This window comes from Ranitomeya imitator, chromosome 1, assembly GCF_032444005.1.
Source record: "Ranitomeya imitator isolate aRanImi1 chromosome 1, aRanImi1.pri, whole genome shotgun sequence".
In the NCBI taxonomy this organism is placed as follows: Eukaryota; Metazoa; Chordata; class Amphibia; order Anura; family Dendrobatidae; genus Ranitomeya; species Ranitomeya imitator.
In genome coordinates this window covers 1,065,094,381-1,065,166,469 of record NC_091282.1, presented here as the reverse complement: position 1 = coordinate 1,065,166,469, position 72,089 = coordinate 1,065,094,381, and positions in this window count along the sequence as shown.

The following is a 72,089-nucleotide window of genomic DNA, read 5'->3' as shown; positions in this document are numbered from 1 at the left end:
TTCATTCTATCTGAAATTTAGTAGCTGGATCCCACCTTAATTTTTAATGTTTTTTCATCATCTAACAGACGCATGGATTCTTTCTGATATTGGTTGTCCAAAATCAGAATTGCGCTACATTTGTCTGCCGGGCGTATTACCATGTTGTTACTTTCCTAAAGTTTTTTGTGTCCTTCTCACAATAGTTTAACAAAAATAGATTTTTTTTACTCTTAATTTGACGTATGTCCCTAATTACTAGATTCTGAAAGTACTTAAAGCCTCCAAATATTCTTGTATTTGATTGAAATTCGATTTACGCTTTAAATCCATCTGCATGTAATGAACTCCACTTTTTTCTATTACTTTTTTCCATTTTGTTTTCTGGTTCATTCAGAGTATTTTTCAGGTAATATTTTTTTAAAAGACAAATTCTGCATTAATTGTAACTGATATAAATAAAAATGATTTTGGTTTATTTTTACATCAACTATTAGTACCACCTCTGTTAATTTTTTTAATATTATGGTGTTTGCAGATGGTTACAATTTGGCCACAAAAACATATAGTAAACCAACAGATGGCAATGGCAACATTCAGAGAGATAGTTCTGAAAGGACAACTAGTCCGAATAAAAAGAAATTTAACAAACCAGGAAGATTACAAAGAAGAAGCCCAAAAAATTATAGAAAAGTTTGTCTAGGAGGGTTACAACAAAACCAAACGGAGGGAAATAAAAAGAACAGTGGGAAATATATCTAGGGAATCCATACTGATTTCACACACATCAGAAAAGGAAATAGGACTAAACACTATATTTAAAGTGCCAAACATGACTCTATACAAGCAAGAATGCAAATTATTAAAGCGCATCATAAAATAACACTGGCCACTCCTACAGGGAAACAAAATAATAGGGGAATTCATTCTGCCGAAACCCAGTTTTATTTTTAAAAGCGCTAATAATCTGGCGACTAGAATGGCACTAGCAGTGGTGAGAAGTAAACATAAAATATATAATACAAGAGAGAAGGAAGGCTTCTTCCCATGCAAAAATTGTGTAATGTGTAAAGCAATGGGAAAGTCCAACCCAATACACACCTGTGAAACCACAGAAAAAATATGTACAATAAAAACACATAACTTACTATACGAAGGGTGTAAAATATTGTATAAAATACCCATGCTAGAAACACCTATATAGGTAGATTAAAAGAACACATTTATAACATTAAAAGAAAGTTCACTGGGCACTCCTTATTGCAGCATTGTAAATTGGCACATAATGGAAATATAGTGGGTACCTTTTTGGGTGTGGAAAAGGTAGAAAAGCATTAGAGAGCAGGAGATTTTATAAAACGGTTGTCGAGCACTGAAAGCAAGTGTATCTTCACATTAAAACATTAAAGGGACACTGTCACCTGAATTTGGAGGGAACAATCTTCAGCCATGGAGGCGGGGTTTTTGGGTGTTTGATTCACCCTTTCCTTACCCGCTGGCTGCATGCTGGCTGCAATATTGGATTGAAGTTCATTCTCTGTCCTCCATAGTACACGCCTGTGCAAGGCAAGATTGCCTTGTGCAGGCATGTACTATGGAGGACAGAGAATGAACTTCAATCCAATAAGATTGTTCCCTCCAAATTCAGGTGACAGTGTCCCTTTAAGACCAATATGTCTTAATGGTGAGATAGAACTGTTTGCTTATCTATAATTGTCTAAGGGGTACTTCCGTGTGTCTGTCTGTCACGGAAATCCCGTGTCGCTGATTGGTCGTGACTCGTGACCAATCAGCGACAGGCTTAGTCCGGCCGCGAATTGGCCCCTCCCTACTCCCCTCCAGTCAGTGCCAGCGTGTCGCCCCATCCCGGACCAACTTTTTACTATTGATGCTGCCTATGCCGCATCAATAGTAAAAAGATATAATGTTAAAAATAATAAAAAAAATAAAAAATTGTGCTAGTCTCATCTTACAACGTCCACCAATGCTTGCGATGCTGCCGCCAGCTATCATTCCCAGTGATGCATTGCGAAATTACCGCTAAGCCATCTGTGTAATTTCGCAATGCATCACTGTGAACAGAAGCTGGTGGCAGCATCGCGCACATCGGGACAGCTTCGGTGGACGCCGAAGGGTGAGTATATAACTATTTTTTATTTTCATCTTTTTTTTAACAGGGATATGGTGCCCACACTGCTATATACTACGTGGGCTGTGTTATATACTGCGTGGGCTGTGTTATATATTACGTGGGCTGTGTTATATACTACGTGGGCTGTGCTATATATTACGTGGGCTGTGTTATATATTGCCTGGCTGCTTTATACTACTTGGGCAGTGTTATATACTGCATGGCCTGTGTTATTTACTATGTGGCCTGTTATTACATACTGCGTGGGCTGTGCTATATATTACGAGTGCTGTGTTATATACTACATGGCTGCTATATACTATGTGGCTGTGCTATATACTACGTGGCTGTCTGTGTTACGTGGGCTGTGCTATATACTATGTGGCTGATATATACTATGTGGCTGCTATATACTACGTGGCTGTGGTATATACTAGGTGGCTGTGATATATACTACATGGCTGTCTGTGTTATATACTACATGGCTGTCTGTGTTATATACTATGTGGCAGTGCTATATACTACGTGGCTGTGCTAAGCGCGATGTACATACATACATACATATTCTAGAATACCCGATGCATTAGAATCGGGCCACCATCTAGTAATAACATAATAAAATAATAAAGAAATTAAAGATCCAATCAGGAGATCACATACATAGCCAGTAGCTTTTGCTATGGACAAAGGATTTTTAATCTACCACCACAACAAGGTAGATTCCCCTGGCTGGGCCCTACTCTACTATAACTTATTAACCCCTTAGTGACAGAGCCAATTTGGTACTTAATGACCAGGCCAATTTTTGCAATTCTGACCACTGTCACTTTATGAGGTTATAACTCTGGAATGCTTCAACGGATCCCGCTGATTCTGAGATTGTTTTTTCATGACATATTGTACTTCATGTTAGTGGTAACATTTCTTCGATATTACTTGCGATTATTTATGAAAAAAACGGAAATATGGCGAAAATTTTTAAAATTTTGCAATTTTCAAACTTTGTATTTTTATGCCCTTAAATCAGAGAGATATGTCACGAAAAATAGTTAATAAATAACATTTCCCACATGTCTACTTTACATCAGCACAATTTTGGAAACAACATTTTTTTTTTGTTAGGGAGTTATAAGGGTTAAAAGTTGACCAGCAATTTCTCATTTTTACAACACCATTTTTTTTTAGGGACCACATCACATTTGAAGTCATTTTGAGGGGTCTATATGATAGAAAATAATGAAGTGTGACACCATTCTAAAAACAACACCCCTCAAGGTTCTCAAAACCACATTCAAGAAGTTTATTAACCCTTTACGTGCTTCACAGGAACTGAAACAATGTGGAAGGAAAAAATGAACATTTAACTTTTTTTTGCAAACATCTTAATTCAGAACCATTTTTTTTATTTTCACAAGAGTAAAAACAGAAATGTAACCATAAATTTTGTTATGCAATTTCTCCTGAATACGCCAATACCCCATATGTGGGGGTAAACCACTGTTTGGGCGCACCGCAGAGCTTGGAAGTGAAGGAGTGCCGTTTGACTATTTCAATGCAGAATTGGCTGGAATTGAGATCGGACACCATGTCACGTTTTGAGAGCCCCTGATGTGCCTAAACAGTGGAAACTCCCCACAAGTGACACCATTTTGGAAACTAGACCCCTTAAGGAACTTATCTAGATGTGTGGTGAGCACTTTGAACCCCCAAGTGCTTCACAGAAGTTTATAACGTAGAGCCGTGAAAATAAAAAATCGCTTTTGTTTACACAAAAATGATCTTTTCGCCCACAAATTCATATTTTCACAAGGGTAACAGGAGAAATTAGACCACAAAAGTTGTTGTGCGATTTCTCCTGAATACGTCGATACCCCATATGTGAGGGTAAACCACTGTTTGGGCGCACCGCAGAGCTTGGAAGTGAAGGAGCGCCGTTTTACTTTTTCAATGTAGAATTGGCTGGAATTGAGATTGGACGCCATGTCGCGTTTGGAGAGCCTCTGATGTGCCTAAACAGTGGAAACCCCCCACAAGTGACCTCATTTTGGAAACTAGACCCCTTAAGGAACATATCTAGATGTGTGGTGAGCACTTTGAACCCCCATGTGCTTCACAGAAGTTTATAATGTAGAGCCGTGAAAAAAAAAAAATCGCATTTTTTCTACAAAAATGATCTTTTTGCCCACAAATTTTTATTTTCATAAGGGTAACAGGAGAAATTAGACCACAAAAGTTGTTGTGCAATTTCTCCGGAGTACGCTGATACCCAATATGTGGGGGTAAACCACTGTTAGGGCGCACCGCAGAGCTTGGAAGAGAAGGAGTGCCGTTTTACTTTTTCAATGTAGAATTGGCTGGAATTGAGATTGGACGCCATGTCGCGTTTGGAGAGCCCCTGATGTGCCTAAACAGTGGAAACCCCCCACAAGTGACCCCATTTTGGAAACTAGACCCCCCATGGAACTTATCTAGATGTGTGGTGAGAACCTTGAATGCCCAAGTGCTTCACAGAAGTTTATAATGCAGAGCCGTGAAAATAAAAAATATTTTTTTTTCCACAAAAAAGATTTTTTAGCCCCCAAGTTTTTATTTTCACAAGGGTAACAAGAGAAATTGGACCCCAAAAGTTGTTGTCCAATTTGTCCTGAGTATGCTGGTACCCCATATGTGGGGGTAAACCACTGTTTGGGCACACGGCAGAGCTCGGAAGGAAGGAGCGCCGTTTTGGAATGCAGACTTTGATAGAATGGTCTGCGGGTATTATGTTGCGTTTGCAGAGCCCCTGATGTACCTAACCAGTAGAAACCCTCCACAAGTGACCCCATTTTGGAAACTAGACCCCCCAAGGAACTTATCTAGATGTGTGGTGAGAACTTTGAATGCCCAAGTACTTCACAGAAGTTTAGAATGCAGAGTCGTGAAAATAAAAAATATTTTTTGTTCCACAAAATAGATATTTTAGCCCCCAAGTTTTTATTTTCACAAGGGTAACAGGAGAAATTGGACTGCAATAGTTGTTGTCCAATTTATCCCGAGTACGCTGATGTGCCATATGTGGGGGTAAACCACTGTTTGGGCGCACGGCAGAGCTCGGAAGGGAAGGAGCGCCTTTTTGGAATGCAGACTTTGATAGAATGGTCTGTGGGCATTATGTTGCGATTGCAGAGCCCCTGATGTACCTAAACTGTAGTAACCCCCCACAAGTGACCCCATTTTGGAAACTAGACCCCCCAAGGAACTTATCTAGATGTGTGGTGAGAACTTTGAATGCCCAAGTGCTTCACAGAAGTTTAGAATGCAGAGTCGTGAAAATAAAAAATATTTTTTTTTTCCACAAAAAAGATATTGTAGCCCCCAAGTTTTTATTTTCACAAGGGTAACAGGAGAAATTGGACTGCAATAGTTGTTGTCCAATTTATCCCGAGTACGCTGATGCGCTATATGTGGGGGTAAACCACTGTTTGGGCGCACGGCAGAGCTCGGAAGGGAAGGAGCGTCTTTTTGGAATGCAGACTTTGATAGAATGGTCTGTGGGCATTATGTTGCGATTGCAGAGCCCCTGATGTACCTAAACTGTAGTAACCCCCCACAAGTGACCCCATTTTGGAAACTAGACCCCCCAAGGAACTTATCTAGATGTGTGGTGAGAACTTTGAATGCCCAAGTGCTTCACAGAAGTTTAGAATGCAGAGTTGTGAAAATAAAAAATATTTTTTTTTTCACAAAAAAGATATTGTAGCCCCCAAGTTTTTATTTTCACAAGGGTAACAAGAGAAATTGGACCCCAGAAGTTGTTGTCCAATTTATCCCGAGTACGCTGATGCCCCATATGTGGGGGTAACCCACTGTTTGGGCGCACGGCAGAGCTCAGAAGGGAGGGAGCACCATTTGACTTTTTGAGCGCAAAATTGGCTGTCGTGTTTGGAGACCCCCTGATGTACCTAAACAGTGGAAACCCCCCAATTCTAGCTCCAACCCTAACCCCAACACACCCCTAACCCTAATCCCAACCTGATCCATAATCCTAATCACTAACCCTAACCATAATCACAACCCTTACCCCAAAACAACCCTAATGTCAACCCTAACCATAACCCTAATCAAAACCCTAAATCCAACACACCCCTAATCCTAATCTCAACCCTAACCTCAAACCTAACCCTAATCCCAATACACCCCTAATCACAACCCTAACCTTAACCCTAATCCCAAACCTAACCCTAATCCCAAGCGTAACCCTAATGCCAACCCTAACCCTAATACCAACCCTAATCCAAACCCTAAACCTTATCCCAGCTCTAACCCTAACTTTAGCCCCAACCCTAGCCCTAACTTTAGCCCCAACCCTAACCCTAGCCCTAAGGCTACTTTCACACTTGCGTCGTTTGGCATTCCGTCGCAATCCGTCGTTTTGGACAAGAAACGGATCCTGCAAATGTGCCCGCAGGATGCGTTTTTTGCCCATAGACTTATATTGCCGACGGATCGTGACGGATGGCCACACGTTGCGTCCGTCGTGCACTGGAACAGTTGTGTTTTGGCGGAGCGTCGGCACAAAAAACGTTCAATGAAATGTTTTTTTGTACGTCGCATCCGCTATTTCTGACCGCGCATGCGTGGCCGTAACTCCGCCCCCTCCTCCCCAGGACATAGATTGGGCAGCGGATGCGTTGAAAAACTACAGCTGCTGCCCACGTTGTGCACAATTTTCACAACGTGCGTCGGTATGTCGGGCCGACGCATTGCGACGGCCCCGTACCGACGTAAGTGTGAAAGAAGCCTAACCCTAAATTTAGCCCCAACCCTAACCCTAAATTTATCCCCAACCCTAACCCTAAATTTAGCCCCAACCCTAACCCTAACCCTACCCCTAACCCTACCCCTAACCCTAACCCTACCCCTAACCCTACCCCTAACCCTACCCCTAACCCTACCCCTAACCCTACCCCTAACCCTACCCCTAACCCTAACCCTACCCCTAACCCTAACCCTACCCCTAACCCTACCCTTACCCCTAATTTTAGCCCCAACTGCTGTTCTCCTGCCGGCCGGCAGATGGAGACAGATGGCGGGTGCACTGGGCATGCGCCCGCCATTTTCTTCTGCCGGCGGCCAGGAGGAGCAGCAAGAGGATCCAGGGACCTAGGTGAGTATGCTAGGGTCCCCGAATCCCCCTATTTCTCTGTCCTCTAATGTGCGATCACATCAGAGGACAGAGAATTACACTTTACTTTTTTTTTTTTTGCGGTCGCCGGTAAACAGTTAATTACCGGCGATCGCAAAGCAGGGGTCGGTAATACCGACCCCGATCATGCTCTTTGGGGTCTCGGCTACCCCCGGCAGCCGAGACCCCAAAGATTCTCCCGATGCCGGCCGGCGGGCGCACTGCGCATGCGCCCGCCATTTTGAAGATGGCGGCGCCCACCGGGAGACACGAGATGCATCGGGGGAGCTAGGTGAGTATAGGGGGGCCACCTGGGACCCCTTTTCTCTGTCCTCCGATGTGCGATCACATCGGAGGACAGAGAAATTAAAAAGAGATCGCGTTTTTTTTTTTGTTTGTTTTTTTTTGCGATCGCTGGTAAACGGTTAATTACCGGCGATCGCAAATGCGGGGTGGGTTAAAAACCCCCCGAATCATGTTCTCTGGGGTCTCGGCCACCCCCGGCAGCCGAGACCCCGGAGAAAATCGGCCTCTGGGGGGCGCTATTTACTTTTTCCACAGCGCCGCGGCGCTGTGGTTTAAGTACCCTTAGCGGCCGCCGTTAAAAGGCGTATCGGCGGTCGCTAAGGGGTTAAACATTTCTTAAAGTAGCCAATACTCTTTAGTTATATTTGTATTTATTTTTAAATTTTTTAAATGGCTATAATCCCACAAACAAATACCACAACACCATGGTCAGACTACATATTACCACCACATAGTGACCGAATAATACCACATACAGGGGACAAATACAGCTACACCATGGCCGGAGCACATATTACCACCACATAGTGACCGAATGATACCACATACAGGGGACAAATACAGCCTCACCATGGCCGGACCACATATTAGCATCACAAAGTGACCGAATAATACCACATACAAGGAACAAATACCACCAAACCATGACTGGACCACATATTACCACCACATAGTGACCAAATAATACCACATACAAGGAACAAATACCTCCACATCATGACCAGACTACATATTACTACCTCAGTGACCAAATACTACAATACTGATCATTAATAGAAAAACACAATACTAATATCACCATAAGTGACATTATACACAGATATGCACTTAGATACAGTTTACAGTGGCAGTGTACAGGTAATACTATGATCACCGGTGACATTATACACAGGAGCTCTGTATATAGCCGGTGACATACACAGGAGCTCTGCATATAGTGTCAGTGTACAGGTAATACAGTGATCACCAGTGACATTATACACAGGAGTTCTGTATACAATATACAGTGTGCATGTACAAGAAACAAACTGACTCACCAATGACATCTCTAGATAAAGTCCTTCATCTTCGCTTTTCATCTTCATCGAGCACAGACCGCCATCATTTCTTCCAGCCAGGACTAGTCTCTGCATGAAATAACCCAATTATCTAGAGCACTGCTTGCAGAGCATACTACATAATCGTTTCCCAACTTCTACACTGTACAAAATGAAGAAAAAAAGGTGACAGTCTTGCCCTGCACAGTAACAGGGCCCTCCATTGAAAACAGAATCCTCAAATAAAAAATACATGACTGCGGTAATGATATCCGTTTATTAGCCCCTTCAGTGATAATGTCCCCCATCCTGGCCCCATTATGTCTCATTTGTGTCTCCACAGCCATATGTTCTCCCATCCTGGCCCCATATGTTCTTCCATCCTGCCCTCATGAACATCCACTCTGTGCCCATGTGATGTCCCATCCTGCCCCATATGATCTCCCCATCCTGCACCATGATCCTGACCCATCCTGCCACATTATCCTGCTGCATCTGTCTCCACCCTGCCTCACCTGTCTCCACCCTTCCCCATCTGTCTCCACCCTGCCTCATGACCCTGCCTCATCTGTCTTCACCCTGCCCCATGGTCCTGCCCCATGAGTCTCCACCCTGCCCCACGATCCTGCCCCATGTGTCTCCACCCTGCACCATGATCCTGCCCCATGTGTCTCCACCTTGCCCCATGATCCTGCCCCATCGGTCTCCACCCTGCACCATGATCCTACCTTACTTGTCTCCACCCTGCCCCATGTGTCTCCACCCTGCCCCTTGTGTCTCCATCCTGCCCCATGTGTCTCCATCTTGCCCCATGTGTCTCCATCTTGCCCCATGCGTCTCCATCCTGCCTCATGGTGCAGGACCATGGGGCAGGATGGAGACACATGGTCTATGTGTCTCCATCCTGCCATCGAAACATACTGGGGCTTGCCGTTTTCAATAAAAAATAAAAATACTTTCTCCTTATCTTGCCATGGTCCAACGGCGATGTCCCCTTCAGCCATTTCAGTACTGTGGTCAGTTGAAGTGCCACTGCAGCGCGAAACGGCTGTCTTCCCTTCCACTCCTGCTCCCATCCTTCCGATGCCGATGTTTTAAAGTATTAGAAGAAGTTTTTTTAACCGGTGAGTGCCATCCGTTCCTTTCAATTTTTGTATCCGTTGTACAAATTTAGAGCCACAGGTCTATACTGACCATGGAGTGTGTGCCTCTCCTCTAAGTGCAACTTGTTAAGTGAACATTATAAATGTACAAAACATGAACAAAAGGTCGAGCAACTACTTAAGATTAACAGCACAGGGAAAGCCGACAGCTGAAGTCTGATGTTAATGTTCTCAGTAGAAGGGAGATATCTCTAACGGTTCCCAGTCTATTAATATCAGCTCACAGCTGTTTGGTTAGCCTTTACTGCTTATTTTCTGGGGGTACCCCAGAAAAAAAATGACGTAAGTTCCCCTCATAATTTTAAGCCATCAAAGGCTAAACAGACAGCTCTTGACTGATATTAAAAGCCAGGGAATGGGCCAGGTAAATTGGCCCTCCTCCCATAACAACATTGGTATTCAGCCACCCCCATTAATGGTGCATCAATTAAATGCGCCAAGTCTGGCGCTAGCGGTGGCAAGTGAGGTAATATTTATGGGGTTGATGTCACTTTTGTATTTTCAGGTAACATCAAGCCAAGAAGTTAGTAATGGAGAGGAATTTATAAGACTCCCCCATTACTAACCCTATAGTAAGTTTGGAAATAAACACACAACATGAATAAAATCCTTTATTTGACAAATCAACACCCTGTTTTACACATTTATTTAAAAGTAAAAAACAAAGTTATACTCGCCTGTCTCCTATTCCATTGAAGCCATTGTCCCCTGTAGAGAACAGAAAATAAACAACAAAAAACTTACCTTACATCTGTTCCATTAAAGCCTTTGTCCCCCATTGAAAAAACAGAAAATAATAACAAAAATACTCACTTTATGTCTAATCCACCAATGCCTATGTCCTGTGTAAAAAAAAAAAAAAAAAAGTAATAATAATAAACAACCATATCCCTCACCTGTCTAATGTGAAGATAATCCATTCAGTTCCATGAAGATCTGGTTGATTTGGCGTTCTGCCTCACATTGAATTCAGTAGGGTTTGGGTATGTTTGACCAACCATTTAGCAAACATCGGGTCGTTCACCAAATCAAACCTTGAAAAGTTCATTCCTCTCTATTTCCCTCTCTGTCATCTGCATGACAGCGTGCAAAACACCGGCGGTTCTGATCAGCAATAAGATCATTATCGCCAGTCAGAGAGCTGCAGCTCCCATGCTGTTGCCAGCAGCTGTGACCGGCAGTAGAAAGTTGACCTTTCGTCACAGGTATTCAAAGAACTTATCCGTACCCCATTAGATTCAATGGGAAGCCAAACAAAAATGCATAGACAACACCTTCATGGGGCCAAAAAGCTACCAAAACAACTCAAATTAGTGGCAGACACTAGGAAAAGAGGCATCAATTGACCCAGAGTACAAATAATATAATTGTGTAGCATGGATGTGTGAGCAGGTTGTGAGATGCGATGACGAACAGGAGGCAAAGCAATGGTTACTTAACAGGGGAATACTCCACGCAGGGAAGCAAACAGTTAAAGGGAGAACAAAAACAGTTCAGATGCAAAAAGATATGCAGAGTTAATGAAAACAAGGGAAAAGATAGTGGCAGTTCCTGTTAGATCAACTTCGCCTGTCAGTTGTCTTCCAGGCCGTGGCAATTACAGAGCAGGCGATGACGCCAACAATGGCTGGTGCAGAGTTGTTCCGGTGGTGTCCTGTAGGCAATGAGGATCTGTCTTCGGGCAGCAGCAGTCGGTCTCCGGGACCTTCCGCTGAGTCCCTAGTCCATGAACATATGCAGCCAGAACAAACAAGGCCGCAGCACGATCAGGGTCTCCTGTGGGCAGGAAGGTATATACTGGTAATGTGGGCTGAAAATGTCTGTCCAGTACCCGGTTCTCTCTTTGCGGCTCGTGCGCTGTACTCACGCTCATGAAGCACACGGCACCTTGCTCTCTGCCAGCTACTGGGCACGCTGCACTTCTGTGTTTATGCTGCACGCTGCCTGTTCCCGCCAAGACTGAAGCGCCGACAACCACTGGCACAACGCTTCTCAACCGAGGTCCTGCAGACCATGGTCCGACGATGAGGGCAGCAGCGAACAGTCCTGAGCTCTGCCCTGGCTCTTAGGCTGGCATGCGGCGCTTACCTGAACAGCGCTCCCGGCTCTTTCCTTATTACTGCGGAGGGTTCTGGCACTGTCTGAGCCCGATGTGGCACAGCAGATATAACCTGGTGTATCGGGGTGTAGGATGCTAGAGGGTGCATAGGATGAAGTGACACACAGGAGGCAGAACAAGGGTTAACAGGTTCTTTATGTATAGGAACAGTAATGGTACAAGCAGGGGGTAAGGAATGTGATTGGAGGATAGGGGAAGTCAAATGCAATAGAATGTAACAGGTTAACTTATCAGTCTCTGTGTGCTGTAGGAAGGCATCTGGAAGATCCCACGGCTGCGCCTCAGGCGGCGCGAGATGTCTCGGATCCGGTCCCACATATGAGCGATGCACTTTCTTCTTGGGATGATGAATCCTCTGGGTTCTTTGGCACATGATCTCCTGGTCCGTGCACACAGTGAGGCAGAAGTGATTATCAGCAGCAGCACAGAAGTAGAAGCAGAGTTCAGTGAGCAAGGTCGCAGTAGGAGCACACAGTCCAGCGGACACAGCCATAGGCATGGTCAGGTCCTCAGCAGGCACCGCAAGGATGGGACTAAACGGTGCCTCCACAGTGGTGAGTGGAGCGAAGGTCCATACTCTATCCTGGTCACTACCCGTGAGGAAGTCTCTCTGGGCTGAGGGGAGGAGGCATCAGCAGTCTCGCTAATTGGGAGTATAGGCACAGCTAGCGGGCTTTGGTCCATGAAGAGGGAGTTAACTATCTCACTACTCACAAGCTTGGTCCCCGTCAAGTTTCCTGTCTTCCCACTCAAACTGCTATTTAAGTCCTAACCACCCCCATCAGTCAGGTGCCCTGTACTGCTCCGGTCAGCAATCTCTTCCCCGTGCAACACTGGTGACAGCCCCGATGGTTCCAGCGCAGATACGCAGGAGAGACAATCAACTTAGTTCTCCTCTCTACAGGGGTACAGATGGCAGTCCTGCACCCTATCTCTCTTTAAACCACCGGGTCTGTCTGCTGCAGTCCGTTGCAGCGCTGGCGGTTTGGGTGCGGAGTGCGCTGCCTGCCCTGCTGCTCGCATGCTGATGGTGGGGGCCTCTCTGCAGCTTCACACACATTCTACCTCAGCTTCCAGATCGATTCTCTCTCTAAACACACCCCCTCTTTCTTGGTCATGGGGCCTGTCTGGTCCCCTATTCCTTCCCCCTGGAAACGGGATGTAGCCTCAGCAGTTCCGGACCCAGCTCAATACATGAACTTGCATCCTGGTCTTCCTCTTTAGAGATGCATGGGACAGGGCTTGGACCAGCATATCTAGTTGAAACATTGATCAGTAACATGTGGTTGAATGACAGGTGTAGGCCTGGTGCTCCGAGAGGCCTGCCAAATTCTGACAACACACATGAAGGAGACACAACTTTGAGTCCAAACATTTCCAAAAATTAGGTGCAGACCCAAGGAAAAAGTGGTATCAATTGACCCACAATAGAAATTTGATAATGGCACAACAGCAGTCAGCCGTGGGCCATGCTTGAGGTAGCAGGGTCTGGGCCAGCATTTAAAGCTTTTAATTTAGGTTTAAATTAAGACAACGTGGGTGAGGGATCGGTGTTGGCCTACTCTGCTGGGAGCCCTGATACCTCATTCAAAAGCTCAATCTGCTTTTCTGCTCAGCGACTCAGTTGCCACAAATATCAGGTTTGTAAAAAACTATTGGTAGAAAAATGTAAGGATAGTAACAGGGGTAGATGACTGATCAATTCAGCTTCAGTAGAAATGAATAGCACAGCAGTCTGCCATGGGCCATGCATGAGTTGGGACAGCATTTAGAACTTTTAATTTAAGTTTAAATTAAGATGTGGTGGGTGAGGGATCAACGTAAGGTTGGTTTCAGATATGTGTTCCTATGCGCTGCGGCGATTTGAGGTGTGCGGCGCCCGCATGGAAATGCTAAATGTTGCATTTCCGTGCGGGTGCTGCACACCTCAAATCGCCGCATGCAGACACATCCACATACAACGCATGTCCTTGCGTACCCAATATTAAAGATAGGTACACAGGGAAACGCTGGATGCAGCCGGCAGTAGGCGGAGCCTGGGAGGAGCTTCACGGAGGAAGCAAGGAGGAAGCATGCTGCCATCCGCAGCGCACAGGAACGCAAGTCCGAAACCAGCCTTAGCATGATTTGTTGGTAGCCCTGATAACTCATGCAACAATTCAAATTGCTTTTCTACTCAGCCACACTCTGGTGCCACAAATATCAGTTTTGTGAACTACTAATCATAGAAATATTTAATGATATTAATGATAATGGCACAGCAGCAGTCAGCCATTGGCCATGCATGGGGTATCAGGGTCTGGGCCACCAATTTGAGCTTTTAATTTAAGTTTAAATTAAGATGAAGTGGGCGAAAGACCGGTGCAAGCCTGCTGTGCTGGGAGCTGTGTTATCTCATGCAACAGCTGAAACTGGTTTTCTTCTCAGCTACACTCAGGTGGCACAAATATCAGCCTTGTAGACTACTATTGTTAGAAACATTTCACGAATAGTAATACAGGTTGTTGACTGGAAGTAAGTGCAGGCCTGCTGGTCTGGGAGCTCTACTGCTGCAGGTAACACATATGAAGGAGACCAAACTTGAAGTCCAAACATTTCCAAAAATTATTGTCACACACCACTAAAGTAGCATCAATATTCACCAAGTAGAAATAGTATAATGGGGCTTTGACAACCTTTCCATTATAGGCAACCCACCAGATGGAGACACAACTTGGGGGTACAGAAGCCATAACAATGGTCTGCGACTGAGGTGCAAAACTCATTGGAGATCCATGACTTGTTCATTTTGATGAAAGTTAGCCTGTATACAAATTCAGGGGACAGCCAAATGCAGTTGGAGCGCCCCCAGACACAGGGCCACGAGTTCTCGGTACCGGGCCTCTCTGGTTCGGTTCTGAGGCTGTCACGGTGGCTAGACCCGGTCCGTGACCCTGCTAAGGGGCGTCCAGAGAAGGGACGAGGACACAAGGTTGCAGTCTCTTTACCTCTTTACTGAAGGCTTCAGGATCCTCAATCCAGAGTACGTTTAACAGGGCTCTCAGAGACCGGCCGGTCCGATGGGCACATCCAGAGTTTCCCTCGCAGATGGAAATCGTTGCCTCCCAATAGCGCCTGTGTGTTGTAGTCCTACCCTGCTGAGCATTCGGAATAGTCCTCACAACTGCTGTTCTCGTTCGTTCGTTCTCTACAGCTCTCTCTCTCTCTCGTTCTTTGGTTCCAGATGTTACTAGTTTCTAACGTCCCCCAGGTATGTTATGGATAGGACGCCACCCGTTTGACGGGAAGGCTTGGAGGTCTTCCGGGACCATAGAGACGCCCCTCTCCCAATGTTGCCCCCTATGTCTTCGTAGGTGTAAGAGGTAGACAGCCAACCTATAATCAACTGTCCAGCGGAATTTGAAGTAAGGCCTGAAGTCAGTTACTCCTACGGTGATCCGGCCACCGACTACGCGCCTCAGTAAGATGTTGCCTTCTTCTCTCGGCACGACTCTTACTGGCTCTATTTTGTGCTGATCTCGTTTACACTGTTCCACAATATTCTTCCCCTCTTGTCTCTCTCTTAGGATACCACCGCAAGGTGTGCAGGCGCGGTTCCGTTACGTTCTGTTCTGTCGCTAGGCACCTGCCAGGTTCCCACGCCTGACAGGGACCCCCCTGTGCCTTCTCCCTGCAACACCCCCTGCCACGGGATGTTGCCTGGTTCCAACCCAGTCAGAATCTGACTAACTTCCTCCCCAGCCCCTAGTTTTACCAGTGTGAGGAGTGGCCCAATAAATAAAGCCTTTTGCTCCCCCTAGTGGCCGGAGTGTGAAGTGTAATGTGTTCTGGTGATACCTGGTCAGGATAACTCTTTAGTGCCATCAGACGTACCGCTGCTCCCCTTAGTAGCAGAGTGCTATACTGCAACGACCAGGTCTCTGGGGCGCTGCACATTTGTCCGTCAGGACGTCACCAATATCATTGAAAACATGTTCAGAGAGAACACTGGCTGTAAAACCTCCAATGCGTGACAGGTGAGCTCAAGCCACTTTTCCATTTTTGAAGACCAAAATGTGAAATGTGAAAGGGTCCAAATTTCCCCTGATGGCATTGATACTAAGCTCGAAATACTCCTGCACCATGCTTTCCAGTCGTTCACATCATGTCAGACTTGTATTCTGTTCTGCTGGTCTATGGGATGGTCTAAAAAAAAGTGTGAAACAACTCACGGAAATTGCTTATGCCACTTACACTGCTGCTAATTTTGCTGATAATGTTTTTGAGCTGACAACTTGACGTTTCCGGGGTTGGAAGTCTACAACCGCGATGCATACTGTGTGCCTAACTGCTGTATTGGGGAAAACTACTCTTAAGATTGTCTACAAGCATGTTTCGATACTCCAGCCTGAGCGCATCCCCTTCCAGGGGGGAAGAACATGGCAAAATTAACTCTTGTACCGTAGCTCTAACAGAGTAGCAACCCAGTAGTCAGCAGAAGATGCAGATGGCACTTTGACAATTATTTATGTCATGTGGTGTGGGATATGTTTCTTCCCATACGTTTTTTTTTCTCTCTTTTTTTTTTTTTACTTTGGTGGTTATTACTTCCTCAGAAAAAAGGAAAGTCCACAACGCTATTAGTGGTGTAAGAAGCTAGAAATACGCTACAGCGTATTGAGAACACACTGTTTGCTTGCTTTAAGGTTTAAATCTCTATCCCCTTTCATATCTTTGTTGAGTCTTTTTTCTTTCTTTTCTAGCCTTCTCTAACCACCTGAGAATCTCCCTTTAATCCCTAGAAGGAAAAATAAATCAAGAGGCAATAGGCAGTAGTGACAGTGATTATGAAGATCATCTCCTGGAATGTGAAAGGCCTAAGATCCCCGAATAAAAGAGTAAAGATACTGAGTAGTGTTGAGCGATACCGTCCGATACTTGAAAGTATCGGTATCGGATAGTATCGGCCGATACCCGAAAAATATCGGATATCGCCGATACCGATGTCCGATACCAATACAAGTCAATGGGACATCAAGTATCGGAAGGTATTCTCATGGTTCCCAGGGTCTGAAGGAGAGGAAACTCTCCTTCAGGCCCTGGGATCCATAGGGATGTGTAAAATAAAGAATTAAAATAAAAAATATTGATATGCTCACCTCTCCGGCGGCCCCTGGACTTCACACTGCTAACCGGGAGGCTTCTTTGTTTAAAAAGCGCGCCTTTCGGACCTGTGAATGACGTCCCGGCTTCTGATTGGTCGCGTGCCGCCCATGTGACCAGCACGCGACCAATCAGAGGCCGCGACGTCATTCGCAGGTCCTCAATTCCTAGAATTAGCAGTTTTGTGAATGAGAATGACGTCGCGGCTTCTGATTGGCCGCGTGCCGATACCGCAAATATCGGCCGATACCCGATACTTGCGGTATCGGAATGCTCAACACTAATACTGAGGCATCTGAAAAGGTACTCGCTGGATATTGTATTGCTTCAAGAACCCCATCTAAAGAAACAGGATTTTTCTAGGCTCAACAAGCTGTGGGTAGGGATAGTAGTGGGCTCGGCAGCTCAAGGTAGACACAAAGGGGTAGTGATACTATTCCATCGTAATTTTGTATTTAATCTGCCGTCCTAGGAGTGTGATAATCAGGGAAGATGAGTTTGGGTCATCACCATAGAGCATGGAGGAAAAGTCTATTCAATCTACAATGTATATGGACTTAATGGATTAAACAAAGTCTTCTTTGATGACCTGGAGAGGAAAATTGTCTTGGACAACTTGCCTCTGATAATTACTGGGGGAGACTTGAATACGGTTCACAATGGGGAGGAGGACAGAAAGAGCCCGAGTCTGATCCCTTCAAAAAAGACTATTCTCCCCTCGTTCCTTAAACAAACTGGATTGAGAAATGTTTGGCTTTGGCTCCATCCAGAGGATAGTTTACCCACTTCTCTCATGCCCACCAATCCTGGTCAAGGATAGACTATCTGTTGATCTCAGAGAGACTATTAAATAGAAGCAAGTCAGTAGTGTTCCCGACCAGGTCATATCTTACCATGCTCCAGTGGGTATGGAATTAGTGGATAACCAGATAAAAGGAACCCATTACATATGGAAATTTCCAGCTTATTTTACAAAAGATAAGGGATTTAATGACAAATTACGGGGCTGATGGGAGGAATTTGAATGTGATAACAAGAAACATGCAAACCAACACGCTTTGCACTGGAAAACAGAGAAAACGGTGCTAAGTGGCAAAATTATGATGTTTGTGTTGTAAGACTCATGCTGGTGTGGTAGATGGAGGCAGGTATATCTCGCCCAGGTGTTTGTCCTATGTGAATTAGGCCACTCAGTATCTTCAGGGTGCTAATGGGTTAATGATTGCAGGAATAAAAGATGACCAGCTGGGTGTTTCCAGTGTCTGCCTGGGGCACACAGATTGCCTGCCTGTGTGGGACAAACGTGAGTGAAGAGCTCTGCTCAAGAATTGTGTGATGTTAGCTGGGTGGGAGAAGCCCCCCCAGTTGTTGAGATAGCAACGTATTTGTTTAGTTAGTGCCGGACAGGCTAGGATTTATTTTTATGTTTTGTTTTTTGTGTTGCTTTCACGTTAATAAATCTGACCTGAGGTCAGCCTGCTCAGAAACCTGCTGTACAACTCAGATTTAATGCACAAACCACGTGTCCTTTGACCCCAGCAAAGGCGATCCCTGAGTGTTTTGTCACAGTGTCCTCACTCAAGAAAAGAGTAGTGGAAAAATACTCAGATGCTAGTGCGAAGCTTAGAAATCTATATATAGAATTCTTGCAGAGCCCCACAACTCAAAACAGGGAACAATGGAAACTGGCCAAACAAGAGTTTGAAACCTGGATTGATAGGAGGGAGCAGATGTTCCGCTCTAGGCAGGAGGCTGAATTGCTGAGATATGGGAACAGAGCTGGGAAATTGCTGGCAAGATTGACAAAAGGGAGACTGCAGGCGAATTCAATAGGTAGATTACGAGTTAGCCAGGGAAATATAACCTCCGACCATAGGAAAATTAATGAAACACTACAAAACGTTTGCAAAGAATTGTATAAACCCTCACATCCTAATTTAGCTGAGGGTAAAAAATTCCTTAAAACAAGTCACTCTTCCAAAACTAACACAAGAACAACAAGATGCAGTTAATGCAGAAATAACAGAAAGAGAAGTGAGACAAACCATAAGTCATCTTCAAAATGGGAAAGCACCAGGCCCAGATGGATTGTTCTCTTCCATATACAATTGGAGACAAAAGGAGAGAAATTGCACTAATTGCAATAAAGCGAATTGTATACACAGCCTTCTTCTTCTGCAGCACCACACTTTTCTCCTTTAGCACTAGAAGTCCCAGAGATGGGTCATTTGACATTTCTACCTTTGAAACCCAGAGAAGGGTCAAATGACCTAAAGGATTTTATCTATTGCTTATCTTATCTCTATTCACTGTCTTTTGTTCTGTAATTAAGGCCATTACTGTTGCACCACAGGAGGTTGTCTGCTGTTTTCCATCCAGTTTACCCATGTAGTTTCAAGTTTCAAGTTAGGGTACCGTCACACAGTGCAATTTTCATTGCTACGACGGCACGATTCGTGACGCTCCAGCATCGTAACAATATCGCTCCAGCGTCGTAGACTGCTGTCACACTTTGCAATGTACGACGCTGGAGCGATAATTTCATGACGTATGTGCGATGTAGAAGACGTTGGTTACTATGCGCACATCGTATACGATATATGTTACACCATGCGATCATGCCGCCACAGCGGGACACTAGACGACGAAAGAAAGTTTCAAACGATCTGCTACGACGTACGATTCTCAGCGGGGTCCCTGATCGCAGGAGCGTGTCAGACACTGCGATATCGTAACTATATCGCTCGAACGTCACGAATCGTGCCGTCGTAGCGATCAAAATTGCACTGTGTGACGGTACCCTTAGTTCCGTTCAGTTTATTGTGTTTGATAATATAAAGACTATACATATTGTACTTAGTTTAGTATTATTTGTGCAAAAAAGCGCTGAAACAATTAATCATTTTTTATATATTTTAAATAGAGAATTAGAAATTTTAGAGCAAGGTACAGCTGTGAGTAATGACCAGAAGCATTTGTGTCTAAGGCTATGTGCACACTTTGCGGATTCCACTGCGGATTTTTCCACAGCGGAATTCCAATATCCGCAGTGAAAACCCGTTGCGGTTTTTACTGCGGATTTATCGCGTTTTTTACTGCGGTTTCTTCTGCGGATTTTCATCTGCAGTTTCCTATTGGAGCAGGTGAAAATCCGCAGAAAAGAAGTGATATGCTGCGGAATGTAATCCGCAGCGTTTCCGCGTGGATTTTTCCGCAGCATGTGCACAGCGTTTTTTGTTTCCCATAAGTTTACATTGTACTGTAAACTCAGGGGAAACTGCTGCGGATCCGCAGCGGTCAAAGGTACCGTTACATGTTACGATCTCGTCGACGATATAGTTAGGAATGTCACGTGATCACATCGTTCGTGCAATCAGTTTTACATCGTCCAAGAGGCGTCAACATGCAACTATCTTGTTAACGATGTAAATTTTGGCTCCGCGTTAGCCTCATTGCAAACGTTTGCAGAATGATTTTTCACAATGGCAGGCATAGGAGAATTTAGACCAAAATCGTTCATCTCAGCGTTACACTGAACGATGCTGCACATCTTCTGACACATAATTGGACGAGGATCGTCAGATTTGAGATCCTGACCTCAAATCTGCGATCAGCGATCCAACGATGTGTTCGTCCGATATCTTCACGTTACACGCAACGATGTGAAAAAGACATTGCATGAACGACGTGTTCATGTGACGTTTTCAAATGATATCATCAACGAGATCGTAACGTGTAACTGTACCTTTAGGCCTCAATCACACTAGCGAAAAAAATCGCAGCATGTTCATTCTTGTGCAAATTTGGCACGAAAAAATGCGCACAAGAGGACTGAAATTTTCGTGTGAAAAATATACAAAAGAACAACTGTTATTTGTTTTGATGCTTTTTATTTTTTTTTTTAAAAACCAATAAGATTTTTTTTCACTAAAGGGTTATTTCACACCAACATCAAACAAATAGTCACATTTTCAAGATGAGCAGTGTATAAGCGGCATGGCCAAACAAATGTGATAAAACAGTGAACAAGAAAACAATATAATCAAATTATACAACAGGGAGGGATGTTGGTGGAGGAGTGGGAAGAGGGGAGGGGGAAAGGGTAAAGACAAATACATGGGGGTAGGGGAGTAAAGGAGCACGCATCAAAGGATGCTTTTTATTTTTGTTATAAAAATGTTAAAAAAATACAAGGAATAAAACAATTCCACACATATTTTCCATAGGCTGCAGTGGGGGGCTGTGTGTGTGTGAGTGGCATGTCCTTGTGTGACTAGCATTTCAGCACTCACTCAGCAGTCTGTCTGAACATGTCGGAACATACCTGGCACTGCCTGGGTATGTCCCTGGTACATTTGCAACACGTGTATTTGTAGCAGTCAACACATCTCTCAGTTGCACAATTGTTCGTGCATCGATGGTTGACCTGACACTTCACCCTTTTGCCAGGGCTGGGTGTGGAAGGAAGTTGCCAAAGGAGTTTCTCCTTGCGTGCCTTCTTTTCAGTCACATGACGGCCACCTAACTCTTTTGCAAGCTCAACCAGGAAGTCCACCCATCTCTCCTGTACCCCAGTGCATGCCTGATAAAGAACATGAGCATTGAGTGCTGCCATGTCAATCATGTTGTAGAACACGGCGACTGGCCATCTCCGTGTTCCTGCACGCACGCTGTACTCCCGCACCATTTGGTCCATTACATCCACACCGCACTTTGTGTGGTTGTATTGTGTGACCGTGTTTGGCTTCCTTTTGTTGGTATCCTCAGTCTCAACCACGCTGTGCATGCTGCTGAGAATGTAGACGGCCTTCTCTTCTTTCGTTTGGGTGCATACACTGTCAGTGTGGCACCAGTGGTTGAAAACACCTGAGTGGTGAATTCAGTGCGGTCCATCTGTCTAGCGGATTGAGGAATTTCCCGGCGACTCTTGTTGACTGTGCCGAGGATAGTGGTTTCCCGGCTAAGCAGTCGTTGTGCAAGTGACAATGATGTAAAGAAATTGTCCGTGGTTACAGTTCTGCCCTTGTCCATGAATGATTCCATCAGCCTCATCACTACAGTTTCGGACAGTCACTCCCCGCTGGGACGACTGGGGTCCTTGCCAAGATATGGGAGGACATTACAGATGTACTTTGATTTCAAGTCGCAAGCCACCCAAAACTTGATGCCAAACTTGTCTGGTTTTGTTGCAATGTATTGCATAAATCAGCAGCGAGTCTTTGACGGGAAAAGCTGTTCATCAATAGTGATGTGTCGACCAGGGTTGTAGGATGCGATGCAGTTGGTGACAAATGATCTCCACACATCGGAGATTGCAGCAAACTTATCGGTCTCCACTTGCTCACTGCGAGTGAACATGTCATCAAAGCGTAGGTGTTGCATGATGTCTTGAAAGCGGTTTCAGGTCATAGTGGCAATGATTCTTGGGTTTCCCAGGTTTGCTGACCAGCTGTCACGTAGTGATGGAACCTTGGTCACCCCCCACAAGATAATGACTGAAATAAATGCCATTAGTTCCGGGAGACCCATGAACCAATCCACCTGCTCCGTGTGACGTGCATGTTGAGTAGTCCATTCTTCAATGCTACGAAGCATGTCAAGACTGATAAAACAGAGGAAGCTCTGAAGGCGACTCTGGACACTTCGTCTGTCCTTAGCACTTGGCTCTCCATCTGTAGGCTACGGTTCTATTGGGGTCAAATGGAGATGTTTCCCCACTTGTACTTCATGCCACACTGTGCCATCTTTTGCGGTCTCTGTCGGCTCACTCGCCAACCGAGCTCTCTTTTTTGGTAGAGGCGGAGTCTCCTCATCTGCAAGATAAATAATTTCAAATAAGCATTTTGTTTTGGTTCAAAATAAAAAAGATAGTCAGGAAATAAAATAGCTAACTCACACTGCCTTTTTTGGCATCCTGTTCTGTCCGTTTTTGAAACAAGCAGAACAGGATCACTTTTGGCCCCCATGCCCTGTGGGTGATGTCCGTGTGCTATCCGTGAATCCACAGATAGCGCTGTCTGCTGTCACCACATACTCACCTCCCTCCAGCGCCTCTTCTCCTCTCACTTCCGGTTCACTCTTGGGCTCAGTGAAGTGAATATTCATAGCCTAATGAGCGGCACCGGAAGTGAGAGGAACTGTCAGCGCTGGACTGAGGTGAATATGAAATTCTTTATTTTTAGGCTTTTAACTTTCCTCCGTTGTCCGTGCACACGGAAGTCACACGGATGACATCTGTGTGAATGGATGTTTTCGGCAAAAAGCGCTCCGTGCTTCCGCAAAACAACGGACATGTCTCTGTGTGGAGCAGACGGACACGCATGTGCTCCACAAAGAGACACAGTTTGTGCGGAATGGGGCCATAGGGGAACATGTGTCCCGTATGTCTGTGCCTACGGCATGTGTCAGCACAGACCCCACATGTGCCGGTTGAAGGACTATGTCTTCTCCATCTGAGTCTGAAGGGTTTGTGTTGCTCAGAATCAGTTCCAATGCCTCTTCAATGGTGTTCCTTCTCTCCATTTTCTTTACTGTGAACAAAATAGGTTTCTCCTCCACAGCACATAAAGCTGCATGCAAATTTGCTAATGCAATGCAGCTGGGGGGGTGGGCAGACACTCAGGAGCAGCTTATATTCTTTCTTTCTTGTGAGCAGCAACCCCCACACTCAGGTATAGCTTGCATTCTTCTGTTTACACACTCTTATCTTAGATAATCCCCCCTGCAGATTCCTCAGGCAAGAGCACATTTACAAATGAAAGGATGCTAACTAAGGTGTCAATATGGTCTCAGGACTTCAGGGAGGATCTTGAAATTCCCGGGACTTCTAGTGTTAAGGTACCTTCACACATAACGATATTGTTAATGATATTGTTGCTTTTTGTGACGTAGCAACGATATCGTTAATGAAATCGTTATGTGTGACAGCGACCAACGATCAGGCCCCTGCTGGGAGATCGTTGGTCGCTGAATAAAGTCCAGAACTTTGTTTCGTCGCTGGACTCCTGCTGACATCGCTGGATCGGCGTGTGTGACACCGATCCAGCGATGTCTTCACTGGTAACCAGGGTAAACATCGGGTAACTAAGCGCAGGGCCGCGCTTAGTAACCTGATGTTTACCCTGGTTACCATCCTAAAAGTAAAAAAAAACAAACACTACATACTTACCTACCGCCGTCTGTCCTCCAGCGCTGTGCTCTGCACTCCTCCTGCACTGGCTGTGAGCGTCGGTCAGCCGGAAAGCAGAGCGGTGACGTCACCGCTCTGCTTTCCGGCCGCTGTGCTCACAGCCAGTGCAGGAGGAGTGCAGAGCACAGCGCTGGAGGACAGACAGCGGTAGGTAAGTATGTAGTGTTTGTTTTTTTTTACTTTTAGGATGGTAACCAGGGTAAACATCGGGTTACTAAGCGCGGCCCTGCGCTTAGTTACCCGATGTTTACCCTGGTTACCGGCATCGTTGGTCGCTGGAGAGCAGTCTGTGTGACAGCTCTCCAGCGACCAAACAGCGACGCTGCAGCGATCCGGATCGTTGTCGGTATCGCTGCAGCGTCGCTTAATGTGAAGGGGCCTTTAGACCTCATTAACACGTTATTTGGTCAGTATTTGTAAGCTAAACCGGAGTAAAACAATCAGAGGAAAAGTATATTAGAAACACATCACCTTTTTCTGCATTTTTCTCCCACTCGTGGTTTTGACTTATAAATACTGAGGTAAAATACTGCAGCAGCATCTCACACCTCTCCATTTTCCCCTTACTCCACTCCACTTTTCCCTCACTCCTCTCATTTTCACCTCACTCCTCTCTTCCCCTCACACGTGCACAGCAACTTCCTGTTATGAGCACAGCAGTGTAATCCATGAGGCTCCTCCCTTTCTCTTGACGTCATGCCTCACAGGAGCAATTCCTTTTTAGACACGACGGAGCTAGTGCTGCACACTGATACTCTGAAGGCGGTGGCATTGTAGCTCGCAGCAGCAGCTGAGACGTCACAGCTGGTGAGCTTTGCAGGTTGGTTTTGGAGGTGAATGTGTCTCTGCCCGTGTGCACTAATAATGTGGGCCATGTGGACTGGGCTTTGTGTGTGGAGTGAGTGTGGCTATGCAGAGTGGAGGGGGCTATGTGGAGTGGGAGGGGCTTGATACATACACACACATATAAACACTCAGCTTTATATATGCAGTACAGACCAAAAGTTTTGGACTACCTCTTGAAGCTCATCAAGAGAATGCCAAGAGTGTGCAAAGCAGTCATCAAAGCAAAAGGTGGCTACTTTGAAGACCCTAGAATATAAGACATAATTTCAGTTGTTTCACACTTTTTTGTTAAGTATATAATTCCACATGTGTTAATTCATAGTTTTGATGCCTTCAGTGTGAATGTACAATTTTCATAGTCATGAAAATATAGGAAAATCTTTAAATGAGAAGGTGTGTCCAAACTTTTGGTCTGTACTGTATATATATATATATATATATATATATATATATATATATATATATATATATATGGAACCAATGGCTCTTTAAAAATATATAATAATGTGATAAGAAACACCCCCAAACAAAATGTACCTCACCACAGTCGCAAGTATGTCCCGATCCGGGAGGACATCACCACCTGGCACACACGGGCATGTTCCGTGGCTATAAGCAGGCAAGGGCCCACTCATGATTGAGGATACCAGTGCGCTAAGGCAGGGGTCCCCAACTCCAGTCCTCAAGGCCCACCAACAGGTCATGTTTTCAGGATTTCCTTTGCATTGCACAGGTGATGCAATTATTACCTGGGCAAGACTAAGGAAATCCTGAAAACATGACCTGTTGGTGGGCCTTGAGGACTGGAGTTGGGGACCCCTGCGCTAAGGGGTCTGTTTGCAATACTTACCACTCCCTATTTCTCCGCTGCCCAGTCGTTTCCGTGTCTTCTTACTCTGACATCTCAGGGCAGAGGGTGCGATGACATCACTACAACGTGCCCTCTGCTGTGAGCAGTGAAGAGAGTCAGAAGATGCTGAAGAGACCGGACCTGTGGCCAGCGAGGAGAGTTGAGTATTTGATTTTTTTTTAAAATGTATGGAGCATTATATGGCGCCCATACTGTATGGAGCAATATATGGGGCCCATTGGTATGGAGCTATACATGGAGTCCATACTGTACGGATCTATATATGGGACCCACACTGGAGCAATATGTGTGGCCATTCTATATGGAGCATTATATGTGGCCCATTCTGTATGAAGCACTATATGGGGCCCATTACTCTGTATGGAGCAATATATGGGCCCATTATACTGTGTGGTGCAATATAAGGAGCCCATTATACAGAGTGGTGCAATATATGGGGTTTATTATACTGTATGAAGCAATATCTGGGGCTCATCTATATATATAGATTGTCTAAGGGTTTTTCCGTCTGTATGTCTGTCTGTCTGTCCTGGAAATCCCGGCTCTCTGATTGGTCGAGGCCGCCAGGCCTCGACCAATCAGAGACCGGCACAGCATCGACGTAGAAATCCCGCGTCTCTGATTGGTCGAGGCCGCCAGGCCTCGACCAATCAGCAATGGGCACAGCGACGATGATGTCATAAAGGACGTAGACATCCCGCGTCTCTGATTGGTCGAGGCCGCCAGGCCTCGACCAATCAGCAACGGGCACAGCGACGATGATGTCATAAAGGACGTAGACATCTCACGTTTCTGATTCAGCGACGGGCACAGTATCGACGTAGATGTCATAATGGTTGTCATGGCGACGATGATGTCATAAAGGTTGCCTCGACCAATCAGCGACGGGCACAGTCTGCCGTGAATTCTGGAATCATCATTGTCCATATACTACGGGGACATGCATATTCTAGAATACCCGATGCGTTAGAATCGGGCCACAATCTAGTTATACTATATGGAGCAATATATGGTGCTCATTATACTGAATGGAGGATTATGTAGTGCACATAATAAACATAAACTGTATGGAGGACTATAATGTCCAGTCTAAAACTAAAACTATTGAATCCCCCAGGGCACGCACTGTGTGTTTCAAGGATTTGACAGTGTCTGAGCTATTGTAGAAATTTCAATAGATATCACTCATGCAATGTAAGTAGTAAGTGAAATCTTTGGCGATGTACAATACCTTTATCTGCCATATCTGTGAATCATAAATAATGGTATACTGTATGTTAAAGGAGCACTGTCACATACCCACTTTTCAGCATGTGAATTGGGGTTGTGCCTGCAAGGGTTAATCTATCTCCCCTCTCTCAGTCCAGCATTTAACCTCTGTTCTGTGCTGTAATGGGAGCATAAATCACACACCGACCCAGGCCACACACCCACTGCCATCATTCACCAAACACCTCTGTCCTATGCTGTAATGGGGGCATAAATCACACACCGTCCTAGGCCACACACCCACAAATACATGCTGCCACCGCTCACCGAACACACGGGCGATGAGTCCTGGAAATATTACTACTACTGTCTGCCAATCATAAGGCTCACACAGTTTAAGGCTATGGATTCTTTAGAACATGCAAGGTTCAACTTGTTAAAGTGTTATGCTTTAATACAAAAAGGAACAGTGCTTACAATAAAAAGGGTATAAAATATGGTAATAAAAAGACATACAAATATGCAAAACAGTTATAAAAATAAACAGGAGAAAACTTACAGAAATATCTAACTTTGTAGTCTACTTTCTGCTCCCTGAGAGGGGGACGAATATGGACTGGAACACATCAGCTTGGCTGCCCCTCAATCTGTGAACACCCCCCTTTGTGTGTAGGTCTAATTTATAGAGTCACCCTGGAGGTCAAATGTCTAGACCAGCCTCTCATGTTAATATTTATAATTGCTTGTTTGTGACTAAATCGTGAACACTCCACCAATGAATTTATTATTTCCTCTTAAATTCTCTGTATAGGTTTCTCACAGATAGTGTCAGGCTGTAATTGACATCTCCTTTCAAAAAAGCCAAAGGTGTGAAAAGTTTCCTCTTCCTGGTTCTTAGCAAGACCCCCTGGCGAGATTGGAGACAGTAGACTGCCTTCTCAGGATAACGTATGCTTTGACCCCTGTGAGACCTGCAGTCTCAGGACAGATGTTAAATTACTGCTAGTCACACATATATACCTATACATATTTCGCTACAGGCCCACTGAAACTTTCACCCAGGGTTCACAAAAACCTGGAGCTGGCACTGGTCTCAATGCATCTAAATCATAAATTGTTGCCATTTCATATAGCCACAGCTAAAGACGTTCCATGAACAGTTTAATCAATTTCATCCTACCATCAACTTGACACTCCACTACTCCTGTACTAAAATTAACTTTTTGGACACCATCATTAAGCTGCAGAACAATAAAATAGAGACATCACTGTATCAGAAGCCAATCGACCGTCCAACATACCTTAAATGGGACAGTTTCCATCCAAAACACATAAAAAACTCTATTGTCTACAGCCAAGCCATCAGATACAATTGTATATGTTCCAACCCAATGGATAGGGATGAACACCTTGGTCACCTCAGAAAGACCTTTTTGAATCAGGGCTACCATCCAAGAATAATTGAAAACCAGATTACAAGAGGCACCAGAATATCAAGGAATCACCTGCTACATTACAAAGCTAAAGAAGAAAATAAACGGTTACCTCTAGTAGTTACCTACAATCCAAATCTGGAGGTGCTAAGGGGAGCTGCACGGAAATTACAACCTTTACTACAAAAAGATGCCCGCTTACAATGCATTTTTTCAGACCCCCCACTACTGTGTTTTAGGCAGCCACCAAATCTAAGAAGCATCATTGTAAAGAGCTCCCTGTCCTCTCCAACAGCTGCAGGTACCTTTCCTTGCAATCAGACAAAATGTAAAACCTGTCCATTTATAATGACCACGGACAAGATAAAGATCCCCAATTTACATCAGGACTACAAGATACCAGGTACTTTCAGCTGCGACACTTCTAATGTGGTGTACCTAATTATTTGTACTAAATGTCCAACTGGGGGTCTGTATGTGGGGGAGACAGGGCAAAAGCTTAGAACAAGAACTAATTCTCACCACCACACAAAAAGAGAAAAAAGAATGGATCTACCTGTGGCAATACATTTTTGTCTCCCAAATCATAACATTATGGACATGAAATTACTTATGTTAAAAGGTAGCTTCAAATCTAAGAGAGACAGAAGAGTACGGGAATATAAACTGCTGACGACATTTGACAGCTTTAGTGGAGGAATGAATGTGTTGCATGGATTTATGTCTTTTTACATCAACTAAGGAACTTGCCCCTCAAACTATGAGGTGTCATCACAACAGAACCAGACCCCAATCAGAGGACAATAAAACATTCCTTATCTAAGAACTGGTCCAATATTTATGGACATAACTGTTTATCACTCATGGTAAATATGCTTCATGTCACCTGTCTTATGCATGGTTTTTTTTATCCGTGCTATGTTGTGCATAAATATGTGATTCTTCAGAATTTCTTTTAGTCTTTGCCTGATGAAGAGACCTGTGTAGTCTCGAAAGCTTGCAATTTGTTACCATCTTTTCAGTTAGCCATTAAAAGGTATCAACCACTGAGGACTCTCAATTCTAAATATTTTTCTATCTATTGGCTAACACGGTGCCAAGATATATATCTTTCCTGTACCTCATAAAGTGACACTGGTCAGGTAGGTGAAAACAGGCTCTGAGATGAAATGGTTAAAAAGCACATGACTCTTATTGAATCAGGTGAGGGGAAAAGTGGTGTATATCTTTCCTTTAAGGTAAAATGAGCAGGGTGAAAGCAGTGACAGGAGTTAAACTAAACCATAAATGCTTTCTGAAAGGCGATGTCCTATAAGGAGACAATCCCTTTAACTTCAAAAATGTCATACATTCTCCTGTTTGAATCAATACAAATCTGATCATCTTTAACTGCCAGTTCCAGAAACATTGTCCTGTCATAGCCTTGTATTTCTTTACTGATGACATTTTTTTCTATGAAAAACATGGGAATAAAAAGATACACAGACAAATGGTTGCTGTGGCTACCCATTAGTAAAGGAGCAGAACAGGTAATTGACCATGGGAAAGTAGTTAAAGTTACTATAGCAACATCTGATCAAAAACTGAAACAAATTAGAAGATGAAGTGTAACCTTGTTATAATATGTACATTTAGATATTTAGAAATGCTTCATTAACTCTTCCACAGAAGACTGCATTGTATTAGAGAATATAAAGGCTCATTAGCCAGAGAAAAATAGCTAACAATGTAATACTAACAATGGGAATGATGAATCGTAATAATGATTTCACTTGTAAACGTCTTTTTTCTTAAACAGGTATTTAACCCCTTATGGGGTTATCTCAAGTTCATAAATGGGTAAAGCTGCAAAGTTCTTGTAGAAACAAGCAACGTTACAGTTTACCCCTTCTTACAAATCCTCTCTGTTCTCAGGAATGGAGGGACTTTTAACTGTATAGTGTACAGTTCTGTGCCAGTGTTACCGGCTACCCTGCAGTCCCAACGTGGCCACTGGCCACTGACTAGTCAAACACAAACACATACAAACACATAGAAAACACATAGAAAACACCTTAAAAGGTGTCCAAAAGCTGACAAACTGCTCAGAAGACACAACAAACCCATGGAAAAGTCACAACTACATATAGTCATGCGAAAAGAAAAGAGGTGGAGGAGTAAAAGGAGGAGGAGACACTGATATAGGCATGTCATGCCCTTCTAAAATCAAGAAAGGCTGCAGTAAAAATCTAAAATCACTCTACCAACACCCAGACGTCTTGACAAAAAAAGAAAAAAAAGAAATATCTTTAGGTAGAATGGCGGCGGGTCCATTCAGAACACTTACCTTAGAAGACATAGTGGTACCCCCGTTGGGAGTTGTGCCAAAAAGTGAACCCAATACATTCAGACTAATCCACTATTTGTCATATCCAAGGGCCAGGTCAGTAAACGACAACATCGACGCGGAACCAAGTACAGTACTATGTACTGTACCTCCTTTGACGAGGCAATCAGGCGGGTCAAGAAGTTGGTAAGGGGCACCCTAATGGCCACAACAGACATTCAGGGGGCGTTCCGGTTACTACCTGTGCCTCCGAATAGTGTCCTCCCATTGGGCTGCTTCTGTGAAGGAGCATACTACATAGATCGCTATTTGCCCATGGGGTGCTCCATATCCTGTTCACTATTTGAGGCGTTTAGTTGCTTCCTCGAATGTGTTGTCATGGACGTTTGTAAGGCGGCACATATTATCCATTACCTCGACGACTTCTTATGCTTGGGCCCAAAAGATTCGCCACAGTGTGAAAACACGCGGTAGTCCACCTGTGAGAAGGAGAAAGCTGGAGTGAGAGTGAACACCCCAGAGCCGAGGGGTTAGGGCTTGTTTTCACTTGCGAGGAACACGTCCGTGTCTCGCATGTGGAAATGAAGCTCTGGTGTCGGCACTGTGGAGCGGAGCGTGCGGCCGCATTGCAACACATGCAGCCGCACGCTCCGCTCCGGAGTGCCGGCACCAGAGCTTCGTTTCCACATGCGAGACACGGACGTGTTCCTCGCAAGTGAAAACAAGCCCTTAGAATGAGAAAGGAAGAAGGCGGTGTAGCTTGCTTCCTGGGTGGGGTACTCTGCTGAGTAGCAGAAATTGCTACTAGGCCACCCAAAAGGATTTCCTTGGCCAGATGCCATAAAAAATAGTACATAGGTAAACAGGCGGTGTAGCTAGCTTCATGGGTGGGGTACGCTGCTGAGTAGCACCAAATTCTACTAGGCCCAAAAGGATTTCCTGGACCAGATGCCATTAAAAATAGTATTTAGGTAAACAGGCGGTGGGTGGCTGGGCTACTCTGCTGACTAGCAGACACTGAAGGTTTGGAGCAGACCTCTGAATCCCAGGCCATAGTATGAGTAAACAACTCTGCAGACGACCCCACCCACCTGGAATGGACGATGGCAATGTCATGTAAAACTCAGCAAGGGGACTAAATAAAGAGTCTCCATTTTTTCCAAAAATTCGGCCACAGACACCACTTAAGTGGCATCAATTTCGCCAGAATTTTTTAAAACGGTTGGTGAGGTGATTTTCAAAAATCATCAAGCTTTTAGTCTCCCCAAGATGACACAGGGGTAGAAAAGTCCTTGCAGATCCAGGATTTTTTTTATCTTGATGAACGTTAGTCTGTCTACATTGTCACTGGACAGCCACGTGCGCTTATCTGTCAGCACACCACCACCAGCGCTGAACACACGTTCAGAGAGAACGCTGGCTGCGGGACATGACAAGATCTCCAAGGCATGAGTGGTGAGCTCAGGCCATTTTTGAAGATTGGAAGCCCAAAATGAGCAAGGGTCCAGTTACACAGTCATGGCATCGATGTTAACTTGGAGATACTCTTGTACCAACCTCTCTAGGCATTGGCTGTGCATAAGACTTCTTGTCTCCTGTGGCCTTGCAAAGGATGGTCTAAAAAAAAATCTTGAAACGATTGGAAAAAATTGCTGTTACCACCAGATAAGATGATACTGTTACGGTTTGAGTGATGACTCGATAGTCCCATGGTTGGCAAGTTAGAACTCAGAGATTCACTACATGCACCACTGGTGTTTTGTGGAAAAGCAGATGTTAGATTCTGTAACAGTCTCTGCTGATACTCCTGCATGCGTGAATCCCTTTCTATGGCAGGAAATTTCGCCAAATTTGCTTTTGTACCAGGGATCTAAGAGTGTGGCAAACCAGTAGTCGGCATTACTTCAGATTCTGACAATCCGAGGGTCATGTTGCAGGTAGTGCAGCAAGAAGGCACTCATGTGTCTTGCGCATCCAGGAGGACCAAGTCCTTGTTGTCTTGGTGGTGGCGAGGTGAGAATCATGCTTCCTTCGTCTGCCCTCTCCCCCCAACCTCGCACAACAGCAATTTGATCAAGGTCTCTCTCATCTGATGAGTCTTCCATGCCCAGCGCCAGTTCATCCTCCACTTCTTCCTCGCCTCCTGCACCTTCCTCAACAGTTTGGCTGCTACCATGTGCCCTCGGTAATCCCTCTCCCCCAGCCTCCAATGCCAGCCACCTTGGTGCTGCCAACCTTCTTGACCTTGGAGATATTATCCCTTCCGCATACGACTCCTCCTGTTCCTCCTCTTGTTCCACCACCTGACTCCGAACACTGTGTGAGGTGTGCTCCAGCATGTAAATCACCGGAATGGTCATGCTGATAATGGCATAGGCCAGCACTAAACATCTTCGTTGCTATTTTAAAACTGTGCAGGAGGGTGCATAGGTCCCTGATCTGAGACCACTCCTGCAGCGTGATTTGCCCCACCTCTTGATCTCGTTGGCCCTGGCTATATGTCATAACGTATTGCACCAGGGCTCATTGGTGCTGCCATAGTCGCTGCAACATGTGCAGAGTTGAATTCCACTGTGTGGGCACGTCGCATTTCAGCCGGTGAACTGGCAGGACCAACGACTTCTGTAGAGATGCAAGTCGTCGCGCTGCGGGATGCGAACGGCGGAAGTGAGCACACAGCGACCGTGCCCTCTGCAGAAGCCCATCTAGTCCGGGATAGTGGAATAAAAATTTCTGGACAACCAAACATGAGCCATGCAAGGCACGTGTGTGACATTGCCCAGGTGAAGGGCCGCACCCAGTTTAGCAGCATTGTCGCAGACACAGCCTTCCCTGGCTGCAGGTTGAGTGGAGACAACCATTGATGGAACTCGGTCTCCAGAGCTGACCACAACTCCTCAGCTGTGTGACTCACATTTCCCAGACATTTCAATGTAAACACTGCCTGATGCCATTGAGCCCTGGTGACAGCATAGTGAGGAGGTGTGCAGGATTCCTTCTGCGCAGTTACAAAGCAGATTGCATTACCAGACAGGCTTTGGGTGCAGGTGGAGGACCAAGAGGAGGTTGAGGAGGCAGAAGCAGTGGAGGAACTTCTAGATACAGAGGATCGACGAGCAACTCGTGGGGACGGCAAGACTTGGACAGCAGCCCCTTCTCCTGATGTCGCCGTAGTTACCCAGTGCCCAGTCACCGACATGTAACGCCCCTGTCCATGTCTACTCGTCCAAGTGTCTGTGGTGAAATGCACCCTGTCACACAGAGTTTCTCAAGGAAGCGGTGATGTTGTGTGCGACATGCTGGTGTAGCGCAGGCACAGTTTTCTTTGAGAAGTAGTGGCAACTGGGCATCTGGTACTGGGGCACTGCTACGGACATAAGGTCTCGAAAATCCTTTGTGTCCACCAGGCGGAAAGGCAGCATTTCTGTAGCCAACAGCTTGCAGATGAAGAAATTCAACCTCTTAGCTTTGTCATGGCTAGGAAATGGTCTTTTACTCGTCCACATCTGAGGGACTGAGTGCTGGCTGTTGTGAATTCTGTGGCTGAGTTCACTTCTGTGGTCACAAGTGGTATTGCAGTCTCTGGGCTTCCTCCCTCAGGTGTTTTGGTGAGCTCGTTGGCTGCCTTGCTATTTAGCTCCACCTGAGTCTGTCTTCCTTGCTCCTTGTCTATGTTCCAGTGTTGGATCTGAGCTACTGCATCTTTCCTTGGGCCTGCTGCTCTGCTAGATAAGTGCTTCTAGTTTGTTTTCTGTTTTTTCTGTCCAGCTTGCTATTAACTTTTGCTGGAAGCTCTGAGAAGCAAAGGGGTGCACCGCCGTGCTGTTAGTTCGGCACGGTGGATCTTTTTGCCCCTTTGCGTGGTTTTCGTTTTAGGGTTTTTTGTAGACTGCATAGTTCTCTTTGCTATCCTCGCTCTGTCTAGAATATCGGGCCTCACTTTGCTGAATCTATTTCATTCCTACGTTTGTCTTTTCATCTTGCTAACAGTCATTATATGTGGGGGGCTGCCTATTCCTTTGGGGTATTTCTCTGAGGTAAGTCAGGCTTGTATTTCTATCTTCAGGCTAGTCAGCTCCTCAGGCAGTGCCGAGTTGCATAGGTAGTGATAGGCGCAATCCACTGCTGCTTATAGTTGTATGAGGATAGATCAGGTACTGCAGTCTACAGAGATTCCACGTCTCAGAGCTCGTCCTATTGTTTTTGGTTTTTGCCAGATCTCTGTATGTGCGCTGATTACTGCACGCTGTGTTGCCTGATTGCCAGCCATAACAGTACAAGGAGCCTCACCAATGATTCCCAATAGAGGGAAAAAAGAAATCCTGACATCATTTTTTTTTCTTAGCTCTGTCTTCAGTCTTTTTTTTCCCCTAGACATTAGAGTGCTTCAGGACACAGCTGTGGACATGGATATTCAGGCTCTGTGCTCCTCAATGGATAATCTCGTTGTAAATGTACAAAAGATTCAAGATACTATTGATCAGAAATCGATGCTAGAACCAAGAATTCCGATTCCTGATTTGTTTTTTGGTGACAGAACTAAGTTCCTGAGCTTCAGAAATAATTGTAAGCTATCTTTGGCCTTGAAACCTCATTCTTCTGGTAATCCTATTCAACAGGTTTTGATTATTATTTCTTTTTTGCGCGGCGACCCACAGGACTGGGCGTTTTCTCTTGCACCAGGAGATTCTGCATTGAGTAATGTTGATGCATTTTTCCAGGCGCTGGGATTGCTTTACGATGAGCCTAATTCAGTGGATCAGGCTGAGAAAAATCTGCTGGCTTTATGCCAGGGTCAGGATGATATAGAAGTATATTGTCAGAAATTTAGGAAGTGGTCAGTACTCACTCTGTGGAATGAATCTGCACTAGCGGCTTTGTTCAGAAAGGGTCTCTCTGAAGCTCTTAAGGATGTAATGGTGGGATTTCCTATGCCTGCTGGTTTGAATGAGTCTATGTCCTTGGCCATTCAGATCGGTCGTCGCTTGCGCGAGCGTAAATCTGTGCACCATCTGGCGGTATTGTCTGAGAGTAAACCTGAGCCTATGCAGTGCGACAGGACTATGACTAAAGTAGAACGGCAAGAACACAGACGTCTGAACAGACTGTGTTTCTATTGTGGTGATTCTACTCATGCTATTTCTAATTGTCCTAAACGCACTAGGCGGTTCGATAGCTCTGCCGTTATTGGTACTGTACAGTCCAAATTCCTTTTGTCCATTACCTTAATGTGCTCTTTGTCATCGTATTCTGTCATGGCGTTTGTGGATTCAGGCGCTGCCCTGAATTTGATGGATTTGGATTATGCTAAACGTTGTGGATTTTTCTTGGAGCCTTTGCGGTGTCCTATTCCGTTGAGAGGAATTGATGCTACACCTTTGGCCAAGAATAAGCCTCAGTACTGGGCCCAGCTGACCATGTGCATGGCTCCTGCACATCAGGAAGTTATTCGCTTTCTGGTACTGCATAATTTGCATGATGTGGTCGTGTTGGGGTTGCCATGGCTACAAACCCATAATCCAGTATTGGATTGGAACTCTATGTCGGTAACCAGCTGGGGTTGTCAGGGAGTACATGGTGATGTTCCATTTTTGTCTATTTCGTCATCCATTCCTTCTGACATCCCAGAGTTCTTGTCGGACTTTCAGGATGTATTTGAAGAGTCCAAGTCTGATGCCCTACCTCCGCATAGGAATTGTGATTGTGCTATCGATTTGATTCCTGGTAGTAAATTCCCTAAGGGTCGTTTATTTAATTTGTCCGTACCTGAACACACCGCTATGCGCAGTTATGTGAAGGAGTCCCTGGAGAAGGGACATATTCGCCCATCGTCGTCACCATTGGGAGCAGGGTTCTTTTTTGTAGCCAAGAAGGATGGTTCGCTAAGACCGTGTATTGATTACCGCCTTCTTAATAAGATCACTGTTAAGTTTCAGTATCCCTTGCCATTGATTTCTGACTTGTTTGCTCGGATTAAGGGGGCTAGTTGGTTTACTAAGATTGATCTTCGTGGTGCGTATAATCTGGTGAGAATCAGGCAGGGAGATGAATGGAAAACGGCATTTAATACGCCCGAGGGTCATTTTGAGTATCTGGTGATGCCGTTCGGACTTGCCAATGCTCCATCTGTTTTTCAGTCTTTTATGCATGACATTTTCCGTGAGTATCTGGATAAATTCTTGATTGTTTACTTGGATGACATTTTGATCTTCTCAGATGATTGGGAGTCTCATGTGAAGCAAGTCAGAATGGTTTTCCAGGTACTGCGTGCTAATTCCTTGTTCGTGAAGGGATCAAAGTGTCTCTTCGGTGTGCAGAAAGTTTCATTTTTGGGGTTCATCTTTTCCCCTTCTACTATCGAGATGGATCCGGTTAAGGTTCAGGCCATCCAGGATTGGACTCAGCCGACATCTCTAAAAAGTCTGCAGAAATTCCTGGGCTTTGCTAATTTTTATCGTCGCTTCATCTGTAATTTTTCTAGCATTGCCAGACCATTGACCGATTTGACCAAGAAGGGTGCTGATTTGGTTAATTGGTCTTCTGCTGCCGTGGAAGCTTTTCAGGAGTTGAAGCGTCGTTTTTGCTGTGCCCCTGTGTTGTGTCAACCTGATGTTTCTCTTCCGTTCCAGGTCGAGGTTGATGCTTCTGAGATTGGTGCAGGGGCGGTTTTGTCACAGAGAGGTTCTGGTTGCTCAGTGTTCAAACCATGTGCTTTCTTTTCCAGGAAATTTTCTGCTGCTGAGCGTAATTATGATGTGGCCAACCGAGAGTTGCTGGCCATGAAGTGGGCATTCGAGGAGTGGCGTCATTGGCTTGAGGGTGCTAAGCATCGCGTGGTGGTTTTGACTGATCATAAGAACCTTACTTATCTTGAGTCTGCCAAGCGCTTGAATCCTAGACAGGCCCGTTGGTCGTTATTTTTTGCTCGTTTTGATTTTGTGATTTCATACCTTCCGGGCTCTAAAAATGTGAAGGCGGATGCTCTGTCTAGGAGTTTTGTGCCCGACTCTCCGGGGTTGTCTGAGCCGGCGAGTATCCTCAAGGAAGGAGTCATTGTGTCTGCCATCTCCCCTGATTTGCGGAGAGTGTTGCAGAAATTTCAGGCTAATAAACCTGATCGTTGTCCGGCCGAGAAACTGTTCGTCCCTGATAGGTGGACTAGTAAAGTTATCTCTGAACTTCATTGTTCGGTGCTGGCCGGTCATCCAGGAATCTTTGGTATCAGGGAGTTGGTTGCTAGATCCTTCTGGTGGCCATCTCTGTCACGGGATGTGCGTGCTTTTGTGCAGTCCTGTGGAATTTGTGCTAGGGCTAAGCCCTGCTGTTCACGTGCCAGTGGGTTGCTTTTGCCCTTGCCGGTCCCGAAGAGGCCTTGGACACATATTTCGATGGATTTCATTTCTGACCTTCCCGTTTCTCAAAAAATGTCGGTCATTTGGGTGGTCTGTGATCGCTTTTCTAAAATGGTCCATCTGGTGCCCTTGGTTAAATTGCCTTCCTCCTCTGATTTGGTGCCTTTGTTCTTCCAGCATGTGGTTCGTTTACATGGCATTCCTGAGAATATTGTTTCTGACAGAGGTTCCCAGTTTGTCTCGAGGTTCTGGCGAGCCTTTTGTGGTAGGATAGGCATTGACCTATCTTTCTCCTCGGCCTTCCATCCTCAGACTAATGGCCAGACCGAACGAACCAATCAGACCTTGGAAACATATCTGAGATGTTTTGTTTCCGCTGACCAGGATGATTGGGTGTCATTTTTGCCGTTGGCTGAGTTCGCCCTTAATAATCGGGCCAGCTCGGCTACCTTGGTCTCTCCATTTTTCTGCAATTCTGGGTTCCATCCTCGTTTCTCTTCAGGACAGGTTGAGTCTTCGGACTGTCCTGGTGTGGATTCTGTGGTGGACAGGTTGCAGCAGATCTGGACTCAGGTAGTGGACAATTTGACCTTGTCCCAGGAGAAGGCTCAGCTTTTCGCTAATCGCAGACGCCGTGTGGGACCCCGACTTCGTGTTGGGGATCTGGTTTGGTTATCTTCTCGTCATATTCCTATGAAGGTTTCCTCTCCTAAATTTAAACCTCGTTTTATTGGTCCGTATAGGATTTCTGAGATTCTCAATCCGGTGTCTTTTCGTCTGACCCTCCCAGACTCCTTTTCCATACATAATGTATTCCATAGGTCGTTGTTGAGGAGATACGTGGCACCTATGGTTCCATCTGTGGAGCCTCCTGCCCCTGTTTTGGTGGAGGGGGAATTGGAGTATATTGTGGAGAAGATTTTGGATTCTCGTGTCTCTAGACGGAAACTCCAGTATCTGGTCAAATGGAAGGGTTATGCTCAGGAAGATAATTCCTGGGTTTTTGCCTCTGATGTCCATGCCCCAGATCTTGTTCGTGCCTTTCATGTGGCTCATCCTGGTCGGCCTGGGGGTTCTGGTGAGGGTTCGGTGACCCCTCCTCAAGGGGGGGTACTGTTGTGAATTCTGTGGCTGAGTTCACTTCTGTGGTCACAAGTGGTATTGCAGTCTCTGGGCTTCCTCCCTCAGGTGTTTTGGTGAGCTCGTTGGCTGCCTTGCTATTTAGCTCCACCTGAGTCTGTCTTCCTTGCTCCTTGTCTATGTTCCAGTGTTGGATCTGAGCTACTGCATCTTTCCTTGGGCCTGCTGCTCTGCTAGATAAGTGCTTCTAGTTTGTTTTCTGTTTTTTCTGTCCAGCTTGCTATTAACTTTTGCTGGAAGCTCTGAGAAGCAAAGGGGTGCACCGCCGTGCTGTTAGTTCGGCACGGTGGGTCTTTTTGCCCCTTTGCATGGTTTTCGTTTTAGGGTTTTTTGTAGACTGCATAGTTCTCTTTGCTATCCTCGCTCTGTCTAGAATATCGGGCCTCACTTTGCTGAATCTATTTCATTCCTACGTTTGTCTTTTCATCTTGCTAACAGTCATTATATGTGGGGGGCTGCCTATTCCTTTGGGGTATTTCTCTGAGGTAAGTCAGGCTTGTATTTCTATCTTCAGGCTAGTCAGCTCCTCAGGCAGTGCCGAGTTGCATAGGTAGTGATAGGCGCAATCCACTGCTGCTTATAGTTGTGTGAGGATAGATCAGGTACTGCAGTCTACAGAGATTCCACGTCTCAGAGCTCGTCCTATTGTTTTTGGTTTTTGCCAGATCTCTGTATGTGCGCTGATTACTGCACGCTGTGTTGCCTGATTGCCAGCCATAACAGCTGGCTGCCGTGCTTAGACGGAGTTGAGTAGGGTGTCCTCGGCAAACTGCTGGTCTGTGAGGATGGTGCAGGTGGAGATGTTATGTTGCCTTGATCAAAATGTGGTGTCGATGTCGGAGAGCGCTCAAAAACAGCAGGTGTTTCCACTTGCAAATGTCCTGACGACCTGCCAATCACACTAGCTGTTGCGGGTAAAAAGGTGTAAGGTCTGCGTCCAAAACCATGTGCGACTGCTGTCCCCATAGTCACAGAGTATGAAGAGGATGTGGATGCACTTGATGGGGCAGACGGTGGTTGACCCGGCCCACTAGGCCGCATTGTAGCACAGTGAGCTTCCCAATGCAACTTATGCCTCATATTCATGTGATGGTTCATGCATGAAGTACTCAAGCTAGTCATTTTTTGTCCTCTACTGAGATTTTGTTGACAAATCATACAGACAACATGAGTTGGGTCATCCTTTGCAATGTCAAAAAATGCCCAGGCTATGCAAAGCTTAGAGCACATGTGACCTGAAGAGCCACCACGACTTCTGGTCTGAGGTACAGTTGGGGTTGAGGATGCAGTTGTTGACGTGCTTCCAGTACTCTGTCTCTGTCCAGGAAGGCGCAACGTTACCTCGTCTTCAGACTCGTCACTAGCATCCTCCTCCACCTCCTCTGCTGACCTCATGGACTGGCGAGTTGACAGTAAGTGGGGTCTACAACCTCGTCATCATCATCCTGTGTGTTTTCACACCCGTTGCCCTCAGAGCCAACCTCTTCCTGCCCTGACCGAAAAGTCAAGTTTTTGTTCCAATCAGGTACCTCAGTCGCATCATCATCTTCCTCATTGTCTCCACCAACAGGAGTTACAGTTTGGGAACGAGGGTCTAGATTATGCTCAGAACCTTCTTCATCTGGGCCTGGATCCGACTCACAAAGATTCTGGGCATCAGTGCAGATTATTTCCTCGTCTGGATTCACAGAAGCTCTGGAGCAGACCTCTGATTCCCAGGCTGTAGTATGCGTAAACAGCTCTACAGACTCAACCATGTGTGTTACCCCATGCTCACACGGGCGGCTGGAGACTCGGGAGCTGTGAGGAAGCAAATGCGATTGGGATGACAACACTGAGGACTGGAGTAGTTGTGATGTTGAAGTTGACATGGAGGAGAGCCCACTTGAACGAGCACTTGATATCCGTTCAAGCACCTGCTGTTTTTGTGCCTCATCTGCAATTTTTGGCGATGCTTGTAACGATGGTCGTAAGAAATAGATTATATCAGATTGTCCACGAAAAGAAGTAGACATTTTACTTTGGCTAGAAGATGGTCTTTCTTCTGCAGATCTTACTGTTGCTTTACCACCTACCCCACGGACACAACCTTTTTTTCCCATTCCAACAAGCCTATTCCCCTTTCCACCAGCAGCAGGCCTTTTGCCACTCATTTTAGTGCTTAACTAATTGGCAACTCTGTATCTGTAGTTGTTGGCACAACAACCGATGGATGAAAACCGAGCAGAACTGAGTGGCCAAACTGTGATACTAGGCCCAAAACTATTAACTGGGTTAGATGCAGTAAAAATTTATATACACAGGCGATGTAGTTAGTTTCACAGGGTGGCTACTGTGCTGACATGCAGACACTGCTCCTAGGCCCGAAACTATTCACTGGATTAGATGCAGTAAAAATAGAGATACACAGGCAGTATAGTTAGTTTCACAGGTGGGCTATTCTGCTGACGTGCAGACACTGCTCCTAGGCCCAAAACTATTAACTGGATTAGATGTAGTAAAAATTTAGATACACAGGCGGTATAGTTAGTTTCACAGGTGGGCTACTCTGCTGACGTGCAGACACTGCTCCTAGGTCCAAAAATATTAACTGGGTTAGATACAGTAAAAATTTTGATACACAGGCGTTGTAGTTAGTTTCACAGGCGGGCTACTCTGCTGACGTGCAGACACTGCTCCTAGACCCAAAACTATTAACTGGATTAGATGCAGTAAAAATAGAGATACACAGGCGGCATACTGAGTTTCACAGGCGCGCTACTCTGCTGACGTGCAGACACTGCTCCTAGGCCCAAAACTATTAACTGGATTAGATGCAGTAAAAATAGAGATACACAGGCGGTGTAGTTAGTTTCACAGGCGGGCTACTCTGCTGACGTGCAGACACTGCTCCTAGGCCCAAAACTATTAACTGGATTAGATGCAGTAAAAATTTAGATACACATGCGGCATAGTTAGTTTCACAAGCGGGCTACTCTGCTGACGTTAAATATATCTCAAGGCACGGTGCACATAGCAATTGTACATGGGAGGAGAGAATATATATATATATATATATATCTATAACCACCAATGTGCACCAATGGAAGGTGTATCAGACAAATCGGGAAAACATAGAAAAAACGAAGAAAAAAACGAAACAAAGTCCAAAAATGCAGTAGAAATTATAATATTTATTAAAATATATATAATATAGTGTAACAGTGGGAAAAAATACCATAAAAAGCACAACACCAGGGACATGTAAATGGCAGCACTAAAAATAAGTTAAATATATAACCAGTGTAAAAACAACATATATGTGCATACCTGTGTCAATAGGCCATAGAATATATAGCAAGCAGATTTACCAAATGAATATTATAAAGTGCATGTGCAAATTTAATTAATTGGTGGCAAAAAGGAGACCGAATAGAGATGCTGATAATAAATATTGGTGCAATCTATTGGCGCTAAATCCGGCAGGTATATAGTATAATAGTCATAGTGACCAGTGAGCTATAAAGCACCCAGCGGGCAAGCAAAAAAAAAAAAAAAATTGCCCAAAAAAAACAAAATAAAAATCGGAGTAGCGGTCAAAAAGAAGCCACCTGGTATTACCTGCTGAATGGAATGAACGTCCCTGGGATATGCCGAACCCCGACGCGTGTTTCGGCGTCTGCCTTCGTCAGGGGGCTGACGTGTAGACACTGCTCCTAGGCCCAAAAATATTAACTGGGTTAGATGCAGTAAAAATTTAGATACACAGGCGGTGTAGTTAGTTTCACAGGCGGGCTACTCTGCTGACATGCAGACACTGCTCCTAGACCCAAAACTATTAACTGGATTAGATGCAGTAAAAATAGAGATACCCAGGTGGTGTAGTTAGTTTCACTGGCGGGCTACTCTGCTGACATGCAGACACTGCTCCTAGACCCAAAACTATCAACTGGATTAGATGCAGTAAAAATAGAGATACACAGGCGAAATACTGAGTTTCACAGGCGGGCTACTCTGCTGACGTGCAGACACTGCTCCTAGGCCCCAAACTATTAACGGGATTAGATGCAGTAAAAATTAGATACACAGGTGGTATAGTTAGTTTCACAGGCGGGCTACTCTGCTTACGTGCAGACACTGCTCCTAGGCCCAAAACTATTAACTGGGTTAGATGCAGTAAAAATTGAGATACACAGGTGGTGTAGCTAGCTTCACAGGCGGGCTACTCTGCTGACTATCAGACAATGCTACTAGCCCAAAAGGATTGGCTGAGCTAGATTACACCAAATGCTGTGACAAACACTTGCACAGCACTGGCACAGACCTGCCTGGCAAACAGTGCTATGAACTGCTGTAACCTACCCTGAAAAGGGCTGATATTACAACTAGTCCCGACTCCTCCTGACTCCCTGAACCGATCTCTCTGAAAGTTCGCTCCAAAAAAATACTTTTAGACTATATTGCGCCCACAGCAGCAGCGGTGCCGTCTAACACTAAGCTGCAGCAGTGAGGAAATGGTGGCGACGGGGCAAATGGCTGGTTCTTATAGGGCAAGGACATGTGACATACACAGCCAATGACACATGCCCTTGCTTGTGTGCATCACATGCACATTGCTGTGTGTGTGTGCACTGCTGATAGGCTGAGAGACTGCACCGCCCCACTGTAAATGCGGGAAAAAAAAAAAAAATGGAGATCGGCGTTATTTCAACACAGCTCTATCCCCCCCCCCGCCCACTATACACTGAAACAGTCTATTAACAATGATAAACAGTTTTAATGTGCAAATCATGTTAGGCTTTTCGTTCACCAAAAGCCTAACATGATTTGCACATTAAAACTGTTTATCATTGTTAATAGACTGTTTCAGTGAATAGTTTGCGGGGGGGGGAAGGAAGGGGCGGGGGATAGATCTGTGCTGAAATAACGCCGATCTCCTTTTTTTTTTTCTTTCCCGCATTTACAGTGGGGCGGTGCAGTCTCTCAGCCTATCAGCAGTGCGCACACACACAGCAATGTGCATGTGATGAACACAAGCAAGGGCATGTGTCATTGGCTGTGTTATCAAACATTAACTCGAACAGCCAAATTTTAAGCAAATTGTTCGAGTTCGTCGAACGACTCGAACACCGCCCAAAACAGCTTGAATTTGAAACTGGCGAACAGTTCAACTCAAACACCGCTCATCTCTACCACTGACCTTGGAAAGAGCACACGACACAAACGTGCTGTATGCTTCCCATCCTGCTTGTGCCCCTAAGCAGCAGAGGCAAATCTGCCACTACTTGCTGCATAGGAGAGCAGTCAGTTCGGATCAGCGGGGTGACCATGTTGCACTCAATCTTCAGTAGTGCGTCATATAGCAGGAAACAGGGAGGATGGGGAGTGGTGCTCTCCTAAAGATTCATCTTCAGACTTCTTTAAAGGGAATTTGTCAAAAGTTTTTTACTCCAAATCTGAACGCAGAATAATGTACAGACAGAGACCCTGATTCAAGTGAAACGTCACTTTCTGGGTTGCTTGCATTATCTTTGATAAAATCACTGAAATTATCACTAGAGGACAAGTAAGGTAAGCCTTTTTTGCCATGGAGTCCTCTATATTCATGAGTTGTGTATAACCCTGCCCCCACCAGTGACTGGCAGCTTATTGTCTACACACAGAGACAATCAGTGGAATGGGCAGAGTTATACAGAGCTCAGCATTCACAGAACTGGTAGACCTGCAGCATGTAAGGCTGCCGTCACACTAGCAGTATTTGGTCAGTATTTTACACCAGTATCTGTAAGCCAAAACCAGGAGTGGAACAATTTGAGGAAAAGTATAATAGAAACATATGCACCACTTCTGCATTTATCACCCACTCCTGGTTTTGGCTTACAAATACTGAGGTAAAATACTGACCAAATACTGCTAGTGTGACGGCAGCCTAAGACTGTGATTTTATCAAAACTACAGCAAGGAGCCCAGTGAGTGACACATTGCTGGAATCAGGGTCTCTGTCTTTTGCTGCACTCAGACGAAATAGCAAAATCCTAGTCAGGGTCGGCTCCAGGTTTTCGAGGGCCCCGTGCGAAGGAGTCTCAGTGCCCCCCCCCCCTTTAACACATACCCCGATTAATGATGCACAGATACGGCAGAGAAATGTATAGTACAATGCCAGATTTCACTTCTTACATGAGTGACAGCTATTGTAAATTCTGCAGTGTATATATACAGGACAGGAGGAGTGGTACTGTGCAGTGTATATATACAGGAGGAAAGGTGCTGTGCAGTGTATATATACAGGAGAGGTGCTGTGCAGTGTATACATACAGGAGGAAAGGTGCTGGGCAGTGTATATATACAGGGGGAAAGGTGCTGTGCAGTGTATATATACAGGAGAGGTGCTGTGCAGTGTATACATACAGGAGGAAAGGTGCTGTGCAGTGTATATATACAGGAGAGGTGCTGTGCAGTGTATACATACAGGAGGAAAGGTGCTGGGCAGTGTATATATAGGACAGGAGGAAAGGTGCAGTGTATATATACAGGGGGAGAGGTGCTGTGCAGTGTATATATACAGGGGGAGAGGTGCTGTGCAGTGTATATATACAGGGGAGAGGTGCTGTGCAGTGTATATATACAGGAGGAGTGGTACTGTGCAGTGTATATATACAGGAGGAGCGGTACTGTGCAGTGTATATATACAGGGGGAGAGGTGCTGTGCAGTGTATATATACAGGAGGAAAGGTGCTGTGCAGTGTATATATACAGGAGGAAAGGTGCTGTGCAGTGTACATATACAGGAGGAAAGGTGCTGTGCAGTGTACATATACAGGAGGAGCGGTACTGTGCAGTGTATATATACAGGGGGAGAGGTGCTGTGCAGTGTGTATATTCAGGAGGAGCGGTACTGTGCAGTGTATATATACAGGGGGAGAGGTGCTGTGCAGTGTATATATACAGGAGGAAAGGTGCTGTGCAGTGTATATATACAGGAAAGATGCTGTGCAGTGTACATATACAGGAGGAGCGGTACTGTGCAGTGTATATACAGTCATGGCCAAAAGTATTAACACCCCTGCAATTCTGTCAGATAATACTCAGTTTCTTCCTGAAAATGATTGTAATCACAAATTCTTTGGTATTATTATCTTCATTTAACTTGTCTTAAATGAAAAAACACAAAAAGAATTGCCCTAAAGCCAACTTGGATATAATTCCACACCAAACATAAAAAAGGGGGTGGACAAAAGTATTAGCACCATTCGAAAAATCATGTGATGCTTCTCTAATTTTTGTAATTAACAGCACCTGTAACTTACCTGTGGCACCTAACAGGTGCTGGCAATAACTAAATCATACTTGCAGCCAGTTGACATGGATTAAAGCTGACTCAACCTCTGTCCTGTGTCCTTGTGTGTACCACATTGAGCATGGAGAAAAGAAAGAAGACCAAAGAACTGTCTGAGGACTTGAGAAACCAAATTGTGAGGAAGCATGAGCAATCTCAAGGCTACAAGTCCATCTCCAAAGACCTGAATGTTCCTGTGTCTACTGTGCAGTGTCATCAAGAACTTTAAAGCCCATGGCACTGTGGCTAACCTCCCTAGGTGTGGACGGAAAAGAAAAATTGACAAGAGATTTCAACGCAAGATTGTGCGGATGTTGGATAAAGAACCTAGACTAACATCCAAACAAGTTAAAGCTGCCCTGCAGTCCGAGGGTACAACAGTGTCAACCCGTACTATCCGTCGGTGTCTGAATGAAAAGGGACTGCATGGTAGGAGCCCCAGGAAGACCCCACTTCTTACCCCGAGACATAAAAAAGCCAGGCTGGAGTTTGCCAAAACTTACCTGAAAAAGCCTAAAACGTTTTGGAAGAATGTTCTCTGGTCAGATGAGACAAAAGTAGAGCTTTTTGGGCAAAGGCATCAACATAGAGTTTACAGGAGAAAAAAAGAGGTATTCAAAGAAAAGAACACGGTCCCTACAGTCAAACATGGCAGAGGTTCCCTGATGTTTTGGGGTTGCTTTTCTGCATCTGGCACTGGACTGCTTGACCGTGTGCATGACATTATGAAGTCTGAAGACTAACAACAAATTTTGCAGCATAATGTAGGGCCCAGTGTGAGAAAGCTGGATCTCCCTCAGAGGTCATGGGTCTTCCAGCAGGACAATGACCCAAAACACACTTCAAAAAGCACTAGAAAATGGTTTGAGAGAAAGCACTGGAGACTTTTAAGGTGGCCAGCAATGAGTCCAGACCTCAATCCCATAGAACACCTGTGGAGAGATCTAAAAATGGCAGTTTGGAGAAGGCACCCTTCAAATATCAGGGACCTGGAGCAGTTTGCCAAAGAAGAATGGTCTAAAATTCCAGCAAAGCATTGTAAGAAACTCATTGATGGTTACTGGAAGCGGTTGGTCGCAGTTATTTTGGCTAAAGGTTGTGCAACCAAGTATTAGGCTGAGGGTGCCAATACTTTTGTCTAGCCCATTTGTGGAGTTTTGTGTGAAATGATCAATGTTTTGCTTTTTGCTTCATTCTCTTTTGTGTTTTTTCATTTAAGACAAATTAAATGAAGATAATAATACCAAAGAATTTGTGATTGCAATCATTTTCAGGAAGAAACTGAGTATTATCTGACAGAATTGCAGGGGTGTTAATACTTTTGGCCATGACTGTATACAGGGGGAGAGGTGCTGTGCAGTGTATATATACAGGAGAGGTGCTGTGCAGTGTCGTGAGCAGGGCGTTGTTGTATCAGAAAATCTTTTCTGTTTTGAGTTTTTCTATGAAACAAAGACTTTTCTACATAAAAAACGTTGTTTGGTTTTGCGGCACTAACAGATCTGTGCTACAAAGTAACAGGCAGCTCGGGCATTAATGAGGGACCTGATGCTGAATCCTTTCCACAAACCCTAATGACCCAATTAGTGCCCCGTCATTAGAAGCTCATTAAACGCCTCCCTGTCCTGAGCAGTCATGTACAGTATGGGGGGATCCTGCAGCCCACCCCCTGACTGCTCCATACCATACACTGCCCTCTGTCGCGCTCACTATTATCCTGTGCATTTCTCCTTCATCATTACCCCATGTTACACTTGTCACCCCCCACTACAGGGTAGCAGGGCAGCCAATGTCACAGGTCACCCCCTCCCGGACCCTAATGGCAGCAGGAAATGTCTGCTCCTCTATTGGGTTGGAACCTGATTTAATCAAGGAATAATGTGGATTTGTTGCCGGTGGCTGCAGGGGAAGGGTTAAGTGATGCCATGTCCTTGGTGGGAGCAGTGGCAGCTGCTCTGACCTGGACAGAGACAACCAATGTTGCTGTGACTGCACAGTGTGACCTGGAGGAGAGAAGCTGAGACTCCGGAGCAGAAATCACCCACATGCCAGCACTGGGCAGAGTCCCTCCAGTCACCAGCCTGGGCCCACAGGGCCCCAACGTACAGCCCACAGATCAGTTTTATCCATGGCAGCAGCTCCCCTTCCTCCTGGCATCTGGTTAACCCCATTTATGCGGGTCGGATTGTTATCTTTAAGGTATAGCAATAACCTTCATGCAGATGAGAAGGGGTTAAGCTTCTTCCTACCCCAGTGGTGCAGGTTTGGTGCAGCATGCATGTATTCTGGGAGAGCTGGGTGGCTGCAGGTTGCAGGTTGCACCCCACCAGCTGCTCCTCCAGACATCACCCACATTTTTAGGCAGCGGAGACAGACAGCAGCAGACTGAGCCATAAGACCAACTGCAATTATTGCTGGATACCATAGCACTCACTCAGGCACTGGTAGCAGCTCCTCCGGAATCTGCCTGATAAGTTCAGCAGCACTGCAGCCAGGGGCCAGAGCAGAGAACGTGCTCTCTCCGCCCACAAACAATGTCACACTGGCTGCCTTCTCTTAACCCCTATGTGCCTGCCTGGCTGCACTGACTGAGTGAGAAGATGCTTGTGTCAGAGCTGGCACATAGGGGTTAAGAGAACGCAGCCAGCAGTGACTTTGTGGGCGGAGAGAGCATGTTCTCCTGCTCTGCTCTCCCAGCTGTATCTATGACAGCATGAGTGGGCCCCCCTCTCTCTCTAGGGCCCCGGCATTTGCCCAGGTGCGCTGGGTGCTGACGCCGGCCCTGATCCTAGTGACAGATTCCATTTGAATGTTCTTTTAATGTATATAATGGCTTAATAAAGTTTTTGCAGTTTATTGTCATAACTGCCTGGTCTTGATCTCTGTTGTAATCTTTTAGGACATCTTGAGATATCCATCTATTCACTTTTTTATTACTGTATATTATTCATTGCCTTTTTTAGATAAAGCCGTGATTTCATAAGGAACACAACATGCTGGAAAGTAAGTGATATATTGCTGGGATCAGGGTCTCTGCCCCTATGTCATGCTGCAGAAACCTTGTGATAGGTTTCCTTCAAGGAAATCTGACACGAGGGTGATTTCCTTTCAAGGTGATTTAAACATTTTTTTTACATTATTTTTTTCAGTCTTCACTTTATTTGTTAGTACTGCTTGGGGACTTTAACATGCAATAGTTTGATCACTATATACCGAATTATTGCAGAATATAGTAATCTTAGTTTTCCAATGAAGCTCAGCTTTACAGGTGGGCCAATATGACATTTACGGGGGCCTATAAAGTAGCGTCTGCTGGAGCCTCCGCATGGTTCCCATCCTCCCACCATGCGGGGACTCCAGCTTACTCACCGCCTTGAAAGCTGTCACCTCGCCCTACTCTGTGCACTCCATACTGTGGTATGCGCATATGTAGGAAGATGGACCGGGACGGTGATGCCTCTCGCGTGACGGTTGCGGAGCTATTGGGGCTGTCATCACTGTTGCCAGCTTTCTGACCTGGACAGACCTTGTCACTTGACTGTAGGGGGCATGTCAGGTTGAAAAGGCACAGTGCGAAGGAAAGCAAGACACTTGGTGGGAAGACAGAGCGCGCAGCAGGAGAAGGTTCACTCACTCTCCATCTTCGCGATAGTCCGGCCTGCTCTGCAGTTCCTCAGCCCTTGCTCACACTAAGGCCGGCGTCACACACAGCGTATGAAAATACGGTCCGTATATTACGGCCGTAATATGCTGAAAAGTCCCGAAAATAGTGGTCCGTAGCTCCTCCGTAGGCAGGGTGTTTCAGCGTTTTTTGCGCATGGCATCCTCCGTATGTAATCCATATGTCATCCGTACTGCATGTTTTTATCGCAGGCTTGCAAAACCGACATACGGCTATACAAGGGATCCATGTGTTAAAAAAAAAAACCATATATACTGTCATATATATATATATATATATATATATATATATATATATATATATATATATATACATACATATATATATATACAGTTAGGGCCAGAAATATTTGGACAGTGACACAATTTTCGTGAGTTGGGCTCTGCATGCCACCACATTGGATTTGAAATGAAACCTCTACAACAGAATTCAAGTGCAGATTGTAACGTTTAATTTGAAGGGTTGAACAAAAATATCTGATAGAAAATGTAGGAATTGTACACATTTCTTTACAAACACTCCACATTTTAGGAGGTCAAAAGTAATTGGACAAATAAACATAACCCAAACAAAATATTTTTATTTTCAATATTTTGTTGCAAATCCTTTGGAGGCAATCACTGCCTTAAGTTTGGAACCCATGGACATCACCAAATGCTGGGTTTCCTCCTTAATGCTTTGCCAGGCCTTTACAGCCGCAGCCTTCAGGTCTTGCTTGTTTGTGGGTCTTTCCGTCTTAAGTCTGGATTTGAGCAAGTGAAATGCATGCTCAATTGGGTTTAGATCTGGAGATTGACTTGGCCATTGCAGAATGTTCCACTTTTTGGCACTCATGAACTCCTGGGTAGCTTTGGATGTATGCTTGGGGTCATTGTCCATCTGTACTATGAAGCGCCGTCCAATCAACTTTGCAGCATTTGGCTGAATCTGGGCTGAAAGTATATCCCGGTACACTTCAGAATTCATCCGGCTACTCTTGTCTGCTCTTATGTCATCAATAAACACAAGTGACCCAGTGCCATTGAAAGCCATGCATGCCCATGCCATCACGTTGCCTCCACCATGTTTTACAGAGGATGTGGTGTGCCTTGGATCATGTGCCGTTCCCTTTCTTCTCCAAACTTTTTTCTTCCCATCATTCTGGTACAGGTTGATTTTTGTCTCATCTGTCCATAGAATACTTTTCCAGAACTGAGCTGGCTTCTTGAGGTGTTTTTCTGCAAATTTAACTCTGGCCTGTCTATTTTTGGTATTGATGAATGGTTTGCATCTAGATGTGAACCCTTTGTATTTACTGTCATGGAGTCTTCTCTTTACTGTTGACTTAGAGACAGATACACCTACTTCACTGAGAGTGTTCTGGACTTGAGTTGATGTTGTGAACGGGTTCTTCTTCACCAAATTAAGTATGCGGCGATCATCCACCACTGTTGTCATCCGTGGACGCCTAGGCCTTTTTGAGTTCCCAAGCTCACCAGTCAATTCCTTTTTTCTCAGAATGTACCCAACTGTTGATTTTGCTACTCCAAGCATGTCTGCTATCTCTCTGATGGATTTTTTCTTTTTTTTCAGCCTCAGGATGTTCTGCTTCACCTCAATTGAGAGTTCCTTTGACCGCATGTTGTCTGCTTACAGCAACAGCTTCCAAATGCAAAACTACACACCTGGAATCCAACCCTGACCTTTTAACTACTTCATTGATTACAGGTTAACGAGGGAGACGCCTTCAGAGTTAATTGCAGCCCTTAGAGTCCATTGTCCAATTACTTTTGGTCCCTTGAAAAAGAGGACGCTATGCATTACAGAGCTATGATTCCTAAACCCTTTCTCCGATTTGGATGTGGAAACTATCATATTGCAGCTGGGAGTGTGCACTTTCAGCCCATATTATATATATAATTGTATTTCTGAACATGTTTTTGTAAACAGCTAAAATAGCAAAACTTGTGTCACTGTCCAAATATTTCTGGCCCTAACTGTATATATATATATATGTCAGTAGACACATATATGTATATATATTAATATTTCATCCAGCGCGATATAGCAGAAAGCCGGTAATTCAATTACCGGCTTTTGCTTTCTCCTTCCTAAACCCGACATGATATGAGACATGGTTTACATACAGTACACCATCTCATATCCCCATTTTTTTTTGCATATTTCACACTACTAATGGTAGTAGTGTGTCTATGCAAAATTTGGCCGTTCTAGCTAGTAAATTAAAGGGTTAAATGGCGGAAAAAATTGGCGTGGGCTCCCGCACAATTTTCTCCGCCAGAATAGTAAAGCCAGTGACTGAGGGCAGATATTAATAGCCTGGAGAGGGTCCATGGTTATTGGCCCCCCCCTGGCTAAAAACACCTGCCCCAGCCACCCCAGAAAAGGCATATCTGGAAGATGCGCCTATTCTGGCACTTGGCCACTCTCTTCCCATTCCCGTGTAGTGGTGGGATATGGGGTAATGAAGGATTAATGCCACCTTGCTATTGTAAGGTGACATTAAGCCAAATTAATAATGGAGAGGCGTCAATTATGACACCTATCCATTATTAATCCAATACTAGTAAAGGGTTAAAAAAACACAAACACATTATTAAAAATTATTTTAATGAAAAAATCACAAAGGTTGTTGTATTAATTTATTCTACTCTCAATCCACTCACTGAAGACCCTCGATCTGTAAATAAAAAAAAAATAATAAACCAACAATATACATACCTTCCGAGGATCTGTCACGTCCAACGATGTAAATCCATCTGAAGGGGTTAAAATATTTTGCAGCCACGAGCTTTGCTAATGCAACGCTGCTCATGTCTGCAAAACCCCGGAGAAGGTAGGTAAAGTAGGTCAATGACCTATATTTACCTGCATTTGTGGTGAGGCGCCCTCTGCTGGCTGTTCCTAGATCGTGGGAACTTTCCTAGAAAGCTCCCAGGCTCGAGATCATAAGAGGGCGCCCTCTGCTGGTTGTCCTCATATGAACTCGAGCCAGGGAGCTTTCTAGGAAAGTTCCCACGATCTAGGAACAGCTAGCAGAGGGCGCCTCACCGCAAATGCAGGTAAATATAGGTCATGGACCTACTTTACCTACATTCTCCGGGGTCTTGCAGACATGAGCAGCTGCATTAGCAAAGCTCGTGGCTGCAAAATATTTTAACCCCTTCAGATGGATTTACATCGTTGGACGTGACAGATCCTCGGAAGGTATGTATATTGTTGGTTTATTATTTTTTTTTTTTATTTACAGATCGAGGGTCTTCAGTGAGTGGATTGAGAGTAGAATAAATTAATACAACAACCTTTGTGATTTTTTCATTAAAATAATTTTTAATAATGTGTGTGTGTTTTTTTTTAACCCTTTACTAGTATTGGATTAATAATGGATAGGTGTCATAATTGACGCCTCTCCATTATTAATTTGGCTTAATGTCACCTTACAATAGCAAGGTGACATTAACCCTTCATTACCCCATATCCCACCGCTACACGGGAATGGGAAGAGAGTGGCCAAGTGCCAGAATAGGTGCATCTTCCAGATGTGCCTTTTCTGGGGTGGCTGGGGGCAGATGTTTTTAGCCGGGGGGAGGGGGGGCAATAACCATGCCCTCTCCAGGCTATTAATATCTGCCCTCAGTCACTGGCTTTACTTCTCTGGCGGAGAAAATTGTGCGGGAGCCCACGCCAATTTTTTCTGCCATTTAACCCTTTAATTTACTAGCTAGAACGGCCAAATTTTGCATAGACACACTACTGACATTAGTAGTGTGGAACATGCAAAAAATGGGGATATGAGATGGTTTACTGTATGTAAACCAGGTCTCATATCATGTCGGGTTTAGGAAGGAGAAAGCAAAAGCCGGTAATTAAATTATCGGCTTTCTGCTATATCGCGCTGGATGAAATATTAATATATATATATATGTGTCTCACTGACATATATATATATATATATATACCTATTCTATGTGTACACATTTATTCTACCTATTCTACTGTAAGCTGTCAGTGTGATTTTACTGTACACCGCACTGAATTGCCGGCTTTTCTCTCTAACACCGCTGCGTATTCCTCGCAAGTCACACTGCTGGTCCGTGTGTAATCCGTATTTTTGGGGCTTCCATAGACTTTCATTGACGTTTTATTTGCGCAATACGGTGACAAACGCAGCATGCTGCGATTTTCTACGGCCGTAGAAAGCCGTATAATACTGATCAGTTTAATACGGCAGATAGGAGCAGGGGCATAGAGAATAATTGTGCCGTATGTTTTGCGAGTTTTACGGACGTAGTTTCTGTGCTCTTATGTCCGTAAAACTCGCAAGTGTGACGCCGGCCTAACTGTGAGTGACGTGGATTCGGGTGCCCGCTCACCCCTGCGACTAAGGGTCTGACTTGCATCGTTCCGCTGACTGCCGCGAGTATGCGACCTAAACATTACCAGGCAAATCATCTAGAGCCAGGTAGCTTTGTCCCCGTCACCGCCACTGGACTGAGACACTTTCCAGCGGTGTCAGAGACTGCTTCACACCTCGTACATTGTTCCGGTAACCTACAACCTTGCCTCGGGGAGTCAGGATACACTGCTTACATCAAGCAACAGTGCATCAACTTCCTCCAGGACCAGGTCAGAGACTTCACGTGTGACCTACGGCGCCACCGTGGGATTTCAAGCTTCCACAGCCTGGAAACCATCAGACTGATAAGTTTACCAGTTTCATAACCGTTTGGTCTCACCCTGACACTATACCCAGTTTTACTCCCCTCTTAACCCTTTCTCTCGCTGTGAGGAGTATCCCTTGTAATAAACCCTTTAACTTTTGTTCTGCCTCCTGCTCGTCACTGCATCCCACGTTCCTGCTATCTTACACATGCGTGCATTCCCCTGCTTTTAAAGGGGCAGGGTACACACAGAGTAAAATGCCCCCTGCTGCCTACTGGAAGGCATTTAGCTAGTGTGAACATTTGCAAGATGTCTCCCAGCCAATAGCATCTTGTATAAAAGGCACCCTCCCCAATAGGAAGGGGCCTTCACAATCAGTATAGTTATGCTTTGGTGGTTTGGTGTTTGCAGCTGTGTGTTGTCAGGTCCCCCGTCCCTAGTCTGTTATAAATACTGCAATATTCTGTTTCCCATTAGTCCAGTATAGGTTGTCGTTGTTTCCTGTGACCTCTTCGGTGGTGTCTGTATCCCGAAAACCCCGTCCACAGTATCTGTACCCCGTGCCCGTATTGGCAGTACTTGAACTGTAACCCGAAACATGTATGACTGAAGCTGTCCCAAGTGGCCGTCCTTTCTGCACAGTCTGAACCTGTCCCAAGTGACCGTCCTGCCTGCACAGTCTGAAGCTGTCCCAAGTGGCCGTAATATCTGCACAGTCTGAACCTGTCCCACGTGGCCATACTGTCCTGTCTAGAAGTCTGGATTAACAGATTAGACCCTTGGGGTCAGCTGATACTACAGGATGCTGCCCTGGAGTGGCACCTGGCAGATACCTGACCTTATGACTAGAGGCTCCAATGAACACCAACATAGCTGCTTAGTTACTCCCCTCCAGGGTAGTTCCGGTCTCTGGAACAGTGAGTCCATGAACCACATGCACCACCTTTGGAGTAACATACACTACCAGTTCCCCACGATCACATTAGAGTTTGTCAGTGGCACTTAAATTGTTGAACTGTGGCAATTGGAGTTAACTCCAGTAAACTGCAGTTACAGCAAGATGACGGTTATATAACACAGCTGGCATCTGCCTATTGTGAAGCAGGCTGTTTATGAGCTTGCTTTATGCTTTCCTTGATGGCCTATAATGAAAATATTTGTCATATGTCAGTAGAGAGTTGATCTATCTTCAATGCAAACTGTATATTAACAATGGCATCCCTCAATTTTCAAAAGTTTTATCAATTACTTGAATACTTTCTTCTACATTAACATATTGTATAACATGTATGACTTCCCCTTGTGCCTTTTTAAGTTAGCAAGATCACAGACATATTTTAGGTGACTTATATGCTTAACCCCTTAAGCCACGAGGGTGGTTTGCACGTTAATGACCGGGCCAATTTTTACAATTCTGACCACTGTCCATTTATGAGGTTATAACTCTGGAACGCTTCAACGGATCTTGGCGATTCTGACATTGTTTTCTCGTGACGTATTGTACTTTATGTTAGTGGTAACATTTATTCGATATAACTTGCGTTTATTTGTGAAAAAAACGGAAATTTGGTGAAAATTTTGAAAATTTCGCAATTTTCCAACTTTGAATTTTTATACCCTTAAATCACAGAGATATGTCATGCAAAATACTTAATAAGTAACATTTCCCACACGTCTACTTTACATCAGCACAATTTTGGAACCAAATTTTTTTTTTTGTTAGGGAGTTATAAGGGTTAAAAGTTGACCAGCAATTTCTAATTTTTGCAACACCATTTTTTTTTTAGGGACCACATCTCATTTGAAGTCATTTTGAGGGGTCTATATGATAGAAAATACCCAAGTGTGACACCATTCTAAAAACTGCACCCCTCAAGGTGCTCAAAACCACATTCAAGAAGTTTATTAACCCTTCAGGTGTTTTACAGGAATTTTTGGAATGTTTAAATAAAAATGAACATTTAACTTTTATTCACACAAAATTTATTTCAGCTCCAATTTGTTTTATTTTACCAAGGGTAACAGGAGAAAATGGACCCCAAAAGTTGTTTTACAATTTGTCCTGAGTACGTTGATACCCCATATGTGGGGATAAACCACTGTTTGGGCGCATGGCAGAGCTCGGAAGGAAAGGAGCGCCATTTGACTTTTCAATGCAAAATTGACTGGAATTGAGATGGGACGCCATGTTGCGTTTGGAGAGCTCCTGATGTGCCTAAACATTGAAACCCCCCACAAGTGACACCATTTTGGAAAGTAGACCCCTTAAGGAACTTATCTAGATGTGTGGTGAGCACTTTGACCCACCAAGTGCTTCATAGAAGTTTATAATGCAGAGCCGTAAAAATAAAAAATCATTTTTTCACAAAAATGATCTTTTTGCCCCCAATTTTTTATTTTCCCAAGGGTAAGAGAAGAAATTAGACCACAAAAGTTGTTGTGCAATTTGTCCTGAGTACGCTGATACCCCATATGTGGGTGTAAACCATTGTTTGGGTGCATGGCAGAGCTTGGAAGGGAAGGAGCGCCATTTGACTTTTCAATGCAAAATTGACTGGAATTGAGATGGGACGCCATGTTGCATTTGGAGAGCCACTGATGTGCCTAAACATTGAAACCACCCAAAAGTGACACCATTTTGGAAAGTAGACCCCCTAAGGAACTTATCTAGATGTGTTTTGAGAGCTTTGAGCCCCCAAGTGTTTCACTACAGTTTATAACGCAGAGCCGTGAAAATAAAAATTCTTTTTTTTTTCACAAAAATGATTTTTTAGTCCCCAGTTTTGTATTTTCACAAGGGTAACAGGATAAATTGGACCCCAAACATTGTTGTCCAATTTGTCCTGTGTACGCTGATACCCCATATGTGGGGGGGAAGCACTGTTTGGGCGCATGGCAGAGCTCGGAAGGGGAGGAGCGCCATTTGGAATACAGACAGATGGATTAGTCTGCAGGTGTCACGTTGCATTTGCAGAGCCCCTGATGTACCCAAACAGTACAAACCCCCCACAAGTGACCCCATATTGGAAACTAGACCTCCCAAGGAACCTATATAGATGTGTTGTGAGAACTTTGAACCCCCAAGTGTTTCACTGCAGTTTACAACGCAGAGCAGCGAAAATAAAAAAAATCTTATTTTTCCCACAAAAATGATTTTTAGCCCCCCACATTTTTATTTTCCCAAGGATAACAAGATAACTTGGACCCCAAAAGTTGTTGTCCAATTTGTCCTGAGTACGCTGATACCCCATATGTTGGGGAAAACCCCTGTTTGGGCGCACCAGAGAGCTCGGAAGGGAAGGAGCACTGTTTTACTTTTTCAACGCAGAATTGGCTGGAATTGAGATCGGACGCCATGTCGCGTTTGGAGAGCCCCTGATGTGCCTGAACAGTGGAAACTCCCCAATTCTACCTGAAACCCTAACCCTAACACACCCCTAACCCTAATCCCAATGGTAACCCTAGCCACACCCCTAACCCTGACACACCCCTAATTCTAATCCCAACCCTAATCCCAACCGTAAATATAATCCAAACCCTAACCCTAACTTTAGCCCCAACCCTAACCCTAACTTTAGCTCCAACCCTAACCCCAACCCTAACCCTAGCCCCAACCCTAACCCTAGCCCTAACCCTAGCCCTAGCCCTAACCCTAGCCCCAACCCTAGCCCCAACCCTAGCCCCAACCCTAACCCTAGCCTTAACCCTAGCCCTAACCCTAGCCCTGATGGGAAAATGGAAATAAATACATTTTTTTAATTTTATTATTTTTCCCTAACTAAGGGGGTGATGAAGGGGGGTTTGATTTACTTTTATAGCGTTTTTTATATCGGATTTTTATGATTGGCAGCCGTCACACACTAAAATACGCTTTTTTTATAGCAAAAAAGTTTTTGCGTCTCCACATTTTGAGACCTATAATTTTTCCACATTTTGGTCCACAGAGTCATGTGAGGTCTTGTTTTTTGCGGGACGAGTTGACGTTTTTATTGGTAACATTTTTGGACATGTGACAGTTTTTGATCACTTTTTGTTCCGATTTTTGTGAGGCAGAATGACCAAAAACCAGCTATTCATGAATTTCTTTTGGGGGAGGAGTTTATACCGTTCCGCGTTTGGTAAAGTGGATGAAGCAGTTTTATTCATCGGGTCAGTACGATTACAGCGATACCTCATTTATATCATTTTTTTATGTTTTGGCGCTTTTATACGATAAAAGCTATTTTATAGAAAAAATAATTATTTTGGCATCGCTTTATTCTCAGGACTATAACTTTTTTATTTTTTTGCTTATTATGCTTTGTGGTGGCTCTTTTTTTGTGGGACAAGATGACATTTTCAGCGGTACCATGGTTATTTATATCCGTCTTTTTGATCGCGTGTTATTCCACTTTTTGTTCGGCGGTATGATAATAAAGCGTTGTTTTTTGGCTCGTTTTTTTTTTTTTTTTCCTTACGGTGTTCACTGAAGGGGCTAACTAGTGGGACAGTTTTATAGGTCGGGTCGTTACGGACGCGTCGATACTAAATATGTGTACATTTATTGTTTTTGTTTTTATTTAGATAAAAATGTATTTATGGGAGTAATATTTTTTTTTGTATTTATTTAGTAATTTTTTTTTTTTTTAATTTTTTTTTTACACATGTGGAAATTTTTTTTTTTACTTTGTCCCGGGGGGGGGGGGGGGGAGGACATCACAGATCGCCGATCTTACAGTTTGCACAGCACTCTGTAAGATCGGCGATCTCACTGACATCGCTGCAGGCTTACCAGCACCTGCAGGCGACCCGGAAGTACTCCCTGCAGGACCCGGATGCAGCCCCGCGGCCATTTTGGATCCGGGGACTGCAGGGAGAAGACGCTCCGTACACGGTGAGTACATCACCGTGTACCGATCGTCTCGGGGAAGCACGCAGGGAGCCCCCTCCCTTCGCGATGCATCCCTGTACCGCCGGCACATCGCGATCATGTTTGATCGCGGTGTGCCGGGGGTTAATGTGCCAGGAGCAGTCCGTGACTGCTCCTGGCACATAGTGCCGGATGTCAGCTGCAATAGTCAGCTGAAACCCGGCCGCGATCGGCCGCGCTCCCCCCGTGAGCGCGGCCGATCGCATATGACGTACTATCCCGTCACTGGGAATTAAGTCCCAGGTCACCTGGACGGGATAGTACATCATATGGGATTAAGGGGTTAAATTAATTTTCCCATGAACAGCTGTGATCCCGTGCTGTCCTGTCTATATACTCTTGTGTCCTCCCCTGCCCAAGAACTGTGGCATAATCAGACCATGTCCTTGTATGGTCAGACACAGATATTACACAGTACACAGCAAGGACACATTTATAAGATTATCTCAGCACAGGAAAAAAAAAATTTAAACGTATAATTATGGAACTTATTATTATTCAAAGATATATTTATTAAAATTAACTTTGTTCTTGGGAAAACCCCTTTAACCGCTTAGTGACAGAGCCAATTTGGTGCTTAACACCTTAACCCCTGAGGGTGGTTTGCATGTTCATGACCAAGCCAATTTTTACTATTCTGACCACTGTCCCTTTATGAGGTAATAGCTCTGGAACGCTTCAACTGATCTTGGCGATTCTGAGATGTTTTTTCTTGACACATTGTACTTCATGTTAGTGGTAAAATTTCTTCGATATACCGTAACTTGCGTTTATTTGTGTAAAAAAACAAAATTTGGCGAAAATTTGGAAAATCTTGCAATTTTCAAACTTTTAATTTTTATGCCCTTAAAACGGAGAAATATGTCACACAAAATAGTTAATAAATAACAATTTCTACTTCATGTCTACTTTACATCAGCACAATTTTGGAACCAAAATTTTGTTTAGTTAGTAAGTTATAAGTGTTAAACAGTAATTTCTCATTTTTACAACACCATTTTTTTAGGAACCACCTCACATTTGAAGTCACTTTGAAGTCACTTTTATGATAGAAAATACCCAAAACTGACATCATTCTAAAAGCTGGACCCTTTAGGGTATGTGCACACGTCAGGATTTTTTCCTGACCAAATCCTGAGATTTCTGCCAGAAATCCGCATTTTTTTGCGCGGATTTCTCGCGGAAATTGCGCGTTTTTTGCGTGGATTTTGCGCGGATTTTTTGCGGAATTTTTGCAGATTTTTTTTTTTCCGGAATGTCATTTTGGCTTAGAAATCCGCAAAAATTCCGGAAAAAGATAGAGCATGTCCGGATTTTTAGCGGTAATCGTTTTTTTTGGTGGAAAAAAACGCTTACATCTGCACAAAACATCCGGAATGCATTCTAAATGATAGGATGCATAATTTTAGCATTTTTAATGTGGAATTATAGCGTTTTTATAGCGAAATTCCGCAAAAAAAAACGCTAAAAATCCTGACGTGTGCACATACCCTCAAGGTTCTCAAAACCACATTCAAGATGTTTATTAACCCTTCTGGTGTTTCACAGGAATTTTTGGAATGTTTAAAAAATATGAACATTTAACTTTTTTTCACAAATTTAATTCAGACCAAATTTTTTTATTTTACCAAGGCTAACAGGAGAAATTGGACCCCAAACATTATTGTGCAATTTGTCCTGAGTATGCTGATTTTCCCATATGTAGGGGTAAACCACTGTTTGGGAGCATGGCAGAGCTCAGAAGGAAAGGAGTGCCGTTTTACTTTTTCACCGCAAAATTGGCTGGAATTAAGATCGGACGCCATGTCGCGTTTGGAGAGCCCCTGATGTACCTAAACAGCAGAAACCCTCCACAAGTGACACCATTTTGGAAACTAGACCCCCTAAGGAACTAATCTAGATGTGTGGCGAACACGATGAACTCCCGAGTGCTTCACAGAAGTTTATAATGTAGAGCCGTAAAAATAAAAAAAATCATATTTTTTTCACAAAAATTATATATTTGCCCCCAATTTTATTTTTCAAAGGGTAACAGAAGAAATTAGACCCAAAAGTTATTGTGAAATTTGTCCTGAGTATGCTGATACACAACATCTGGGGGTAAACCACTGTTTGGGCGCATGGCAGTGCTCAGAAGGGAAGGAGCACCAGATTTTTCTGTTATGGTTTGCAGGTGCCATGACCCAATGGGAGAGCCCTTGAGGTGCCAAAACAGCTGAACCCCTCATAAGTGACCCCATTTTATGAACTACACCTCTCAATGAATTTATCTAGGGATGCAGTGATCATATTGATACCATGGGTATCACAGAATTTTATACCATTGGGGAGTGAAGTCAAAATAAATACATTTTTTCACCAAAATTTTGTTTTAGCCAAAGATTTTACATTTTAACACAAGAAGTTGGTAAAAATGGCAACACAATTTGTCCCAGAATATCTACTGAATGTTGCAATACCCAATATGTGGCTGAAAAGTGCTACTTAGCATTGCGGAGAGACTCGGGAGGAATGGAGCGCTATTTGCCTATTCAAAGTGAATGGGTGTGTGCACATGTCAGTGTGTTTCCATGGACCGCGTGTACGTGGGCAAAACATACTGACATGTCAATTTTTTTATGTCAGCAAGGGCATAAAGAGAGACAACAGGCGGCAGATGATGGGACTATTACTCCCATCAGCCTACCCCTGCTACTACTAGTAACAATGACAGCAGGAGCGGCGGATGGGAGTATTCATCTGCCGCACATGCACTGTAAATAAATACGGTAATTAAAAAAAAAAACGGCTTGGGTTCCCCCCAATTTTTGATAACCAGCCAGACAAAACTCACAGCTGGGGTCTTTAACCTTCAGCTGTCTGCTTCAGCAAGGTTGGATTGAGGGGTCCCCACGCCATATTTTTTAATTATTTAAATAAATCATTTAAAAAATGGCATGGCGTCCCCCCATTTTTGACAGCTAGTCTTGCTGAAGCTCACAGCTGGGGGTTGGTATTCTCAGGCTGTTAAGGGACCATGGATATTGACCCCCCTAGCCTAAAATTAGCAGCTTGCAGCTGCCCAGAAAAGGCACATCTATTAGATGTGGAAATTCTGGCGCTTTGCCCAGCTCTTCCCACTTGCCCTGTAGCAGTGGCAAGTGGGGTAATAGTTGTGACATCAAGCCCACGGCTTAATAATGGAGAAGCATCTATAAGACACCTATTCATTACTAATCCTATAGTTGTAATGTAAAATAAAGACACAGCAAGAATAAAGTCGTTTATTTGAAATAAAATCAAAACACAGTTTAACATTTTTATTTTTACTCCTAATCCAAGCAAAGCTTTGATCTCCTGTAATAAAAGTAAAATAAAACAACAATATACCATACCTGTCCGTCGTTGTGTCCCACGCCGTAATCCATGTCTGGGGGATATACAGTTTTCAACCTGGACGGTGCCAAGATGTGACTGTCCCAGCTGAAAACCACTGGTGAATGAGCTGCTTGGGAGCAGAGCTTCAGTGACGGGGGGGGGGGGGGGGAAGGGGCGCTAGCTAGCAATTAATTAATTTCGATTGCAGCATTCCAGGGGTCAAAGTGCCAAGAGCGGTCTGTGACCACTCCTGGCACCTAGCCGGGTGCCAGCTGGGGGGGCGTTATAGCCTTATTCCTCAGCACGGATAATTAACAGCGATGTGGTTTAACCCCTTAATCCCATATGACGTACTATCCCGTCCAGGTGACCTGGGACTTAATTCCCATGGACGGGATAGTACGTCATATGCGATCGGCCGCGCTCACGGGGGGAGCGCGGCCGATCGCGGCCGGGTGTCAGCTGCCTATCGCAGCTGACATCCGGCACTATGTGCCAGGAGCGGTCACGGACCGCTCCCGGCACATTAACCCCCGGCACACCGCGATCAAAGATGATCGCGGTGTGCCGGCGGTGCAGGGAAGCATCGCGCAGGGAGAGGGCTCCCTGCGGGCTTCCCTGAGACGATCGGTACACGGTGATGTGCTCACCGTGTACCGAGCGTCTTCTCCCTGCAGTCCCCGGATCCAAAATGGCCGCCGGGCTGCATCCGGGTCCTGCAGGGAGCACTTCCGGGTCAGGATCAGGCTGCAGCTGCAGCTCTAATCCTGCCCGGCTGTATGTCAGATCACCGATCTAACAGAGTGCTGTGCACACTGTCAGATCGGTGATCTGTGATGTCCCCCCCTGGGACAAAGTGAAAAAGTAAAAAAAAAAATTTCCACACTTGTAAAAAAAAATAAAAAAAAAATTCCTAAATAAAGCAGAAAAAAAAAAATATTATTCCCATAAATACATTTCTTTACATAAAAAAAAAACAAAAAAAACAATAAAAGTACACATATTTAGTATCGCCGCGTCCGTAACGACCCGACCTATAAAACTGGCCCACTAGTTAACCCCTTCAGTGAACACCGTAAGAAAAAAAAAAAAAAAAAAACGAGCCAAAAAACAACGCTTTATTATCATAACGCTGAACAAAAAGTGGAATAACACGCGATCAAAAAGACGGATATAAATAACCATGGTACCTCTGAAAACGTCATCTTGTCCCGCAAAAAACGAGCCGCCATATAGCATCATAACCAAAAAAATAAAAAAGTTATAGTCCTGAGAATAAAGCGATGCCAAAATAATTATTTTTTCTATAAAATAGCTTTTATCGTATAAAAGCGCCAAAACATAAAAAAAATGATATAAATGAGGTATCGCTGTAATCGTACTGACCCGAAGAATAAAACTGCTTCATCAATTTTACCAAACGCGGAACGGTATAAACGCCTCCCCCAAAAGAAATTCATGAATAGCTGGTTTTTGGTCATTCTGCTTCACAAAAAATCGGAATAAAAAGCGATCAAAAACTGTCACATGTCCGAAAATGTAACCGATAAAAACGTCAACTCGTCCCGCAAAAAACAAGACCTCACATGACTCTGTGGACCAAAATATGGAAAAATTATAGGTCTCAAAATGTGGAGACGCAAAAACTTTTTTGCTATAAAAAGCGTCTTTTAGTGTCTGACGGCTGCCAATCATAAAAATCCGATATAAAAAACTCGCTATAAAAGTAAATCAAACCCCCCTTCATCACCCCCTTAGTTAGGCTAGGTTCACATTGCGTTAATGGGTTAACGCTAACGGACAGCGTTGCACGGCGAAAATGTCACAATTAACGCCGTGCAACGGGTCCGTTAGCACAACCATTGACAGCAATGTGATTTTCGGGTGTAGCGCATCGCTAGAGCGTGCCATTTTCGGCTCGCGCTAGCAAGGTGCCGTTCTTTTGTGGCGCGCCTCAGACGCTGCTTGCAGCGTCCGCGGCGCGCCCGAGGTCCGATCCCCGATCTTCCAGAGCGGGGACGTTAACGCGACCACTAAACACGACACCTAAAAAGACATTGCGTTAGCGCAATCCGCTAGTGCTAAACGGATTTCCCTAATGCAATGTGAACCTAGCCTTAGGGAAAAATAATAAAATTAAAAAAAATGTATTTATTTCCATTTTCCCATTAGGGTTAGGGTTAGGGCTAGGGTTAGGGCTAGGGTTAGGGTTAGGGTTTGTATTACATTTACGGTTGGGATTAGGGTTGGGATTAGAATTAGGGGTGTGTCAGGGTTAGGTGTGTGGTTAGGGTTACAGTTGGGATTAGGGTTAGGGGTGCGTTTGGATTAGGGTTTCAGTTATAATTGGGGGTTTCCACTGTTTAGACACATCAGGGGCTCTCCAAACGCGACATGGCGTCCGATCTCAATTCCAGCCAATTCTGCATTGAAAAAGTAAAACAGTGCTCCTTCACTTCCGAGCTCTCCCGTGCGCCCAAACAGGGGTTTACCCCAACATATGGGGTATCATCGTACTCGAGACAAATTGGACAACAACTTTTTGGGTCCAAGTTCTCTTGTTATCCTTGGGAAAATAAAAATTTGGGGGGCTAAAAATCATTTTTGTGGGAAAAAAAAGGATTTTTTATTTTCACGGCTCTGCGTTGTAAACTGTAGTGAAACACTTGGGGGTTCAAAGTTTTCACAACACATCTAGATAAGTTCCATGGGAGGTCTAGTTTCAATATGGGGTCACTTGTGGGTGGTTTCTACTGTTTGGGTACATCAGGGGCTCTGCAAATGCAACGTGACGCCTGCAGACCAATCCATCTAAGTCTGCATTCCAAATGGCGCTCCTTCCCTTCCGAGCTCTGCCATGCGCCCAAACAGTGGTTCCCCCCCACATACGGGGTATCAGCGTACTCAGGACAAATTGAACAACAACTTTTGGGGTCCAATTTATTCTGTTACCCTTGTAAAAATACAAAGCTGGGGGCTAAAAAATCATTTTTGTGAAAAAAAAAAAGAATTTTTATTTTCACGGCTCTGCGTTATAAACTGTAGTGAAACACTTAGGGGTTCAAAGTTCTCACAACACATCTAGATAAGTTCCTTGGGAGGTCTAGTTTCTAATATGGGGTCACTTGTGGGGGGTTTGTACTGTTTGGGTACATCAGGGGCTCTGCAAATGCAACGTGACTCCTGCAGACCAATCCATCTAAGTCTGCATTCCAAATGGCGCTCCTTCCCTTCCGAGCTCTGCCATGCGCCCAAACAGTGGTTCCCCCCCACATATGGGGTATCAGCGTACTCAGGACAAATTGGACAACAACTTTTGGGGTCCAATTTATTATGTTACCCTTGTGAAAATACAAAACTGGGGGCTAAAAAATAATTTTTGCGAAAAAAAAAAAAAATTATTTTAACGGCTCTGCGTTATAAACTGTAGTGAAACATTTGGGGGTTCAAAGCTCTCAAAACACATCTAGATAAGTTCCTTATGGGGTCTAGTTTCCAAAATGGTGTCACTTGTGGGGGGTTTTAATGTTTAGGCACATCAGGGGCTCTCCAAACCAACATGGCGTCCCAACTTAATTCCAGTCAATTTTGCATTGAAAAGTCAAATGGCGCTCCTTCCCTTCCGAGCTCTGCTATGCACCCAAAAAGTGGTTTACCCCCACATATGGGGTATCGTCGCACTCAGGACAAATTGCACAACAACTTTTGTGGTCTAATTTCTTCTCTTACCCTTGGGAAAATAAAAAATTGGGGGCGAAAAGATCATTTTTGTGAAAAAATAAGATTTTTTATTTTTACGGCTCTGCATTATAAACTTCTGTGAAGCACTTGTTGGGTCAAAGTGCTCACCACACATCTAGATAAGTTCCTTAAGGGGTCTACTTTTCAAAATGGTGTCACTTGTGAGGGGTTCCAATGTTTAGGCACATCAGGGGCTCTCCAAACGCAACATGGCGTCCCATCTCAATTCCAGTCAATTTTGCATTGAAAAGTCAAATGGCGCTCCTACCCTTCCGAGCTCTGCCATACGCCCAAACAATGGTTTACACCCATATATGGGGTATTAGCGTACTCAGGACAAATTGGCCAACAATTTTTGAGGTCCAATTTCTTCTCTTACTCTTGGGAAAATAAAAAATTGGGGGCGAAAAGATCATTTTTGTGAAAAAATATGATTTTTTATTTTTACGGCTCTGCATTATAAACTTCTGTGAAGCAATTGGTGGGTCAAAGTGGTCACCACACATCTAGATAAGTTCCTTAGGGTGTCTACTTTCCAAAATGGTGTCACTTGTGGGGGGGTTTCAATGTTTAGGCACATCAGTGGCTCTCCAAATGCAACATGGTGTCCCATCTCAATTCCTGTCAATTTTGCATTTAAAAGTCAAATGGCGCTCCTTCCCTTCCGAGCTCTGCCATGCGCCCAAACAGTGGTTTACTCCCACATATGGGCTATCAGCGTACTCAGTACAGATTGTACAACAATGTTTGGCATCCATTTTATCCTGTTACCCTTGGTAAAATAAAACAAATTGGAGCTGAAATAAATTTTGTGTGAAAAAAAGTTAAATATTCATTCTTATTTAAACATTCCAAAAATTCCTGTGAAACCCCTGAAGGGTTAATAAACTTCTTGAATGTGGTTTTGAGCACCTTGAGGGGTGCAGTTTTTAGAATGGTCTCACACTTGGGTATTTTCTATCATATAGACCCCTCAAAATGACATCAAATGAGATGTGGTCCCTAAAAAAAAATGGTGTTGTAAAAATGAGAAATTGCTGGTCAACTTTTAACCCTTATAACTCCCTAACAAAAAAAAATTTTGGTTCCAAAATTGTGCTGATGTAAAGTAGACATGTGGGAAATGTTACTTATTAAGTATTTTGCGTGAGATATCTCTGTGATTTAAGGGCATAAAAATTTAAAGTTGGAAAATTGCGAAACTTTCTAAATTTTCGCCAAATTTCCATTTTTTTCACAAATAAACGCAAGTTATATCGAATAAATGTTACTACTAAAATGAAGTACAATATGTCACGAGAAAACAATGTCAGAATCGCCAAGATCCGTTGAAGCGTTCCAGAGTTATAACCTCATAAAGGGACAGTGGTCAGAATTGTAAAAATTGGCCCGGTCATTAACGTGCAAACCACCCTCGGGGCTTAAGGGGTTAAGTACCCTTAACTGCCGCCGTTAAAAGGCGTATTGGCGGTCGTTAAGGGGTTAATGGGGTTATCCGGTCCAAATCAATAAATCTGCAATCACTCTGTCTAGTCGACGTGGCCTCTCTCCCTACACTTGTATCAAGGCCGCACAGCGTCTAGTGACTCGGCCATCTAATGGGCATAGACAACTAGAAAGCGTGGACTTGCTCCATACAAGTGTATGGAAGCGTGGCCACACCCACTGGCTGGGAGTATGCATAAGGCTATGTTTCCACGGTCCGAAATGATATCGCTTTGGACGCAACGCTGCCCCCTTTTGTACGCACGGTGATTCCGCCTGTGTTCATTGAGAACAGGCGGAATCACCACATCCTATACATAGAACGGTGCTATATATCTTGCGGAGACTGTGCGTCTCCGCAAGATAGATAGACATGCTACAGTCTATAAAGACACGCCGCATGTGCGTATATGCAGGTTTGCCACCTGCATCTTTGTACGCATAGTGGATATGGGATTCATAAAATCCCCTCCACTTTGCTGTAACATCTGGACACTGCTGATTGGACGCTGCGGCTGTACGCAGCATCCAATCTGCAGCAAATACGTCACGTGGACGCATACCCTAACTCATACATACCCTCTGGTTCTCAGCAAGCGGCAATTTCCCGCAGCCCACAGTGTGTGCTGAGGGGATTCATAAGTATTCAGTCACACAGAGTGACTGCAGACTTATCAATTTGGACCGGACAACTGCTTCATGCACAATCTAAAAATTGAAAAAATATTATATTGTGCTAGCAACAAGGTAACCTACTATGAGCACTGTAATTTAAGAGTAGTCTGTTGCCATATGAAGCATGACACTTGTGCCAGACTGACGTGAAATCATTTGTCTGAAAAACCTGCCACCTCTGGGGCCTTAATGAGCCCTGTACATCCTTGATGAATGTGATGGAGACTGTGCGGGGCACAGAAGCCGTGGCATCGTGATCACCTGTGAATAGCTGTGATTGACAGCGACCCTCCAGCACTGAAGACTGTGATCGTAGATACCAATTAACCTTTTCAGCACCATAAGTGAATTGCAAAAAATAGCTCTGACTGCAATGGTAGATCACACAGCAATTAAAATTCATTGTGCTTTTTTCTTATACTACCTATTTTCCTTTTTTCTTGCACTTTTCTTGTGGCAGTTCGATGCTAAGGGAATGGTCCTTCTGTCTCATGATATTTGTCTGGTTCCTGTGCACTGGCGCTATGTTCTCTCACCTTTCTCAATGCAGTGCGGTCACTTGTGAGAGCAGATCTGCCTATTCCAGTCACACATCTAATGAGTAAGCTTCATTCTATGGCAGCCCGGCTGAAGTCTATGTTGTGGTTCCCATGGTAATTCAAAATCTTCTACTGAAGACTATACCCTGTACAAAGAAACTATCATCTGACTTTGGAGTGCTGCCCCCATGTTTTGTATTTAACCCAGAGGTATTTCCGTTTTTGCTTTTTTTTGCTCCCCTTCTTCCCAGAGCCATAACGTTTCTTATTTTTCTGTCAATATGTCCATGTGAGGGCTTGTTTTTTGCAGGACAAGTTGTATTTTTGAAATACATCACTGGTTTTAACGTATTGTATACTGGAAAATGGGAAAAACAATTCCAAGTGCAGTGAAATTGCAAAAAAGTGCAATTCCACAGTTGTTTTTTTTTATACCATGTTCACCAAATGCTAAAACTGACCTGACATTGTGATTCTCCAGGTCTTTACAAGTTCATAGACACCAAACATGTATAGATTCTCTTTTATTTAAGTGGCTTCTTTTTCGCACACTGAGCTGATGTTTTTATTGACACCATTTTGACGTAGATACGATCATTTGATCACATTTTATGGCAATGTAGCGGCAACCAAAAAATGCACAATTCTGATGCTTTTATTTTTTTTTCCTCATTATGCTATTTAGGCTTCTTTTACAATTGCCGTGGTTTTGCAGCCCCAAAAGATTTGTATGGGGCCGCAAAAATGGGCTGCGAACAATCGTAGGAGCGCCGTACGCCGTATGGCCGTGAGGGACGTATTTACGGCCGTGAAAAAATATTGAGCTTGCTCGATATTTTTCACGGCTTACAGACACGGACCTCATTGAAAATCAATGGGGCCACAAAAACAACAGAAACTTGCCCAATGTGTTGATTTTGCGGTACACCATGAAGAGCATTGCGGCTTTAAGTCTCCTCACCTAGACATGTTTATCATGTCTCTCTCCGCGAGGAGAAACGATACTTCTTGGATCCCGGTCAGACGCCTCTCAATCAGCCAAACCAGATCTCCACTTTGCACTGACGAGGGGCAGTACCCCAAAACACAGTGTCTGCAAATTGAGATTCTGGTTTGGCTAAGTCATGTGAAAAGGCTCGTTAAAGGGTCGACATTGACTGTTAGGATTGCTACTGCCAATAGGTGGCACTAGATTTCTAGTCCTCTTCCTCTCTGAAGTGACAATTTGCATATTTCCCAGAGGAGCATTGCAGCTTTAAGTCTCCTCACCTAGACATGTTTATCATGTCACTCTCCGTGAGGAGAAATGATACTTCTTGGATCTTGAACTTTTATATATATATTTTATTTTTTTATATTTTTTAAAACTTTTTTTTAGTTTTTGCGTGCTTCAATAGCCTCCATGGGAGACTAGAAGCTGCAATACTTCAATCACCTCTGCTACACCCAGACGATGATCAGATTTCCTGTGTGTAGCAGAAATATTCTCTCCGGCAATTACAACCATAGAGGTCTATTTCAGGCCTCTGGTTGTCATGCCAATCCATGGGTGACCCGCGATCACATGACGGGTCACCGATGGGTGGGATTTACGACAGGCTTCTGGTAAGCGCGAGTTAAATTCCGCTTTCATGAATTGACAGGCATTTAACTAGTTAACAGCCGCGGGTGGATCTCGATTCTACCTGCAGCTGTTACAGGCACGTCAGCTGTATATATCAGCTATCATGTGTGTTATGATACGGTGGTCTAGGAGCAACATGGAACGAGCTCTGAAGGAAGTGGTAACTGTACTGACCGCAGTCCCTAAGCCCAACACAACACTAGAAGTAGCCGTGCAATGCTCCTAACTCTCCCTAGGCATCTCGTCACAGCCTAAGAGCTAAATACCCCTAAAGATAGAAGCAGGAAAGCTATCTTGCCTCAGAGAAAATCCCCAAAGGATAGATTAGCCCCCCACAAATAATGACTGTGAGTGGAGAGGGAAAAGACACACACAGAATGAAACCAGGATGAGCACAGGAGGCCAGTCTAACTAAATAGATAGGACAGGATGGAATACTGTGTGGTCAGTATAAAACACTACAAAAATCCACACAGAGTTTACAAAAAATCTCCACACCTGACTAAAGGTGTGGAGGGCAAATCTGCCTCCCAGAACTTCCAGCAAGACAGAACTAATTCACACTGATAAGCTGGACAAACATAGAAAGCACAGAATGGATAAGTCCACAATCTATGGACAGAAAAGGGCAAGCAAAAACTTAGCTTAGCTGAACTGGTCAGGATAACAGGGAACTCCAAAGAGATGTGAATC